This window comes from Heteronotia binoei, chromosome 5, assembly GCF_032191835.1.
Source record: "Heteronotia binoei isolate CCM8104 ecotype False Entrance Well chromosome 5, APGP_CSIRO_Hbin_v1, whole genome shotgun sequence".
Taxonomy (NCBI): domain Eukaryota; kingdom Metazoa; phylum Chordata; class Lepidosauria; order Squamata; family Gekkonidae; genus Heteronotia; species Heteronotia binoei.
Genome location: NC_083227.1, coordinates 135,619,565 through 135,680,512, shown reverse-complemented (window position 1 = coordinate 135,680,512; position 60,948 = coordinate 135,619,565). Strand labels below are relative to the sequence as shown.

Genomic DNA, 60,948 nt, shown 5'->3' with positions numbered 1-60,948 from the left:
TGCCACTATTCTTTGTTTTGTGCTGCCATGGCAGCCTGGAACTTGTTTTCAAGATGGTTGTATTTTGAATTGATAAAAACGCTTTTTAGGACACTTCTATGTAGCCATCGTGAAGTTCTTAGTCTTTATATAGACAAGCAGTCCTGGACATTTATCATCTAGATCACGGGTCCCCAACCCCCAGGTCACGGGCCAGTACCAGTCCATGGCCTGTTAGCAACCGGGTCGCAGATTGAGGCAGAGATCGTCACCAACTCTTCATTTAAAGACCCCCATGGGGGGGCAGGAATGGGGTGTAGGCAGCCTGGGACAGCATAAACCCCAGCACCCCCACTGGTCCATGGAAAAATGGTCTTCCACAAAACCAGTCCCTGGTGCCAAAAAGGTTGTGGGTCACTGATCTAAATGCAATACATATCAACTCACTCATGAGCTATATATTTTATTTAAAGTCATACTATTATGCTGTGTGTTTTTAAAACTATCACATAGGGCTAAGGCTGTTTCCTTTTAAAACTGATAAAGTGCTATTTCAGCTTTTTCTCTTCTATATGCCAAGCAGAAACTGCCTCAGATAGAACAGCTTGTCTTGTTCAGAATAAAAACGCCTTAGGGCAGCCAAGTGGACAGGAGAACCAAGAGTGTTTTTGAAACCACAAATGGCTGACTCATGAATTTCAAGGCAGTTTCCTTAATGCATTTCCAACAAGACTGCCTAACAAAGGATTCTATTAATCAAAACTGTGCATTAAAGCTGCTAAAAAAGCTCAAATCCTTCCTCTGACATTCACGAGCCCTATTATAAAATCTCCAATGAATATCTAGCACAAAACAGCTATCTGAAATTTGACAACTACTTTGTTTAAATCAATAAACCTTCAGTCTCCAAAGCTATACCTGCAGCCAGCTTTTTTTTCAAGTCATCATCCACTCCAAGAACTGCTAAATTTTCCTTTTCTGAGGATTGTTAAGCTGGGATCCAACCCCCATGCACATGAGCAGAAAGTATTTCCACTCCAAAACTGAAGAATGCTCTCTGATGGCAACCCCTCAAACTGGGGTTGTTTGCCGAGGTTCTCAGCTCTGGATCTTTCAAGGAACATGTGAGCTGCCACTGGAAAGGGGGGGGGGAGGTTGAAATGGCCCCATAAATGAGAGAAACACTGCCCACTAAACTTTGAACCACTGAACATTTAACAGGACAGTGCAAACTTAAGACACAGAATAGAAGAAAGCAGCCACCAGCTGAGAAAACTTCACTGGAGTAAACCCAAAAGTACCAAGGAAGGAGGAAGAGGAGGAGATTTGATTTATACGCTGCCCTTCACACAGAGCCTCAGAGCAGCTTATAACTTCCTTTCCCTTCCTCTCCTCACAACAGACAGCCTATGAGGTTAAGTGGAGCTGAGAGAGCTCTTCCAAGAACTGCTCAAGAGAGAGCAGCTCTTCCAAGAACTGTGACTAGCCCAAAGTCACTTAGCAGGTACATGTGAAGGAGTGGGGAATCAAAACCATTTCTCAAGATTATCTTCTAGATATAGTCCATACACTTAACCACCACACTAAACTGGCTCTTCTTTGGGAGATTCCAACTGTAAGTATCTTACAGATACAACAAGGGGCTGCTGTACTCACCATACTTCCAAGTATACTAGAAAACATTCTTGAAGTATCATCATTCCTGTTTCACTGGTAATAAGAGTAAGAAACTCTTCTAAAAATGGAGCATCTTCTCTTCACATCACAGTCCTAACAACTGCATAAAAGTACTACAAGTAAGTGATATGGAATCATGCTATTTAAATAGTTACAACTGATACAGGTCCAGCAAGTAAATGTAATACATTTGCCTACTGCACCATTGAGTTGCTGCTCAGTTTTATGAAATCTTGATCCTCTTCCAACTGCTTCATCTCAGAAAATAATGCAGAGGTATCTGGGGGATGACAACAGAAATTAGTCAGGAAGTGATTGAGAACCATGTTCAACCAAGTTCCTGTGCCTCATTTCCATCAACTGTAGGGAAGAGGGAAATTTTGTCTACTCAACTTATACACCAGGAGCAACATTTCAGAGTACATTCTGGGTGACAGTCGAAGGGGAAAACAAGAAAATCACACTCCACCTGTGGAAAGCCCTTTCATTAAGCAGAAATTCTCTCCTGCATTCAAATCTATGAATCTTACTATTTCCCCCTTCTTCCACTAGGCAATCAATACAAGGATGCTACTGTATGCAAAATAACATTAAAGGTAAGCTTTTCCACACTTGAACATTGTTTTGAGTCTGTAAATATTTTATAATTGTGACCTTCTTACCCCATTGGAAGGAGTTCAAAGAATTACCAATGACTGTAGTGACACAATGTGTAAAAACTGGTAACAGAAGATGAATGGATACCAACAGGCAAATGGAATTCTTTTTAAAATATAAACTTTCACGTATGTGCATGTTCTGAGAAAAAGAAAATTTTGTATTCCAGATTTTAAAAACAACCCCACTGCATTTGATATAACCTGTAGTCGGCATATGTTCAAAAAGACATAAAAGCTTGTCATTTTTATTAAACAACATGGCACTGGCCTGCAATACATTTAAAACTCAACAGTTTTCTATACTTAGTTCACAAGTTTATTATGAAAAAATGCTGCAGCACTCCTCTGCAGCAACATCTTACAGAAAAAAAGCCTGTTCTATTCAAAATAACTCACTATGATGGACAAGTACAAAGGACATTGTACAGAGAAACTGAGTGCAGACAAAACATAATCATACAATTAAATTAATAAGTTTTCCCTGAAAATAAACAAAGTTTCGGAACACAAATAAGAATCGGTCTTGGTACTTATTTAAAAATGTTCATTAAGCTTCGATGATTGATGATTGCTATCCTTATCTACAGTCATGCTGGAAAGCTATAGCTAAATGGAAACTTAATTATATTCACGAGGTGTTAAATGTCTACATCTTAATATCTGCAGTCTCTCAGAGAAAGCAAAAGTAACTACAAGTAGAGCTATGCCAGAAACTGGTTTCTTGACCAACAACGTTGCTTCAGCATGCAATGAACTGGATCATTCTAAAGTGGTCACAGTCGCTGACAGACAAGAGGTTTTTTGTACTTCATTATGGCACATCTTTTGGTCCATGTGAAAATAGGTTTGAATGTTAAATGTTTTCTGACACTTTGGAGTTACTGTTGCTCTTCCTATATCCTTTAGGTCAACACATGGTTCATGGCAACACTGTACAAGTAAAATCTCATTACAGGAAGTAGTCTGGGGTGCGACGAGTAACATGTGGTTCACCTCTGCGTGGTGCTGGATCAAACTGCAAACTGCAACAAAGAATACAATTAAAATTCCACCGTTCATTTTGACTTAATTGTTCTGAATAATCTGTGTAAGATAAACTGGTGAAGTTTTACAGATCCAACATAAGAACATAAGAGAAGCCATGTTGGATCATGCCAAAGGCCCATCTAGTCCAAAACTCTCATACAATGGCCAAAAAAACCCTGGTGCCATCAGGAGGTCCACTAATGGGGCCAGGACATCATTGTTGCCCCTGCAAGCACCAAGAATACAGAGCATCATTGCTCCAGACAGAGTTTCATCTATACCCTGTGGTTAACAGCCACTGAGGAACCTCTGCTTCATATGTTTATCCAATCCCTTCTTGAAGCCGAATATTTTTTTGCTTTCAAGCATGTTTCTTTTAAATTTTTCATACCATTCTGTATGCAAAAATCAGGCATTTATAGGATTCATTTCATGGCTGTTAGCATTAACTTGTACTTTATAAACTGAAAAACAGTTTGATATAATACAAATGGACAGAGCCACAGAAAAAGTCCAAATTAGCAAGAAGATGTATTCTTTTAACTTCAAAAAATGGACTTGTCAGAACTAATTATACAGATGATCCTTCCACTCCTCTAGAAGAACTTGCAAATAAAAATGTAACTATAGTGCACCATGTAATGTGGAGTGAAAGCAGATGGCAATAATGATGAACAGAGGCACAGATTCCTTCCTCCAAAGGATATTTAGCTAATTAATGCTATTGTAAGAACCCACATTTCACAAGAAGAGGCATACAAAAGCAATAGGGAATGTAGGCTAATAGCCTTTGAGTCCTCAATTTTCTATTCCTGAAACTAAAAGTAATTCAAGGGGTTATATATGCACTCTTAAAGATTACAAAGTTTTTTTTAAAAAAAACCCGATGTTCTGCACACATTACCTCTGAAATATCTTTGTCTCTTACCAATAGCATAAACCAGTTCATTTTGATTAACAGTTAACCAAGGTTTGACCGCACACCTCACAAAAAATATCTTTTAACACTTACAATGAGTATTTTAGAGTATCATCTAGTTCCATAATTGCAGCCTGGTTTCCACACCGGTAACAGTAATTTGGAGCACTGAAAATTGTTACTACATTTCGATCATGGCACCAATTGTATCCCTGAAAAAACAAATGGAAATGTTAGAGGAGCACAGATATCTCTACAGGGAAGTCAGCACACCTTTGTGGGAAAAGTATTTTAGTTAGGAATGGCAGTGAGTAATAAAACAAGCAAAGGACATATGGAACTACCTCATACTGATCACCCCCATTGGTCTATGGAACCAAGTACTTTCTATGCCAACTGGTGAAGGTCTCCAATGTTTTCAACAGTAGCTTGGACTAGGACTTTATCTCTCCTGCTGCAGTCCACTGCATTCCTCAATTATCCTGAGGAGCCAGGACAGTTCTAGGAGGGGTGCAGAGTGGGGAGAGGAGGTAATAAGAACTGGAGAAAAGGTCTGCATCCAGGCTAGACATCCTTTTAAACAGAGATATAGGGTATTGAAATTAAGATCCTCTGTTTGCAAATAATGTGTTCTACCATGAAGCTATGGCTTCTCAACAGAGTGGTCATGAGCTGTTATTTGGAAAATGGAGAGAAAAGCACCCCAATTTACTGGGCTGTGAGGATAACATAAAAAGAGACAACATGAAATGGGCCAACAGAAACAGTCTGAAGTTTAGGGCAACTCATCAATATACACTTACCTCCATTACCAGCTGATGAGCTCTCGAAACCAAAGTAAGGCCATTAGCATGGTTGAAAGTTTCTGAAATATCCTGCCCAAAAGTATAACCAGCTCCTCGAGGAGAAATGCCCCAACCACCACGATCATCTGGGTCTGACCACAGTAAGTCACACATTGGACCCTAAAAAATATTTTCAGTGTCACAGATTAGCCATGAGAAACTGAATATCACTAATGCAATATGATTTTTTTAAAAAAAATTTCAAAAAAATTTAAAGAGGGGAAATCATATTAATCAAGTATTTGAAGCCCATTATTTATACCCCCTGGCAGCTTACAAATCTAAATGTAGGAAATGCAACTGAACCCCAAATAACATTCTTCTCAAAAAAGCCTACAACTAATGCATCAACAAATGCCTACATTATGAGCCAATTACAGTTTCCAGGCTGTCTTCAAGGACAGTTCTTATGTAGTGACCTGACCAAGAGGTTACAAGAACATGAATTACCCTGTCTAAGCTGGCCAAGAAAGGAGACAGAATTGGCAAACAATACAGCCACCACAACAACCTACTGCCAAACAGCATCTCTATGCTATTAACCTGCTCCCCAAATGCCAACATCCACTGCAACCACCACAAGTGGATCCAGTTTCTCCAAGCCACCAGCCTTCCTGACTAGTACTACTATTTATTTGTGGGGAAGCATGGCATCAAGTTGCTTCCCTCCTGTAATGTCTGAATTTGGCTCCTTAAAAAAGCAGCATGTTTCCTTTCACCATCCACTAAACTCCAGCTGTAGTGGACCAGATAGCCAGCATTATCTTTATCCACTGCATTACTGCATATTCCTGGCAAGAACAGATTCCCCAGACACCACCATATCTCTTCTTCAAAAGTAACATCCAATCATGGCATTCTCTTCCATTCCCTATCAAAGTGAGCAGATGTAAACATGCATGTGCCGCACCTCTCCCCTCTTCCAGAGGCCTGTACTGGAATTAGAGAGTTAGATATGCATATCCTTATTAACAGACTGGCACGCAAATAAGCCTGGAGAAATTGTAACAACCACCTGACCAGAGGCAGCAGTCAAAAGCAAGATGGAAATGTTAAAAAGCTTATTACTAATCAGACTTGCTAATAATTTAAAAAATGAGATATTGGCCTTTAATGCGGTTAAACATGCACCAAATTGTATATTACCTCATGTGGAACTTCCTGCAGGCGATCAAGTGCTCTGATATGATCCAGTGTATCTATAGATGGGGAAAGTCCTCCATGTAGACAGAAAATCTAAACAAAAATAGGATAACTTATATCAGTTTCAAGTACCACCAGTCTGCTGTAGAAGTTCTACACCAAAGTGGAGAGCCAGTTTGGTGTAGTGGTTCAGTGTGCGGACTCTTATCTGGGAGAACCGGGTTTGATTCCCCACTCCTCCACTTGCACCTGCTAGCATGGCCTTGGGTCAGCCATAGCTCTGGCAGAGGTTGTCCTTGAAAGGGCAGCTGCTGTGAGAGCCCTCTCCAGCCCCACCCACCTCACAGGGTGTCTGTTGTGGGAGAGGAAGGTAAAGGAGATTGTGAGCCGCTCTGAGACTCTTTGGAGTGGAGGGCGGGATATAAATCCAATATCTTCTATTAAGAGTTCCTGGCAGTATGCACAGGACAGAAGCCTAACATCTACTATTGATCATCCATTCTAGCTTGCACCTCTATTAAAAACATATCAATTTCCTGTATACCTGTCCATCCACCAAGGCAGTTAGAGGAAGATAGTCAAAAAGATCTGTGAAGTATTTCCAAACATTTGCATTTCCATATTTCCTTAAACACTCATCATAAAAGCCATATACTTGTGTGATCTGTCTGCTTTCATGGTTCCCTCGAAGGATAGTAATACGTTCACGATAACGGACCTACAAAACAGGATAATTTGTTCATTTATGTTTCACCTTTTTCCCCAATGGATACCAAATGCAGCTTACATCATTCTCCTCTCCTCTACTTTATCCTTACAACAATCCTCTGAGGTAGTTTAGGCTATGAGTTTATGACTGGCCTAAGGTCACACAAAGTTTCCATGGCAGAGAGAGATTAGAACCTGGATTTCCCAAATCCACCATAGTGGCTAAATAAATCGTACATGTTTCCCCAACTATTCCTTAAAGGAAAAATAAGGCAGATTCCAGAAGGGAAGCCCAAGGAAAAAAGGCCATCTATACCTAAACAAATGTCAATGAAGGTTAACAATAGTCAAATGTGACATTTTAGTATGGGCATTAAACTTGAAAACACCTAGGATGTCACTTCTATGCTTCTGGTGCAGAACAGCTAGACCTCTTTACTTGCCTGTGGAAGCTCACAAAAGAATATACAAACATAATTCTGAGGCTCATCAGTGTGATAGAACTCTAACATCTTTCAGCAGGATACCACCTTCAGGATTAATATATAGCCCAAAGATAATTAGAAGTTATAAACACACATCCTAAAAGCAACTTTACTGCATTATCTTCAGTAAAATTTCATACTGCAGTACAGTACTTCCAATTCTAGTGAATCAGTTAGAAATTCACACAAAAGATGGAGATATTATGAAGATCTTTAGTTATCAAAATTTTAGTTTAATTCAGACTTAACAGATGCCATATTCTTTTTAATAGCAATCTGAAAATACTATTACCTTGAGAGCTACCAAAAGCGTCACTGTTTCAACAGAGTAATATCCCCTGTCAACATAGTCCCCCATAAACAAATAATTTGTGTCTGGTGATTTGCCTCCAATTCTGAAAAGTTCCATGAGATCATGAAATTGTCCATGGACATCTCCACAAACTGTGACTGGGCATCGTACTTCTTGCACATTGGATTCCTTTGTCAAGATTTCTTTAGCCTGAAACAAAAGAGCACAGTTATTTTACATGGACCAGCAATTTCTTCAGACCATTTTGTATTCATTTCAAAGTATTCTACCTGTACAATCTTTTCCATTCCTGCCTGACAAATTTAAGCACATATTCCTGGAAGATAGGACTGAGATGCTTACATTTTCTCCAACATGCTGCAAGAGTATCCTTCCTAAGCCCAGAAAGAAACCTATTCCTTGAGGAAACATCACTTATAGCTGGCATATTTCTGTTCTTATTTCAGTTCTTTGTTAGAGATTTATCCAAATGGAGGCCTTGTTCAAGAGGACGTTGATTTACCAAAGTTGCAAGAACTTTAGCAAATCATCATCCATGACAAACAACAGCTTGGATCCAGTCCAGATCTTAAACAGACACAAGTTCCACCTAGATTACAGAATTACCATCTTCCTATCCCATAGCAGCCCCAAATGCCCTTTCTCCCCCAAATCCTTCTTGAACTTAATTCACATGCGCAAAGGAGTTATGTTCAAGTAAGCAATCTCTACTGCAGCTAATGAGGAAACTGTTCCAGATGAGGGAGCTCCAAGCATGCACTGGTGCCAGAGCAGGCAGCTGGGGATAAGGGTAAAATGATGCATGCAGCGCATGAGTAATCACACTGGAACCCAAAACGCTAACATAGTTCTTACTGACAAAAACTGTTCAATGTATCAGCATACTTCCCACTAGGTGTCTGTCATCCCCTCAATGAGCCACACATTTGCAGATTTATTTCTAAATATAACGCAAAATGTATTTCATGTTTCTGCAAGAAACTGACATCGGCCTATCCTTAAAAATTTTAGCAGAATAGCAGCTAGTAATTAACTGAATGCTAAAGCTGTTTCTTGCCCACTAAATAATCTCTGCACTGTAGTAATTATTTTACACTTAAGTATTTTGAATTCTACCTGTAGTGGTTGAAATTTAGAGAATGTAACTTTCTAATATTCTCTGGCACACCAAAATTCTATTATATTAATAATTTCAGACAAACCCTCCCTCCTCCCTCCTGAAAATGAGATGCAAGTCTCTATATCAGCTGTGTAGTTAAGGTTTCCATTTAAAAACTGAAAATGAAGTATCTCAATTAGTGTACATATTCAAAATACTTCAGTTCATTTAAAAGAAACACACAGGTAGATTCAGTGAAGTCACCATGTACAAAATTAACACTGCTCAACATCATCTTCCAAAGGTATTATGGGTCTTCTGATCACTTCTACAAATCCTAAAAATTCTGCAGACAAGTAGTCTGCACATGCAAAAAAAAAAAATCTACTTTTTCACTATTAAACCATCACATTAGTCTCTTTTTCTCCTGCACACAAACAATCCCGTCAACTCTGCAGAAACACAATTTTTTTCCTGGATACCTGGCTTAATTCCTTTCTCACATACCTAAATAAAAACATGGATACTGAGTCTTGCATTTTCCCAGCATTTTCATCATATGTAGTAAATATCATAAATGCTTCAAGTGGCAAAAAATATCTAGATTATGAACATATATACTAAGAAATGTCAAGTATTTTCAAGTACCATTTAAAAATAAATGAAGCCCCTGAAATGCAAACAGCCTGTATATTTCTCTCTGAGCTTGTACTCAATTTTTGTCAGTAAGAACTGTGTTAGCGTTTTGGGTTCCAGTGTGATTACTCATGAAGCCCCTGAAATACAAGCAGCCTGTATGTTTCTCTCTGAGCTTGTACTTTATAACAGAAACAATAAAGAGAATTGAGAGGCGGACTCCTTTAGACAGATGACCAGGTTCCTAAGCCTGTCTTCAGACTCTCCCTGGGGCAACTGTGGAAATTAAACTATTGTTCATCATGGTATTAATATTAGGTTTAGAAAGCCAAGCATCTGTTTTGAAGACGGAAGGACTTTTCTGACCAGCTTCAATGAGAACCAAGCATTTCTTAGGTTTTCCTCTCCTGTACACTCTTTATATAGAAGCTGAGGTACTTCCGACCAGCTTCAACAAGAACAGAAACAGCAGTGATTGCAATTCAAATGTCATGCATCACCAGGCTGAATTTTGTGGGGCACTAATAAGGGGCTGGGACAAAACTGAGTCACAGGTCTATTAATGCCGAAAGGCATCAGGTTAGTCATCCATTAAGCCACTGTAGCATTTAATCAATCCTCTATAATATAACAGAGCCCAAAATTATGCCACTATCTCAAGCATGGTTAATTAGACATCTATGATGATCAAGCTGACTTTCTAGAATTTAAATATTTGAATATTTTAGTCCAATGTATCAGTACGGTATATGCAAGATCAAGCATCTTCCCAATTCAATTTTTCATTTGTGAAAAAGAAAGAAGAAAAAGCCACTGTGGGTTTGGGGATAGATTTGAAAGTACAATTGAAGATAAGCCCCACGTGAAGGGAGAAGTGGTGATGCATTTTTTAAACAATCAGGAAATTTTTTCATAAAGTTTTCCAGTGCTCAAAATAGAATACCAGTGGATTTAGCATGCTGACTTAGTGCAAGTGTTAAAAACACCCCATGATAATTTAATGTCCCCCAACTGCAACAATTACTTGTATGAAAATATCTGCATTAGAAAAGATGGACAAAAAGTTGTTTAAATGTTCTGTTTAAACAAATTCAAACCTTTGTATGAAAATTATTTTACTGGAACATTATTTCTAAAAAATTAAAAGGCATTGTAACATGTACTTCCCATACAGTGTTTCAATGGGAACTACTGAAACACAGAAGCTGCAATCCTAAACATACGTACTACTATAGAACTCAAAGGGATTTACTTCTGAGAACAGAATCCCTCAAAAACTGTGCATGATATTATGTAGCTGTCTATTAAACTATTTCAACAAATTTGATGACTGTCCATAGAGATCACCGTGGCACCTCATCACTTGCATTACTTGCTATTTATATCTATCAAATTTGTGATGACAACAGGTCAGATCAGGCACAAAACTTCCGCTTATGCAAGAGCTCTGCATAAGTGGACCACAGCAGCAGCAACTACCACTAAGTCAAACTCGCTGCATCACCACTTGTACAAAATTATGCAACCAATTCTGGGATTTCAGGAAATGAACCCAGCAGCCTCTTCATTCTCCAAATAGCTCCCCAAAGTACAACACAGAAGAGGGAGAAGATGTTGAACAAAATCTTGCACAACCCCTTCCACAATCACAACTACACTAAGTAGATTTCTTTTCCTGTTTGTGTACTGCTGAATTCAACCCAACCCACTTCTTCCATTAAGTGAGATTAAGCATATAAATAAAAATTGTAAAACTAGCTTTGCTGTGACTTGCACATCCTGTTTGGTGAATTTATAATTTGATTTTTATTTGGGTTATTATTTGGGTTATTTGTGGACTCATTTTTCACCCCTATTTACAGATCCATAAAACATGCATGTATTCTCATAATCACCTGATAAACTATTAATTACAACTATGAAACTGTTACACTTGAAGTTAAAACTGAAAGCTTGCCTCATATTGCACTGGCTGTTAATAATTATTAGTTTTATGAAACAATTTTTATAAACGGAGCATTGGCTCTTACCTGAAGGATCCTTCTCTTCAGTGGGGGCGAAGTCATCCAGAAGTGGTTAGATCATGCCTCTGCTTGCTCGATATGCAAATTTCTTTTGTTATGTGTGGCTCCTATCGGAGATACCCAGCTGACCTCTCCAGTTATGTCCAAGCTTTGCTCTGTGCAGTGTCCACATCAACTGTCTCGGTTCTCTGTTGTCCAACTTGCTATTGCCTCTTTTTCTTTCTCTCTACCCTCTTTGTTTTGTCTTGTTGACTTTTAACTTGTCTGTAGTTTCATTTGAGGGAGGGATGTGGATGACTTCTCCCCCACTGAAGAGAAGGAGCCGTTCTTCTTCAGTGGGGGGAAGTCATCCAGAAGTGGTTAGCAGTACCCCAAGCTGGTTTTTTGGGTGGGTTTTTCTTTTTCTGCCTTTCCTTTTTTTTTTTTGTACTCATGGTTCCAAAACTTGCTGTAAGACCTTTCCGCCAAAAGCAGCTTCTGCAGAAGTCACCTGGTCTATTCTATAGTGTCTCACAAAGGTTGAGAAGGAGGTCCAGGTAGCAGCTCTGCAGATCTCCTCTGTTGTGGCCCTTCTGGCAAATGCTGAAGTAGTCGCTGCAGACCTGGTGGAATGTGGTGTGATCGATCCCGGTGGGGGTAATCCCTGAACCTCATATGCCTTGGCAATGCATTGTTTGATTCAGTAGGCCATGGCAGCCTTAGAGGCTTTTCCCTTAATTCTGTGTAAAATGTGAGACAAATAGAGAGTCTGTCTGCTGGAATGACTGAATCCTGTCCAGGTATATACACAAGGCCCCGCGCACATCCAGTTTGTGCCATGACTTCTCTTTTGGATGTGTTGGATTAGGACAGAAAGACGGAAGGATGACTGGTTGGTTAAGGTGAAAATATGAGTTTACCTTCAGGAGAAACGAGGGGTCTGTCCTCAGTGTCATGAGTCTTTTTGTAATATGCAGTTCCTTCCTAGTAGAAAGGGCCGCAATTTCGGAGACTCTTCATGCTGACTTTATAGCCACTAGGAAGGTCACATTCTATGATTTTCATGATAGGTAGCACAGCTCTACTTTACTTAAGAGGTTCAAATGGAGGGTACTGTTAGAGCCCTGAGGACTTTTGGGAGACTCCATGTGGGAAACCTGTGACAGATTGGTGGCGCCATCTGTTTAGTTCCCAAGAGGAACCTCTTCACATGCTTGTTTTTGGACAAGCCCTTGAGCTTCCCCTGACCCAAACAGGCCTGCAGTCCCGCCACCTGGCACTTGAGTGTGTTAGGCTGAAGGCCACACTTCCAGCCATCAAAGAGGAAGAGCACCACCTGTCAGAACTTGTAACTTTTACTTTATTTGCCTTAGCCAAACCGACTCCATGCTGTACCTTAGTAATAACATAGAGTGCCTGACCACTGCAATTAACCCTGGCCCCTGTGCTATGCCAAATATTTAGGGCAATAGGGCAGGCGACAGATAGTCTCTGCTTAACATCCACAGGTGCCCTTTGAAGACAGGCCGTTTGGCCTTCACAACAGGGGAGCATCCTCCCTTCTGATAACGGAGTCTGGGAAGAAGAACTGCTTGTCTGAAACCGTGTGAATGATTGCTTTATTGTGCTTTACTGATGGCATAAAATGTAACCAACTGCCAGGAGTTGGCATTACTGTTATTTAGTCGCTCTAGTACTGTAGTTCTTGCGTGTTGGAACATCAGAACCATGCTTGACACAGTAGGCAGTGGTCGCCCTGAACGCCCTGAACGACGCTCTGCTCTAGTTGCCCACGAACTTCTCAGGTTGAATATCGACATAGCAGCTCTCAGTGAGGTCCGTTTCCCTGAGGAAGGTAGTCTTCAAGAACACGGTGCTGGCTATACCCTCTACTGGTCGGGTAAGTCAAAGGCTGAGAGCCGCCTTTCTGGCGTTGGCTTCATGGTCAGGAACTCCATTGCCTCCAAACTCAAAAACCTTCCAACAGGTCACTCAGATCGCATCATGTCCATGCGCCTCCCACTTCAAAACAAGCAGCATGCAACACTCTTCAGTGTGTATGCCCCAACCCTTCAAGCAGATCCTGCAGAAAAGAACAAGTTCTATGCTGATCTACGCAACCTCGTACGGAAAACCCCTACAGAGGACAAGGTGATCATCCTTGGCGACTTCAATGCCAGAGTAGGTAAAGACTCGGAAGCCTGGAAAGGAGTACTTGGCAAACACGGCATTGGCAACTGCAATGACAACGGGCGCCTCCTGCTAGAATTCTGCATGGAGCAACAGCTCACCATCACCAACACTATCTTCCAGCAGAAGAACAGTCTGAAGACAACCTGGATGCACCCACGGTCCAAGCATTGGCACCTTATCGACTACATTCTGGTGCGCCAGAGAGACCTTCGAGATGTCTTACACACCCGAGTAATGCCCAGCGCAGAATGTCATACGGATCATCGTCTTGTACGGTGCAATCTCCGTCTTCACTTTAAACCCACACCCAGGAGAGGAGGTATCCCTCGGAGGAAGTTTCAGGTTGGCAGCCTCCAGTCAGCCGAAGTTAAAGCTGCCTTCCAGGCAAAACTCCAGTCAAGAATTGAGGACCTCAGTTGCCCCACAGACCCTTCTCCAGAAGCACTCTGGGAACACCTAAAAACTACCGTCCTGCAGATCTCTGAAGAAGTCCTCGGGTTCTCCACAAGGAAGAACAAGGACTGGTTTGATGAGAACAATCAAGAGATCCAAGAATTACTGGCAAAAAAGAGATCTGCCTACCAAGCACATCTTGCTCAGCCCTCCTGTCCTGGGAAAAAAGCAACCTTTCGCGCTGCATGTAGCAACCTCCAGCGCAAGCTTCGAGACATTCAGAACGAGTGGTGGACCAAGCTTGCAGAGAGAACCCAGCTGTGTGCAGACACTGGTGATTTAAGAGGGTTCTACGAAGCCCTGAAGGCAGTATATGGTCCATCATATCAGGCTCAGAGTCCCTTGCATAGTGCAGACGGCCAAGTGCTCCTCACAGACAAGGCATCCATACTGAACCGGTGGTCAGAGTATTTTCAGGTTCTCTTCAGTGCCAACCGCGTAGTTCAAGATTCAGCAATCCACCTCACCCCACTTCAACCGGTGAAAACAGAGTTGGATGAGATCCCCACCCTAGAAGAGACTGTTAAAGCCATCAAGCAACTGAAAAGTGGCAAGGCAGCAGGAGTTGATGGAATTCCACCAGAGATCTGGAAGCATGGGGGCACAGTACTACATAGCTCACTTCACAAAGTACTTGTCATCTGCTGGGAACAAGGCAAATTACCACAGGACTTTCGCGATGCAATCATCATCACCCTATACAAGAACAAAGGGGAAAAGTCAGACTGCTCCAACTACCGGGGGATAACCCTGCTCTCCATCGCAGGCAAAATCCTTGCCAGAATACTCCTGAACAGACTGGTGCCCACCATTGCAGAAGAACTCCTCCCAGAGAGCCAGTGCGGCTTCAGAGCTAACAGGAGCACCACCGACATGGTATTTGTTCTCAGGCAGCTCCAAGAGAAATGCAGGGAACAGAACAAGGGTCTGTATGTGACTTTTGTCGACCTTACCAAAGCTTTCGATACCGTTAGCAGGAAAGGCCTGTGGCAAATCTTGGAACGTTTAGGATGTCCCCCAAGGTTCCTCAGCATGATCATCCAGCTACACGAAGACCAGTGAGGCCAAGTCAGACACTGCAACGACCTCTCGGAGCCCTTCCCAATAGGCACAGGTGTAAAGCAAGGCTGCGTTCTCGCGCCAACTCTCTTTACGATCTTCTTTAGCATGATGCTTCAAAGAGCCGCAGTAGATCTAGATGAGGACGATGGTGTCTACATCCGCTATCGCACCGATGGCAGCCTGTTCAACCTGAGGCGACTAAAGGCACACTCCAAGACAATGGAAAAACTCATCCGAGAGCTACTGTTTGCTGATGATGCTGCACTCGTCTCCCACTCGGTATCAGCTCTGCAGCATATGACGTCCTGCTTTGCAGAGGCTGCCAAGCTATTCGGCCTAGAAGTTAGTCTGAAGAAGACAGAAGTTCTCCACCAGCCTGCACCCCAGGAAGATTATCACCCTCCCTGCATCACTGTGGGTGAATCAGTTCTGAAGACAGTCCAGCAGTTCAGCTACCTGGGGTGCATCATCTCCTCAGATGCCAAGATCGACAAGGAGATTGACAACAGGCTGGCAAAGGCAAACCGTGCATTTGGCCGACTGCACAAAAGAGTGTGGAGCAACAAGCATCTGAAAAAAGGCACAAAGATCAATGTTTACAAAGCGGTTGTGATGACAACCCTCATCTATGGCTCCGAATCGTGGGTTTTATACCGTCATCACCTGCGACTCCTTGAGCGCTTTCATCAGCGCTGCCTTCGCACCATCCTCAACATCCACTGGAGTGACTTTGTGACCAACACTGAAGTCCTCAAGCGGGCAGAGGTTACCAGCATCGAGGCACTGCTGTTGAAGACGCAGCTGCGCTGGGCAGGGCATATTTCTAGGATGGAAAACCACCGCCTTCCCAAGATTGCCCTGTATGGCGAACTCTCCACCGGCCATCGAAATAGAGGGGCACCAAAGAAGAGGTACAAGGACTCCTTGAAGAAATCCCTTAGCACCTGTCACATCAACCATCACCAGTGGTCTGACCTAGCCTCAGATCGCAAAGCATGGAGGCACACCATCCACCAGGCTTTCTCTTCCTTTGAGAACACACGCATAGCTGGTCTTGAGGACAAAAGGAGATTGAGGAAGAATCGCACTGCTACAGGACCAACCCTAAATCAGACTTTTCCCTGCAGCCGCTGTGGCCGGACCTGCCTGTCCCACATTGGTCTTGTCAGCCACCAGCGAGCCTGCAGCAAACGTGGACTATTGCACCCTTCTTAAATCTTCGTTCGCGAAGCCAAGCCGAGAGAGAGAGAGAGAGACTGTAGTTCTTCAATAAAGATCCTAACTTGTAACAAGTATTGGACTCGTCTGAAGTTCGTCCAAGTTCTGACATTATAACAGTAATCATTATTTTGGACTTATCTGTACTGGCAACCTGGCCCGATGGCGGCAAAGGCTCCAGACGACGGAGAGCCCAACATCCCACCCGACGAGGAACCCCTCGATCCGAAGGTAACCGGGGCAAGGAGGAAACTTAAAGTCCCCACACCCTTCTCTGTCGACGCCTTCGCTCCGCGGACCTGGAGCCCGAGAAAATCTACGGCAGCTATGGAGGCCGCGGAGCAAAGATACCGAATCCTCGCCACGGGCGGCGGGGATGGAGAGGAGGGAGAAGCCAGGGACGAGGGGCTCGGCACCTATGGCGGAGGGGACCCGATCCGAACCCTGTGCAACGAGTTGTTCGATTGGGTGAAGGAAATCCACGACGAGGTCCACGCCTCCAGAACCCTGATGGCAGAGGAGATGCAACAGAACCTGGGAGCGATCCGCGATCAAATACGCGCGCTCCAGGGCGCCGCGCCCGCGGGCCAGATCCCGGGGGCCGGCGGTCCGGCAGGCCCTCCAGCGGGCCCTCCAGCGGGCCCTCCCGTGGGCCCTCCGGCCGGCCCGCCAGCAGCCCCCCCGGCCGGTCCGCCGGTGGGTCCTCCGGCCGGCCCGCCAGCAGGTCCCCCGGCCGGTCCGCCGGTGGGTCCTCCGGCCGGCCCGCCGGTAGGCCCTCCAGCTCCCCCACCCGGAGGGCCGGTCGCCCCGGTAGTACCGGCGCCTGCGGCCCCTGTCACCCCGGCCGGGGGAGACGGGGGGGGGGACCAGAGAACTAAAGATTACGTTCGACGGAGACGGGGACGAGGTGGAGTACTTCACGATCCAGTGCAACATATTTTTCACGCACTGGTGAGCGGGGTACCCTACAGAAGCGAGTCGGGTCGACCACATCGCCTCCAAGCTGCGAGGGCCGGCTCGGAAGTGGTACGTGGGGCTTTACACCGGGAGGAAGCCCGAGCTAGCCACGGTGGCCGACTTCTTGCAGGCGATGCTCCGACAGTACGGAGATCCCCTGCGGGAGGAGAAAGCTATCGAGGCCCTTCAAAGGATCGAACAAGGGAACCGCACTACCCGCGAGTACGCTACTGAATTTATGGGCCACTGCGCAGCAGCCAGAGGTTGGAATGAGGTGATGAAATACACCGCGTTCAAGAACGGCCTGAACGCGAACATCCTAGATCGGTGTTACCACCAAGGAAGACCGGACACCCTGGTGCGATGGATCCAACTGGCGGGGGAAGTGGAAACCGACCTCCAGCATGTCGGGATGCGGCGCCAACAACAAGGCAAGAAAGGGGGGAAGCCGAGTCCCTCTCCCGGCAAAACGGAAGGGAAGCGGGCCCCCGCAACCTCGACCCCCACTGCCACGGCGCGGAAGTGCTTCAGATGTGGGGACCCGAATCACCTAGCTGCCAACTGCCCGGTGAGGCCAACGCCGACCCCGACTCAAGCCAAGCCGGCGCCCACCGCACAGAAGAAGAAAGGCGGTCGCTCGAAGGAGCCCAGTCGGGGCGCCATCGCCACTTCCTTGGCGATTGACGAGGATGTTACCACCATAGAGGAGTCCAGTGAGGAGTCCTGGGACCAGGAGTCGGCGGGAAATGACAGCGACCTGCTTTAATCGGTGCCGCAAAGCAGGTCCACGAAACGCCGGCACTACCAACGGTGAGAGTTACCGGGGGTTTATTGTTCATGGCAGTCACCCTCCTGAACCCCAACCTCAAGAGATTTATGCACGCCCGCGCCCTGATTGACTCTGGGTGCACCCAAGACATTATCACCCCGCGCCTAGTGGAAGCGCTGGGACTGGCCACATCCCCTCTTCCCCACCCCATCCAATTTGAACAGATGGACGGGTCAACTATGAGGGGGGAACCCTGTACCTTAGAAACCCAAGCTACCCCCGTAGGGACGGAGGAGCACTGGGGAATAGAAACCTTCGTCATAGCCCCGTCTTCCTCCTTTGACGTGGTGGTGGGAGCAGGGTGGCTGGCCAGGCACCAATCGGACATTCGATGGGCTGAGCAAATTGTACGATTCCCGGACTGGCGGTGCGAACACCACCACTGGAGAACTGAATGGGGTCCGAAGGCACCTCCCCAGAACGAGAGACTCTGCCTCACCCTTGAGGAAATAGGGTCGATCCCCAAAGAGTACAGGGACTTAAGGAAAGCCTTTAGTGAGAGGGAAGCAGATGAGCTCCCTCCACACCGCCCTACAGACTGTGCCATCGAACTGATCCCTGGACAGGCGCTACCCAAGGCAAAGCTGTATTCCATGGGGTGGGCGGAAAAGGCCGAACTGAGAAAATTCATTGATAAAAATTTGAAGCGGGGTTTCATCCGACCGGCCACAGCCCCCCACGCCGCCCCGGTCCTATTCCGCAAGAAAAAGGATGGGGGGCTTAGACTTTGCACAGATTTTCGCGGGATAAACGGGATTTCCATGTCTAATGCTTATCTGATCCCACTGATAAAAGATCTACTGAACACTGTGGCCGAGGGTAAAATATTCACCAAACTCGATCTCCGAGACGCGTACTTTCGCGTGCGGATTAAAGAGGGAGACGAGTGGAAAACGGCATTCAACACCCCCATGGGACAATTCGAGTATTTAGTAATGCCTTTCGGGCTTCAGGGGGTGCCGGGGGTTTTCATGAATTTCATTAACGAAGTACTGAGGGAATTTTTGTACAAGGGGGTGGTGGTGTACCTTGATGACATCATTATCTATTCTAAAGATCTTGAATCGCATGTGCCCCTGGTGAGAAAAGTGTTGACCACCTTGTGCAAAAACAAACTGTATGCTAAACTGTCTAAGTGTGAGTTCCATAAGACAGAACTAGACTACCTGGGATTTCGAGTGTCTGGGGAGGGACTAGCAATGGATCCCGCCAAAATTCAAGCGGTTCTAGACTGGGAACCCCCTCGAACCCGACGGCAGCTACAATCATTTCTCGGGTTCGCAATTTTTTACCGCGGATTCATTAAGGGGTTCGCCCGGGTAATGCTCCCCCTCACGGAACTCCTCAAAACCAAGGGAAAAGGAGATGAGGTGAAAAAACCCGGTGCGCGCCTAACATGGACGCCGGAGTGCCACGGAGCTTTCAAAGAGCTCAAACAACTCTTCACCTCTGAACCAATACTGGCTCACCCCAACGAATTAAAACCCTTCGTGGTGCAATGCGACGCCTCCGACGTCGCCGTGGGAGCCATATTGATGCAGAGGAACGAGGAGGGGGAACTCCGTCCCTGTGCCTATATCTCACACAAATTCTCAAATGAACAGAGGAACTGGTCGGTCTGGGACAAGGAAGCTTTTGCAGTAATGTTTGCTCTCAAAACATGGAGATCTTGGTTGGAGGGAGCCCGAGTCCCTTTCGAAATTTGGACCAATCATAAAAACCTGGAGGCCCTCACCGGCCGCCGCAAACTGACTGCAAAACAAATCCGGTGGGCGGGATTCTTTGCTAAATTCAACTTCGTGCTGAAATATATCCCCGGCACAAAAAACTTTTTGGCTGACGCACTATCGCGCATGCCTCAGCACGAGAGTCAGAGGGAGGAAGTGATCGATTCCCTCATCCCTCCCTCCGCCGTCGCGGGGGGGGGTCACCACCCATTCAGGAAAGCAAACCGGGGCGCCTGACCTACCACAAAAGGACCGCTTCGCCACAGAAGCCGAATTAGAGGGAACAGAACAACCAGAGGGCTCGAAAAGGGGGAAGGAGGGCTTTGGTTTCACAAAGGGAAAATCTACGTGCCCAAATCCTTAAGAAAAGAGGTCTTGGAGCGAAGTCACTCTAGCCGCTTAGCCGGCCACTTCGGGTATGTTAAGACCCTCAATTTAATCACCCGACAATTCTGGTGGCCAAAGCTAAAAAGGGATGTCTCTGAATTCGTGCTCGCCTGCCCCACTTGCATCATGTCTAAACGGAGGGGGGGGGAAACCACCGGGCCATTTAGTTCCACTCCCCACAGCGAGCCGCCCATGGGCCGTAGTGTCAATGGACTTCATAGTGGAGCTCCCTCCTTCGCAAGGGAAGACAGTGTTATTGGTAGTGGTGGACACGTTCTCTAAACAAGCCCACTTCATCCCCTGCAAGAAACTCCCCACAGCCAAGAAATTGCCCCAGCTTGTTTTTAATCACGTGGTCCGCCTACACTCATTCCCAGAGAAGGTCATTAGCGACCGCGGGCCACAGTTCGTTGCCAACTTCTGGCGGGAGTTTTGCAAATTAGCAGGAATTGAGCAGGGACTTAGCTCCGCGTACCATCCGCAGACGGACGGACAGACGGAGAGAGTGAACGGGCTTCTCGAGCAGTACCTGCGATGCTATATCAACTACCAGCAAACGAATTGGGTGGAACTACTCCCCTTTGCAGAATATGGGTACAATAACAGCCTTCATAGTTCCACCAAAACCTCCCCTTTCCAAACAGTCAATGGCTATGAAGGGAAACCGTTCCCTAATCTCCCTCTGCCATCCGGATCCCCGGAGCCCACTTCATGCCAACAATGGTGGGAAGGAATACGGGAGGGGTGGAGGGTGATTCAAGAAAACCTGGAGGAGGCAAAAAAGGAGTACAAGAGGCACTTTGACAAAAAGCATGCCCCCCAATGGGAATTGAAAGAGGGAGAGACAGTGTTCCTGTCCACAAAGAACCTGCCCCTCCCGCAGGGGTGTCGCAAACTCGCTCTGAAGTATCTGGGTCCATTCAAAATAAAAAAGGTTATCAACAAGGTGACTGTGGAGTTAGAGCTGCCCAAATCCTTGAGTAAGATCCACCCTGTTTTTCATTGCAGCCTTCTTCGCAAAGATCCTGGAGCTACGTCATTCCATCCTCGCCCCCCGGAGCCGCCTCCGACACTAGTGAAGGGTCAGAGTCACCATGAAGTGCAGGAAATTCTGGACTCCAAAGTCCAACGGGGTGTGCTGTACTACCTTATCAGGTGGAAATACTTCCCCCCGAGCTGTGATGAATGGGTGAAAGCTAGCGATGTGTCTGCCCCGCAACTACTGAAAAGGTTTCACCTACTGTACCCACACAAGCCCAAGCCGAAGAGCTTAGAGTAGAAGAGCCGAAGAGCTTAGAGTATGTCAGAACTTGTAACTTTTACTTTATTTGCCTTAGCCAAACCGACTCCATGCTGTACCTTAGTAGTAACATAGAGTGCCTGACCACTGCAATTAACCCTGGCCCCTGTGCTATGCCAAATATTTAGGGCAATAGGGCAGGCGACAGATAGTCTCTGCTTAACATCCACAGGTGCCCTTTGAAGACAGGCCGTTTGGCCTTCACAACAGGGGAGCATCCTCCCTTCTGATAACGGAGTCTGGGAAGAAGAACTGCTTGTTTGAAACCGTGTGAATGATTGCTTTATTGTGCTTTACTGATGGCATAAAATGTAACCAACTGCCAGGAGTTGGCATTACTGTTATTTAGTCGCTCTAGTACTGTAGTTCTTCAATAAAGATCCTAACTTGTAACAAGTATTGGACTCGTCTGAAGTTCGTCCAAGTTCTGACACCACCTCCTTGTAAGTTGTTTTCATACGCCCACTTGGTAAAAGTTGTCAACGTGTGGTTGTAAATCCGTCTAGTTGTTGGTTGCCTGGCCTGAACCATGATTTCGACCACCCCCCTGGGTCTCTAACCCTGACCTCTCAACCTCCATACAGTCAGTTGTAACCATTCTGGGTCTGGGTGTAGCACAGGACCTTGGTGTAATAAATCCAGTCTGAGTGGCAGTCTCCATGGTTCTGAGGTCGCCATCTGTACCAGGTTGGAGAACCAGTAGGGGGGCACAAGCAGTACTTCTGCCTGCTCCCCCCAATCCTGTTCAGAATCCAGCCTAGCAGGGCTGGCGGTGGGAAGGCATACAGGAGTCCTTTGGGCCATGGGCGCATCAGCACATCCATCCCTTCTGCAGCTGGCTCTTTGAATCTGGAAAGGAATCGGTTCACTTGACAGTTTCTCGAGGTTGCTAGATGATCTATTACAGAAAGTCCAAATCTGTTCACTATCTGGGTGAAGACTTCTCTGTTCAAGGCCCACTATCCTGGGTCCAGGTCCTCCCCGCTCAGCCAGTCCGCCTGGCAGCTGGCCTGACCCTGGAGGTGCTCCGCTCTTTTGCTTGTGACATTCTCTTCTGCCCATAGGAGCAGAGCTCATGCTTCCTGAAAGAGGGACCTTGATCTGGTGCCCCCTTGCCGGTTTATGTGAGCCTTCGTTGTCATGTCGGTGTGCACAAGAATGTGGCAGTCCTTCAGCAAGTGGCTGAAGGCTACCAGTGCCAGTCTGACTGCCCATAACTCCAGCCAGTTGATGCTGTGCTTCATTTCTGTCTCTGACCATTTTCCTTGTGCTACCTGATGCCCGCAGTGCGCTCCATAGCCTGGCTTGCTGGCATCTGTTGTGACCACCATCTGTTGTGGAAGGAAGCTGGCTCCTTTGCTCAGGTTCACTGACATTGTCCACCATTTCAGCTCTCTCTTGAGGTTGTCTGTCACCACAATCCATCTGTGGCTCCGTCTGGCAATGTCCTTCTGGTAGGGAAGAAGCATCCACCGTAAGGCTCTGGCATGAAAACATGCCCATGGTACTATGTCTATGAAGGAGATCATCAGCCCCTGAACTGCCGCCAGATGCGTTAGGTCGGCTTGCCTCTGAGACCTGATGCCCATCACCAGGTTGTGGATCTTTTGCTGTTTGTCCTCTGGTAGAAACATGGTGGCTTGGGATGTACACACCCTGGCCCCGAGATGCACTAGGTCTCCCATTGGTATCATGTTGCTCTTGTCCTCGTTGATGAGGAAGCCATGCCTGAGCAGGAGGGCAGCTGTCCTCCCTGTGTAACGCATGGCTGTTGTGTGGTCCCTTGCCCGTAGTAAAATGTCGTCCAGATACAAGTATGAACGCCCTCCAGGCGAAGACATGCCACCATTACCTTGGTGAAGACCCTGGGTGCTGAAGAAAGGCCAAAGGGCAAGGCTTTGTATTGGAAATGCTGCCCTTGGAAATAAAAGCGGAGGAAACATCTGGATTCCGGGTGTATGGGAATATATAGATAAGCCTCCTCGATGTCCATGGATGTAAGGAAGTCCCCTTGCTGCAGCACTTATAGACTATGTTGCAGGGACTCTATTCTGAACTTCCGTTTTTGCACTCATTTGTTGAGGTCTCTCACGTTCAACACCACTCTCCAGTCCCCTGATTTCTTTGGAACAACAAATAGGATGGAGTAGACCCCCTTTGTAGCATTGTTTCTCTGGAACTTCCTCTATTGCTCCTATGTCCCATAGGTGCTGGATGGCGTGTTGTAGCAGTAGTCGTCTGCCTTTTAATTTCGGTGCTGGGGGGTGTGAAGCTGTAAGGTGGGGTAGTGCTGAACTCTATTTTGTAGCCTTGATGAATGATGGACAATACCCACCCGTCTGTGGTGGTGTTGCTCCAAGCCTCTGCAAATGCCTGGAGCCAGCCTCCAATCTGATAGTCATGCGGTCTGCTTCTTGGTTGCAGTACCCTTATCATTACTGAAGGATATGGGCTGTCTTGAGTTGTTTCTGGCTCCATACCTGAATGGTCTGAAGCCTCTGTAGTCTCTGCTGTCTTGACATTGACTTGAATAGCGAAAGCTCCGAAAGGACTGTGCAGGCCGGATTTTGTAGTCCTTGTCCTTACGGAAAGATGATGAAGGCATGGTCTTTTTCTTTTCCTTTCTCTCTACCAGAACCTTATCCAGGTATGATTCGCCAAAAAGCAATCTGCCTGAGAACTTCTCTGTAGATAGATTGCTTTGGAGGGTCCACTTTCCAATGTTTTAGCCAGATGTTGTAACAAATTATGATGCCTGCTGCCTGTGCCCTGGCACAGAACTGAATGTTGTCCTGCGATGCATCCGAAGCAAACTCAACTGCTCTCTTTATTTTTAAAAGGGCCCTCCTTACCTCCAGTGGTGAGACATCTGGGTTCTGGAGAAGACTGTCTGCCCAAATGACAATGGCTCTAGTGAAATTTGATAGTACTGCTGCAGAGCACAGGGCTAGTGACATTGCCTCATGAGCTTTTTTGAGATCTGTCTCATTCTTTCTGTCTGTAGTATCCTTCAGAGCATTTTCCCCATCCTTCGGTAGAAGAGCTCCAGAATGTAGAGCTACCACTGGCGCATCCACCAGGGGAACCTTTAGGTCCTCCATTGTCTCTGCTGGTAACATATAGAGTTTCTTGGCCATTGATAACAAAGAGTTCCCGCCTCCAGGGATGGCCCACTCTGCCTTCACGATATTGTCGAAGAAGTCTGGGAAGGGAGAACTGGTCTGTACCTTGACTGGTTTCTTGAAGCCCCTTGTGTCCAATTGAACTGAAACTGAGGATACAGGCTTCTCTGTTTCCTGCATCTGGTAGTTCAGTGTGGAAATCACCTTACTCAGCAATCGCTGGAAATGTTCCATTTGAAACAGTCTAGATGAGGTCTGAGATTCAGATTCTTCCCCTGACCATTCACCATCCTCCCTCTCTGTTCCTCCCTCTCCCAGAGAAGTAATCAAGGATGCAGCATCTCCTCTGTCTGATCCAGATGAGGGGGGGGGGGGTGTCTCTGCTGAAAGCTATTGCAATCATTGCTACTACTTAAAGGTGCAAGCCACTCTGCCCCAGCCTCCTCCTCACCTGAGGTCTCTGATGCTTCTGGTTGTGCAGGTCTGGCAGGGCCTCTGGATCTCTTAGAGGGGCGTGGGGGGGACCTTGATCCTGAAGAGGAATTGGGGAAGCATAGTCTCTGCGACCCCTGTGGCCCTTGGATGCTGACCTTCCCCCCTCTGTACTGAAGTATGGTGATCCTCTGCTGTGCTGGTCACCCCCCCCCTTGTGTTCCAAAGCTGGGTGCCCATAGGAAAGGAAGGGGCCAAGGGGACCCCATCATAGGCCAAAACCGGGGGGGGGGGCTGGCTGAAACTGCGGGGCCAAGAAGGGGCCGGGTGCCATGTTGTACCTTGTTGCACCCTGCTGCTGTAAGGGCTGAAGTGGCTGCGGAGACCCCAGGGAGTGTTGGCTAGCCTGCCCCCAACTCCCAGGCACCCCTGAACCTGCCCAAAGACCTAAGCCTGGCCCCAAGGCCAGTTCTGGTGCTCCTCCATCAGGCCCTCCCCCGGGAGCTGGAATGGGCTCACCACGTGGACTCGCTGGCCCTTTTTGCTTCCCACAGCGTCAATGCTTCCTTTCCGCCAGCCAACTTCTTAGTCACTTTCTTCGGGCGCAGAGGGGAGCAGGAGCCTGCAGGCTCAGACTGCTCAACCTCCCTGATGACTGTTCCGTCGCTAGCTGCGGTCCTACTCATTCCCCCCTTCACCTCCGAAGCCTTGGGGATTAATGGGTCTCGCACTGCTACTTCCTCTGACTCCCGTGCCAGCCCCTCTGCCTGAAGCCTTGGACAGGGGAGGGAGCCTCTTCCTGCCGGTCTTCTTGGACAGCGTGGAAACAGTCTCTGCAGCCGGCATTCCCTGATCGCTCATGCTTCTGCTGCAAAACTCTCTTCCCAAGGCTCTGCCTTTGAACAGCACCACGCGCTTGCCTTTAAAAAAAAAAAAAAAAAGCTTGGAGCAGGAGCTCAAGCGACCTATCAAGCACAGGGCTATACAGAACTGGGAGAAGTCAGCCGGGTCTCTCCAATAGGAGCCACACATAACAAAAGAAATTTGCATAGCCCTATGGAGCGAGCAGAGGCATAACCTAACCACTTCTGGATGACTTCCCCCCACTGAAGGAGAACTGAATTTCTCCCGAAAACAATGCACTGGAAATATTTATTTGGAAAAGTTTCTACCCCATATATTTGAAAAGGGGTCAGCATCACTTTACACTGCCCTCTGTACATAACTGTAATCACACTCCTCCCATCACTGACTCCTGTGATGCACAGAAAACACTTAGAAAGGCAATTTCTAACTTAGCAAGCCACAGTCACTGCTGGCCACTTGACAATGCCCTAATTAAGTATAACTATCAATAGTTTCTAGGTAGTTAATAATAAATGAGGCAAAGAGGCAAACTGAAGGAGAAACCAACCCTAATCTTTTTGGCTAACAATAACAACTATGAATTTTGTGGGTTAAACCCAAAAAGAGCCTTTTAAAAGGCCACAAGATACTGCATGGTAGAATGCTCGGTAACCGCAATCAGACTGAATATCTCAGACAAAAAGCAATAACTGAAAGGACAAATAAAGGCATTTGCATCTACTCTCTTCAAAGGCAGAGAAACTACAAGCAGGCAAGACAGAGGACTGCTGCTTTTGGGCTGGAACCCTCCTTAGCAGATCAAAGATAAAATAGCTTGGTAGTGGTAGATAAGGAGAAAAGAACAGCCTTTTCTGTGTGTGCACATGCCACAGTATTTAATAGAATGTCTTTGCAGCTCTTACAAGACATTTCATTGCAGACGTCATCTATAACTGCAGTTCACATTGCTTTAGTTGAATTTATATTTGCCCCAAGACATCTGGGAAAAAATACCAATATATGTCACTGGTGTCAAACATGCGGGGGCCATAGACCACATACATCCACCCCCAAGCAACTTCCTTCTCCTGCTTCCTTTTCCATGGCCACTACTGCAGCCACACTAAAGCTTGCTTTTTTCCAACTCTCTCAATGGCACTATACATCCTGCCTCCCCTCCATTGCTGCTTCCTGTGGGAGAGATAAAAAGGACAAGCCTCTCTCTCTCAGAAACACAAAAACCTTTCTCTCTCCCCCACTTCCTTCTCTAGGGCTGCTCCGCCTCTTTGGGGGAGGAAGAGGGAGGGAGAAAAGAGAAAGAGAGAGAACACCTTCAAAACCAACATTTTATTCCAAATATAACCCCTTGTGTGCAAGCACACTTCTGAGGGAGGGAGGAAGGGTGGATTCTTCTGACAAGTATAATGTACATTTTGGCTTATTCTGAAATGTTGGTTTTTAAAAAACCCTAGATTTCTCCATTCTTATCTTTTCTTTCAAAAATACCTTGATTAGCAATTAGAACACTTTGATTGGTCCTTATATCTTGGAGAGTGGAGTGATTTCAAATGCCAAATGATAATAACACACATTGGTAATGAGAGACAGGAAAACTAGCTCACAATTCAGTCCAGGAGGGTACATTGTCCTGAGCTGTATTATCAATTGCACTCTCTCTAATCTCCCTTTGAAATTCCTTTGTAAGAGCACTGCTATTCTTGGGTTACCAACTGAATGTTGTGGTTTCTAATACCATTTATTCTTTGCATCCTCCTGGACTGAATCCTCCAGGATGGAACTGAGACAGGTTTCCTGTCTCATTACCAATGCTGGTATCTCCACGCCTACTCTCTCTCTCGGCTTGGCTTCGCGAACGAAGATTTAAGAAGGGTGCAATAGTCCACGTCTGCTGCAGGCTCGCTGGTGGCTGACAAGACCAATGCGGGACAGGCAGGTCCGGCCACAGCGGCTGCAGGGAAAAGTCTGATTTAGGGTTGGTGCTATAGCAGTGCGATTATTCCTCAATCTCCTTTTGTCCTCAAGACCAGCTATGCGTGCGTTCTCAAAGGAAGAGACAGCCTGGTGGATAGTGTGCCTCCATGCTTTGCGATCTGAGGCTAGGTCAGACCACTGGTGATGGTTGATGCGACAGGTGCCAAGGGATTTCTTCAAGGAGTCCTTGTACCTCTTCTTTGGTGCCCCTCTATTTCGATGGCCGGTGGAGAGTTCGCCATACAGGGCAATCTTGGGAAGGCGGTGGTTTTCCATCCTAGAAATATGCCCTGCCCAGCGCAGCTGCGTCTTCAGCAGCAGTGTCTCGATGCTGGTAACCTCCGCCCGCTTGAGGACTTCAGTGTTGGTCACAAAGTCACTCCAGTGGATGTTGAGGATGGTGCGAAGGCAGCGCTGATGAAAGCACTCGAGGAGTCGCAGGTGATGACGGTATAAAACCCACGATTCGGAGCCATAGATGAGGGTTGTCATCACAACCGCTTTGTAAACATTGATCTTTGTGCCTTTTTTCAGATGCTTGTTGCTCCACACTCTTTTGTGCAGTCGGCCAAATGCACGGTTTGCCTTTGCCAGCCTGTTGTCAATCTCCTTGTCGATCTTAGCATCTGAGGAGATGATGCACCCGAGGTAGCTGAACTGCTGGACTGTCTTCAGAACTGATTCACCCACAGTGATGCAGGGAGGGTGATAATCTTCCTGGGGTGCAGGCTGGTGGAGAACTTCTGTCTTCTTCAGACTAACTTCTAGACCGAATAGCTTGGCAGCCTCTGCAAAGCAGGACGTCATATGCTGCAGAGCTGATACCGAGTGGGAGACGAGTGCAGCATCATCAGCAAACAGTAGCTCTCGGATGAGTTTTTCCATTGTCTTGGAGTGGGCCTTTAGTCGCCTCAGGTTGAACAGGCTGCCATCGGTGCGATAGCGGATGTAGACACCATCGTCATCATCTAGATCTACTGCGGCTCTTTGGAGCATCATGCTAAAGAAGATCGTAAAGAGAGTTGGCGCGAGAACGCAGCCTTGCTTTACACCTGTGCCTATTGGGAAGGTCTCCGAGAGGTCGTTGCAGTGTCTGACTTGGCCTCGTTGGTCTTCGTGTAGCTGGATGATCATGCTGAGGAACCTTGGGGGACATCCTAAACGTTCCAAGATTTGCCACAGGCCTTTCCTGCTAACGGTATTTTCAGGTTCTCTTCAGTGCCAACCGCGTAGTTCAAGATTCAGCAATTCACCTCACCCCACTTCAACCAGTGAAAACAGAGTTGGATGAGATCCCCACTCTAGAAGAGACTGTTAAAGCCATCAAGCAACTGAAAAGTGGCAAGGCAGCAGGAGTTGATGGAATTCCACCAGAGATCTGGAAGCATCAGTACTACATAGCTCACTTCACAAAGTACTTGTCACCTGCTGGGAACAAGGCAAATTACCACAGGACTTTCGTGATGCAATCATCATCACCCTATACAAGAACAAAGGGGAAAAGTCAGACTGCTCCAACTACCGGGGGATAACCCTGCTCTCCATCGCAGGCAAAATCCTTGCCAGAATACTCCTGAACAGACTGGTGCCCGCCATTGCAGAAGAACTCCTCCCAGAGAGCCAGTGCGGCTTCAGAGCTAACAGGAGCACCACCGACATGGTATTTGTTCTCAGGCAGCTCCAAGAGAAATGCAGGGAACAAAACAAGGCTCTGTATGTGACTTTTGTCGACCTTACCACGCCTACTACCTCCCTGCATATCACACCTAATCCAATCAAGCCTGCTATTGTCATTCACCTGCTATTGCCATTCAACATCTGAAATCATCTTTTATAAAGTTTATATCTCCCATACCTTGTGTTACACTTTATGGCACCCATGGCCTGGCCCAATGAAGTGACATTTATGTCAGATCCATCCCTTATAATAAATGAGTTCAACACTTCTGATATGCCATACTCTATTAATCAAGTTTAAAAAGCACAAAATGCATAGCTTATCATTTTGCATATGGAATTGTCATATTTGTGAAATTCAGGAAAGTATAAGTGCCATTTCTACAAGCAACACTGTAAATATAGCCAATGCTAGAGACAGCAATACAAACTGCAATGTTCTATACTACCTTAGTATCTGTTTATTATAATATCTATTATAGTATATTAACTGTGAACAAAAATAGTCACATTTAAACAATGTGTACAATTGTGTACACTGTGTACAATATACAAGAATTATATAATGCCAGCTGCAACTTGGTGGGACTTCCCACCACAACCTTTATTAAAGAAGTAAAGGTTCAACAAAATTCAGATAAAACTACTAAGTACAATTTTTCAAACTAAAACTTTTGGAAGCACTAAAAAATTGCTATGAAATATTTTCTCTCCGGGAATAAATCTTTTCAGAAAAGATTTTACTCATTCAAAATATGTAGCAGGAAAACACCTGAGGACTCCTTTTCAGTCTTTCCTATGAAAAGCTGGCAAATTTTAAAGACCACTGTGGGAAAATCCTATGAAGCAGCTGTTTTGAAATGGCTGAAAGGTGCTCAGACCACATCAGCATATAGCAGTTTGCAGCTTTCTCTCACTTTCATTTCCGATGGGTGGTAGTGTTGTTTCTGCAATTTTTCTTGTAAAAACTAAAGCATTAATTCCTTTAAGTTTCATAAATGTTGATACATACAATTTTATATGCTAAGTAATAAATTATGCATTTTGTTTTTAAAGCATCAAAATAAGTCTAGGTTTGATATGAAAGTTATTACTGTATATATTTCAATTTTCCCTCCAAAAAGGGAGGGGGTCATATTTTTCCATAGCTTTAAAGGTTCAAGAGATTTTACATCTCTAAACTCAAAAGTGCCCTAACCTGGATATTTCAGGCTAGCCTAATCTTGTCAGATCTTGGAAGCTAATCAGGGTCAGCCCAGGTTAGTATCTGGATGGAAGACCCCCAAGGAATTCCAGGGTCGCTATGCAGACACAGGCAATGGCAAACCACCTCTGAATTGTCTTCTGCCTTGAAAACCCTACCCCACAATATGTGAGTGTGCTGCAATTTGATGACACACACACACACACACACACACACCTTGTGTATTTTTTTCTGAGCACTGTAAAATATTCATCTGAAATACTCATAGAAAGTCCTTTTTCATGTTTTCAGGCTTTCACAGCTGATTTTGCAATTCTTCCAGTGCACTCGGGCTCAGGCAGACATGTTCCCAACCCGCCCTCCAAACCTCAAAGCAGACCTGTGAAATTGATTGACCTAAGAAATTAAGACTGATCCAAGATCATTCAGTGACATTCTTGGCTACATTGTGATCCCAAAACACTGCACAATATTATTTATTTCCTACATTTATTTCCTACATACACAGTCGGCGACTTCCAGAATGCTCTGCAATACTTTACGACCAAAGGTCACATCTGCAGAGTCATACAAGTTGATTTTGTAATGTTTAATAAATGTGGACACAGATGACCGTGTTGCAGCCTTGCATATCTCTTGTACTGATGCCCTGTTCGCTAGTGCTGTGCTAGTGGCTGCACTTCTAACAGAATGCGCTGTTATACCAGTTGGGACCGGCAGACTCTGAACCTTGTATGCTTCAGCTATACATGTTTGAATCGCTTTGCTGATTGTTGACCTAGACATGTTTTTTCCCATGTGTGGTGGCGATATGCTTATGAACAGTGAGCCCATCTTCTGATCAATTCTGTCCTGTGCATGTAAGCCTTTAAAGCTCTACGCACATCCAGATGGTGCCATATTTTTTCAGTTGGGTGCTTTGGATTCGGGCAGAAAGAGGGCAATGAAATCTGTGAAGTATGGAACTTGGAGACTACTTTCGGTCCTGTATACAGGACAACTTTATCCTTGTGGAACATACAGAGGTTTGACTTAACTGAAAGTGCTCCTAATTCTGAAACTCTGCGGGCTGATGTAACTGCCGTTAGAAATATAGTCTTCATCCTCAGTACCGACAACGGTATGTCTTTGATCAGTTCAAATGGAGCTTTAGTTAATGCCGTTAGGACAGTATTAAGCTTCCATGTGGGAAACCGATGTGAAAGAACGGTCCCCCTTAGAAAGCGTTGTATGTGGTGGTGTCTGGAGATTGACATTCCTTGTCGATTAGGTAAGACTGAAGACAATGCTGTTACCTACCTGCGTAAAGTAGCAGCCTTTAAGCCCGAGGATAACCCATCTTGCAGGAAAGCTAAGATGTCCCTAATTTTGGGTTTTAGTGGATCCAGGTGTTTTCTGAGGCACCATCTAACAAACACCTTCCACATTGTATTGTCTATTCTATTTGTGGATGACTTCCTTGATGCAATCATGGTAGTAACTACCTGGATGTGGGTGGAAAACTGGACCTTGTAGCATGTTTGACCAAACTGTCAGCTTCAGTGGGGTTGAGGTCGATAGTTCCTGTAAGTCCACAAACCATGGTCTCCTTGGCCAATACGGTGCCACCACTATTATGTCTGCTTCCTGTGCTCGGACTTTTATTATTAGTCTGGGGAGTAGTGAAAAAGGAGGGAATGCGAATAGCAGTTCCGCCGGCCATTGCATTGTCAAGGCATCCGTTGCCTTCGCTTCGTGGTGATAGTAGCGGGAGTAAAAGAGTCTCAGCTTGTTGTTGAGTGGTGAGGCGAATAGATCGAACCAGTTTGGTGTAGTGGTTAAGTGTGCTGACTCTTATCTGGGAGAACCAAGTTTGATTCCTCACTCCTCAGCTTGCACCTGCTGGAATGGCCTTGGGTCATAGTTCTGGCAGAGGTTGTCCTTGAAAGGGCAGCTGCTGTGAGAGCCCTCTCAGCCCCAGCCCCACCTACCTCACAGGTTGTCTGTTGTGGAGGAGGAGGATAAAGGAGATTGTGAGCCACTGAGAGACTCTGAGATTCGGAGTGGAGGGCAGGATATAAATCCAATATCATCATTATTGATGGCCGGTTTCCCGAAGCGTGCCACAATCTCCTGGAAGGATTCCCAGCTTAATGCCCATTCCCCCTGATCGATTTTCTGGCGGCTTAGCCAATCCACTTGTATGTTGAGCATTCCCTTGATGTGTTCTGCCTTGATTGAAGCTAGGTGTTCCTGAGCCCAGGATAATAGTTTGCATGCTTTTTTGTGAAGGGTTCTGGACCTGGATTCCCCTTGTTTGTTTACATACGCCTTGGTTGATACATTGTCCGTGCATATAAGGACATGGGATTTGTGCAGTCGTGAAGTAAAGTGTAGTAATGCTAATCTGATCGCCCTTAGCTCTAGGACACTTATGGGTAATTTTGTCTCCTCCGATGAACATTGGCCCTGAACTGGGGAGTCTTCGAGGGTCGCTCCCCAGCCCGTTAAACTGGCAACTGTAAAGAGCTGAATTGTTTACCTGGACCAAAAGAACTTTCCCTGCATCAGGTTTTGGAATTTTGTCCACCAATGGAGGCTCATCTTTACCTGTAGTGGTACCTTCAGTGAAATGTTCATCTTTTTGGATATGCGACTCTGGCATGAGCACAGAAATTCCTGCAGTGACCTGATGTGGAATCTTCCCCATTGCATGGCGTCCATGGCAGAGACCATCAAGCCCTGGAGGGCTGCTAGCGACATTAGAGCTGACTGCCTGGCTTTTATGATTGACTTCGCCGTTTCTCTGAGCCTGATTGCTTTCAGATGTGGCAGTGACAACTTGTTCATGTTGGTATCAATGAGCACCCCCAGGTGTTCCATTTGTTGAGATGGATGGAGCGAGCTGTTTTGTATGTTCACTATGAAACCAAAGTCCTGCAGGCACCTAATAGTTGTGTCTGTGTCCGGATGAGCTCTTGAAATGGACGGCGCTCGTATCAGAATGTTGTCGAGGTATGGGTGGATGTGAATACCTCTCTCCCTGAGAAATGTGATCGGGCTTACCAACAGTTTGGTGAATGCCCGGGGAGCTGATGCCAGACCAAAAGGTAGTGCCCTGAATTGAAAATGGTTGCCCGCGTAATAAAACCTTAGAAACTTCCGGTGACCCACAAAAATGGGAACATGGAGGTATGTCTATCGATAAGTCTATCGATGTCATCAGCTCCTGATGTTGTAGTGATTCTGCTATAGTCTTCATTGTTTCCATCCTGAAGTGTTTTGTCAGTACAAACTTGTTTAGATATTTCAGTCCAGTACCGACCTCCAATCTCCTGATTTTTTTGGCACCATGAAGAAGATCAAGTATACTCCAGCAGTCTTCTCTTCTGATGGTACGAGTTCTATAGCTCCGATTGCCAGGAGGAGCTGGATCGCTTGGAGTGTCCTCTTCTTGACTGGGTTTATGTTCTGGTGAACATATGAATCTGTGTGGGGAAAGGATTGAAACTCAATTTTGTATCCATCTGACGCTATCTCTTTGCACAGGTTGTCTGCCAATGCTGTTTGCCAATGCTGTTGGAAGTGCATGAGTCTTGCTCCGACGGGAATTTGTGAATAGTCATGCCTTGGATTTTGAGTCTTTGTTCTATCTGTCCTGTTGTTTGGATGACTTGTTGAAGCGGTTGCTGAAACCGGATCATCTGAAGTGTTGGTTGGGAGGGTTCCAGGAACCCTTTTTTTGAATCCTGGCGAAATCAAGGCAAGGTATGTTAGGAGTGAAAGGAAAAAGAGTTGGATGGTCTCCTATCCCCACGACGTAAGAACTCAGCATAGCTTTTTTCTTATCTTTTGTTTCTACTAGAATCTTTTCTAGAGCATCTCCGAATAAAAGCCCTCCTTTAAATGGATAGGCCATTACTATATTCTTGGATCTGTGGTCTGCTGACCATGCACGGAGCCATCACGACCTCCTGGCTGCTGAGGATGAGGCAATGGCTCTAGAGGCAAAGACCATTGAGTCAAGTGTGGAGTCAGATAGAAAGGATACTGCTTTGAGTATTCTTTGTGCGCTGTCCAATGTACGTGAGTCTTCCTGAGGGATTTTTTATATTAGCTTTCTCATCCACACTATAGAAGCCCTGGCTACCACAGAGCCTATGGCCGAAGCTTTTAAGGCCATTCAGCATGCTTCATGGACTCTTTTTAATGCAAATTCTGATTTTTTAAAATCTAAGTTGTCTCTGAGGGCGCCGTGCCCATCCTCTGAGACCAGCGATCTATAGAGCCGTTATTGGAGCATCTACCAACAGAATCTGCAGGAATTCATTGGTGGAAGAGTAAAGGTTGTATAGTTTCCTTAGGAATCCTGGGTATTGTTTGTTAGCGCAGGGCCTTTACCATTCAGCCCTCATCTGTCTTTCAAAATAGGCTGGGAAGGGAAAGGCTTTTTCAGAAGATGTAGACCTAGGAAAAAACTCACTGTCCCCTTCTTTATGTTTATTTTTGGTGTTTTCCCCCTCTTCCTCTGCTATGTCTGGGTCATCGTGTGGGTCTAATGCTGCTAGTGTCTTAGATAGCAGGTATTGGTAGTCATCTGAACTAAAAACCCTGCGTGCAGGCTCTGGGACTTCAATATCCCCTTCATCATCTTCTGTGGAGAATCCTCCTTCCTCCCTATCACTTCACTTGTCAGAAGCAGCATCATTTCTAAGCAGGGATTTGGATCTATGTGAATTCCCCTGTTTTTGGGCTGTCTTCATCGGCCATGCCTGCTTCTGCTGCCTACCCAGCACCCTGCATGGGGACGCTGCAGGGGAGGGGGAGGAAGAAGGGGGAGAACGATGACACTTTTGTCCCCTAGATTTGCAAAATTCAAGGAGCTCCCCTTTAAGTTGTTCCTTAAAAGTCACAAAGAAATCATGAGGGAGAAGAACTGGCACTAGTTCCCCTTCATTAATAGGCGTTCCGCTCCCTCCTGGTCCTACTCACGAGTCTCGTGTACAGGGTGAAGTAAATTCCTTCGGGAATGAGGCTGTGCCTGCACCCACCTGATTCTGCGACCCCTGGCCCACCTGAACGCTATGCTCACCACTTCCTGAAGAAGACATGGTGGAAGACATGGCTTTCTTTTCGCTGCCGCTGTGTGCTGCCTGTTTCTTAATAGCCGTGTTTTTGGTATGCTTTTTGGCGGGAGCCCTGTTTGCCACTTGCTGGGATGATCAGGCGGCCGCAGCAAGCCATGAGTGGGTCTTGCCAGCAATAGAGTCTATACTGCTACTCAGAAGTCCTCTTTCGCCCTCGGACAGAAAGTCCTCCCCGGAATTGGGCATATATAGGGCTGTCGGTTTGGCTGCTGCAGCTCCAGGAACTAAGTCTTGTGGAGCGAGCACCTACTGGGGTGCTCTCCCTACTGAGGGAGGAAACGAACTGAGGAAAATGGGTGACTCCCAGCAGGAACAGGAAGTTGAAAGTTTGTTTCTGCCTCCCTACAAGTAAGATGGGAAATCACCCACAAGATGTCCGACTGCCTCAGAGGGAGAATTTACTTCATGCAAGGGCCACATAGACTAAATGCCAGATGTTTGAGAGCTGCAATGTGAGAGGTGGGTTTGGGGGAGTGGCCTAAAAGTGACATCACGGCAAGGGGTGAAGTTTTGGTACATGCTCTGGCATCATCAGAAGGGGTGGAGCTTAGGAAGTGACAGCACTGACCTTTGGCCTGGAAGTAACATCACAAGACATGACACAGAAAAATAATACTTTGAAATACATGAAGTTGGAAGCACCCTGAACAAGAGCATCTCCCTGCTCTGGTCATTTAAAAAGCAAAAAACTAAAACTAAACAAAAGCCCCTACTTGTACATTGTTAAAAACCCACACCAAAAGTGGAAATCGGGACACTGTCTTCTCCCAAAAAACAGAGATCCAACTAGAAATGCATTTCATCAGATGTCACCTCCAGTTTTCCTGCCCTGTACATTTAAAGTCATTACAGATTTCCTGTACTCTAGGAGGCGACATTTATCTGAGGCCTTTTATATGGTGACACCTTTATGCCAATAAAGGTCTGAATAGTGACAGCTCCCACGACTGCCCCCAGCAGACCTCACACACCCCAGGGTATGGCCACCTCCCCCCAACCCCCAAAAGGCCTCCCCATCCACTCACCACCCACCAAAGAGGCCAGGCCAGGCCAACCTGGAGAAAGCTCCCCCCAGGAAAAAGCCTCCCCTGCCCCCAAAAGACCACTGAGCCACTCACCCTAATTCATCCTTCCGGCTCCTGGTGGCAGCAACAAAAGGTGGCACGTGCAACCTCTCCTCCCCTCCCCCCTGTTCTGGCCTTACTGAGGGCTGCTGACAGCTGGGGGTGGGGCTTAGCTACCAGTGGACTGGGTTGCTGGCTGCCCGCCCACCCACCTCTTTACTTATGTTTCTTGATCCCTGCTTTCAAAGTGGGGACATGGGGGGTGCAGGGGTCCAAACAGCTTGAAGAGCCACACAGGACCCCTTGAAGAATTGCATGCGGCTCACAGTTTGGCTACCCCTGCTAGATTTGAACCAAGGAACTGAACTACAAGCTTCCAATACCAGTAAACAATAAATTACACATTACTCATTATAATAGTAAATATTTAAACCTTATACCTGAAACCATGGAACTAAGGCATAAGTTAGCAGAGACTTTTTGGACAAAACTGTCTTGCCCAGTCTAGACGGAACGATGACAAAGGTAACAAATTCAGTGAAAAACTTAGGAGTTTTATTAGATTCTGCTTTATCACTACAGGATCAGGTTAATGTATATGTGAGAAGTGGGGGCGTTTTTTGACTGCAATTAGACTCTGCTGAGCATGTCCACAGCTCTCTCATTTTAAGACTGACAATTCCAATATGCTATATATGGGGCAGCTCCCTAGATGATCGTTAAGCTGTTAGTTTACTAACTCAAGATTGTGGGTTTGATCATATTTCCCCATTCTTCATTATCTACACTGACTGCTATTCAAGGCACCAATTTTTATCCATAAAAGCTATACACGTCCCTCTTCCAGTATGAGACCTTATACCAACTTTAATTGCCCTTGAACTTTTTTATTCCATCTCTGGATCCATTATCTCTGCCAAGACTCAAGAAAGTCACTTCTTGGCTGCAGCACATGTTCTCCAGAACAGCCTCTCAAGGACCTGAAGAGGATTCCCTCTTTAGTACAGTTCTGGAAGCATTCTAAAGCCTATTTAGAGAGGCTTTTGAAGGCAACTGAACTGAATGAATTTTAAGTCTGTGCAGCTGAGCTCATTTCGCATTGATTTTTTTCTCTCTTCCTTTTGGCTTTTTGACATGCATAAGCTGTCCTGAGCTACCATTTCACAGAGAGAAAGGTACAGTATAAATATGTTAATAAAAACACTGTGATAACCAACAGGTCACGATATAAACTAACTGTAATTACACTGTCTACTACATTTCCTGTCCAGACAAAGCAGAGGTCATTTATGGGGTTGATAACTCCATAACTGGATAATTTGTAAGAACTTCTATATGCCAGAACTTTCAGAATGATACAGTAGACTCAGCTGCAACCATGAATGGATGTCTTTTCTATCTTGTTTGGTAGCAATCAAGCTTCAATGCCCTCACAACTTCCCAAACACTGAAAAAACCAAACACATTTACTGTAAAACTCAAGGGCACATAGATAAACTTATCCCATAAGGATTCTGAGCATCTCATTACTGCTCTTCTACCAGCTGGATAAGTAAGCCACCACTCAATCACTGTAGCTCTGAAAGTTCAGATACAATGTTATTGCAGGGGTACACCTAACAAGAGAAAAAGGCAAAAACTCTCAAAATGCTTGCAAGGCTAGGGCTGAAAGAACAAGGATGGAGTAAAGGGGGACGGGGGGGACTTTGCACCAGATATTTAACTGCCACCTTGGATTCTTTTAATACTGATTGAATATCAAGCATCCTTGATATTATTTTTATACAAATAAAACACTAGATGCTCTTACTATACAACAAGTGGTAGCATAAACCAAAACATACATATGTTATGAGCCCCTATCATCACTAAAACTAAGCAAAGGGATAACCTTTCATCAATGTACAGATGAGAGAACACAGCAGCCCTATAATTATATAACAAGAACACTTTCTGAAAAGAAAGCTATCTATTTATAGCCTCCGTTTCTCAGTGAGACTCAAGACAGATTACAAAAACTAAATGTAAATACACATTTTTAAAAGCAGTAGCAGAGAAAAATTTATTTTATCCAAGCTTTGTCGAGTCCTTATGGACAACAAAAACATATACAGCGTGATAGGTTAAGCATATATAGTTTCTACAAAGTTCCTGGGAATGCCACCTGACCTGAGACATCTACTTCTGCTTCAGTGAGAATACAATCACCTGAGAATGTATATGCATCCAGTCATAAAGCCACTACCTGCCCCTTGGCAATCCCCCATCAACAACATGTTGCCTCAGGAAAGAACCTTTAGACGTGTATCCCATATTTCCTTGTAAAGCTTATAACAGGTTACATGAACCTCCTAGTAACTGTGCTATCAAAGCATTCATAATTATTAATGAAGACAGGTTGAACAGGTATTATACATTTCATATTTGAAAACATACTTCATTCACAGTGGGTGAGATATCATGAATTATTAACTTTACAGAGCAGATCTCCCTCCCTCTTCTCCATGCCCCCCTAAAAGTTCCTTCCATTCATCAGAAGCCTTTTGGAAACAGAGCTGGATTAGTGATGTAAAACTTCCAGAAAAATTAAAGCTATGGGAAACTAATTCTTAACCCAGTTTTTCAAGAACACAGACATATTTCTTTTAAATATGCAACACTTTACTAAACCTAATAAAGGTTTTAAAACCTAATAAATAAAAAATGTATTCTACTGCTTTAACTATTTAGAATTTAAAATATAAAAATCACTGTTGCATTTATGATATGTAAATATAAAATGCCTTATTTTAATAAGTAAAATGCTATCTTACTACAAAAAATTTTTAAACTTTTTTTCTACCTCAGAGAACAAAAAAGTAAGATACACAAGGACAACAAGGTGCAGATCTCTAGAATTTGGATTATTTGCAATTCTGCTGTAAAAAGCTAGAGCATCTGACAAACAGTACAATTTTGTATGTGCAGTTATATATTACGCAATTTACATTAAAGCAGTATTGCATAATTTCTCCCAACCCCCCTCCCCCCCCCCCAAAAAAAAAAAGCTTGGGGAAAACACAAGGTCTCCCCACACCAGCTGCTTCAACCTTTCTGGAAATTTTACCTCTCTTAATTTGGATAAAAGCACTGCGGCTACAGAAAGAAGGGGATTCAGTAGATATTCCCCCCATTCTTGCTGCCTTCATGTAAAAGTTCATACAAGAGGAGGGATGCCCTGCCTTGCATCCCATTCTGAGGGTCATCAAGCCCCCAGAAACAGCTCTTCAGGGAGAAAGATTAGTTCTATAATCCCTCTATTTGCTAGACTTCCAGCCAGAAATACTTTATATAAGAGAATAAACAGGCACTGGAAAAACACATTCACACTCAGTGTGTACAAACATATGTATTGTTGACAAAGACTGTGAAACTACATGTAAATACACAATTATCTCCCAAAATAGAAGCTGGTAACAAATGCTATCACAGAAAGAGCCTGAGGGTTTGAAAGGGCTGTGACCTTCTCTTGTGTTCAATTTATACCCTCTTACCTTCCATGCTGCCACAAAGGAATCCAAAACTTCCACTGGAGAGAGAATGGACTGTACTCCTAGGTTATATCATGGTTTCAATCCTTCCCTTCATCATCCTGTTCTCTCCACAAAAACTGCTTCACGGAGCCACAGAGAAAATATTTTAACTTGGATCAATGCATTCCTTTGCTGCTCTGCACAGTCTTTGCCAACAATGCATATTTGTGCACACTGGTCAAGCTCCTTGTGTGTGAATGTGTTTTTCCAGTGTTCTGCTTATTCTCTTGTCTTCATACATCAGGACCTTATATCGCTGCAGATTTTAAGACTAAGCACAGCATGTCATGTGTTATCCAAAGCTGGGCACTTCAGAAGCCTTAGTTTACAAACAGCAGGCTTCCACATATTATAGCTACAAAGAACTGCTTGAAAGCACATGAACACCAACTAGGGAAATCTCAGTACAGAGGTGATCTAGGAAAGACTTCCAGCTGACAACAAGATGGGCTATAGCATCACACACAGCTTACTTATTTGCCAACAGCTATTGTTCCCGGGTTCTGCATTTCAAATATTCCCAGTTGCCATACATTTTGTTTCTATTTTTCAAAACACTGCCTTCCAGAATAGAAATTCTTTAAAAAACTGATTCCTAGAAACGTCAGGTATAATTCATTCTAATCACAGAATGTGCAAGCTCAAGACCAACAGCAAGCTGGATGCCTGAAAAACAAATCACATCCCCATGTGCCAGCAAGATGGTGAGGGGGCATTTATAATTCACACATTAGTTTTGTGCACTAATAAAAAACTGATGTATAACTTTTTTAAAGAGGACATCTCACTTTCAAGGTCATCTTTCTTTGAGATAAATAATGGTATTTCCTAATATTAAGTCTGGATCTGCAGTGGGCCACAAGTTCAGTAAGACAGTGAGACTACTTTGGCATCATTTATATAACATACTCAAGTCTCTCTATTCTCACTGCACTCTGCAATCTGCTTACTGTAAAACAATGCTAGAGTAGCCACTACATAGATTTTGATAAGATTTGACAAATACAATGTTTAATGTTGACTACCAAGACCTAGAAAACATACAGTACTTTCATCAGAAGCATCACTACCCAAACCCATAAAGCACTTAGCATCCAGTCTCTTGAATCCTTTGGCTATTATCTCAAATGCTAGAATGGATGATGTCCAGGGCAAGTGAAGTGTCAGGATGAAATCACAAGCAAAGTATTTTAATCACTAATTTAAATGCTGACTTGATAAACAGCTCTGAAAAGTTTCATTAATTCTTATGACACATATGAAATATTATAGACTCTATTTCAGCAGTTTTCCATTATCAGTGAACCTAAGTGTATATTTTAAGCCTAATTCTTGACTGCCCTTTTAGCTATAGAATCATAGGTACTTGTTATCTATATATGTAATAAAACCACAGCAATCTATACTTCAGACAATACAAAACAGCACCTAGCTTTGGATGCGGGGGACGGGGACGGAGTGATAAAGAAGAAGGGGAAATGGAAATCAGATCTTGCTGTCAAGCCCAGCAACCAGTGAGAACAATTCAGCACAATTTATTATAAATTCAGAACAATTTACTGTAAGTTCAGTACCGATGCCAAAGATATTCTACATAACTGACAGCAAGAAAGTTCAACAGACATTAGATTCAATGACGAATCTCCTTACCTCTAACCACCCTTGTTATTTATTTAGACTCACCCCTTCAGTACCTTGCCTTAGATGTCTGACATTCTTTCCTCCTACACACATCTGTTATTCCTTCCTTGACAGAACAAGCATGTATTTATAAGCCACCCTTTTCTCCTCTCTATAGAATTTTTAAAAATTCAAGCACACTTATCTACTAATATCAAGAAAAGGTATTTTTGTAACTATCACCACCATAAAGTTTTAAATGTTTCCTTGTAGGTTGCTGCTATTACCACCACCTATCAGCCTTTTTTCTTGAGAAATCTCGCTTTCCTTCCTATCTGGTAAAATGTTCTTTCTTCCAGTTTTTAAGCACAACATTATTTCCTTCCGGAGAGGGGAAGCTTAAATCACACTTTTATACTTATTAAAATATATTTCTAGGTAATGCCTGACAGCATATCAACCAGGAAAAAGTCTATTTTCTGAAGTTTTCACAATCTACATTCAGAAGCTACATATCTTCCTGAGGCTCTGTCACATGGCTTATATTAAATATAATGCTGAAATCTAGACATATGTTGGCCATGAAATCATTTAACAGATACAACAGCAGATTCAAGACTACCACTCACTCTACAAACATGTAACACTGTCTAGCTATGAAAGCCTGAAGGAGGGGGAAAGTTGCTAATATGCAAAAAGGACATACAATACTAAAAGAACACCCATACCATGGGGTTCCACACTTCACTTTGGTACAGTTTCTCAGTTCTTATTTACCTTCAACCTCACACACCTCTCCCCCCCCCTTCCTATGATGTGTCTTCCTCATCTTCTGTTATGCATAATTATATGCAGTCTAGTTGCTCTGGGACAGAAAAGGTGCAGGGTGTATTGCTCATAATCTTAGTGACACCTTTAAACAGATCATTTATTTATTATTACTTTCAATTTCTATCCCACCCTCTCCTAACATGAAAATATCACACTTTCATAATATGGTATTATTCCAAATTAGCATTTCATATTTGCACAAATTTACCAACGTACAAACCAAACAGACATCAGACTCAGGTGGTCACTTTGTGCAGAATCAAATATAGTAAATGGCATGTGATAGTGACAGGAAACACTGACTCAATCAGCAGGATAAAGAAACCAGAGGTTAATACATCTTTGTCATCACATTAATACCGTGACAAACTGTAAGAGGCTATGCAGTTTGTACATGATTACAATTTTGTGTAGTTTTCCCAGTTTATAACACTGGTCACTAAATCTTATACTGGCCCACAAAATATGCTACCAGCATGGCCAAATAGCACAGGTTTTTAAAACTTGAGAAAAACACTAATTGCAGTTCAATTGTTGCCAGAGGTTAATGTTTACAATGCCAGAAATCCCATATATTACAAATCGCCTGACTAGCTTGTACCTGTACAACAATATTTCAACTATTTTTAGAGGCAAGAAACAAATGCATGAGAAACTTTACGGACTTTAATTTTATATCTCAGTCTAAACAAATTTGCTTTCAATCCATCTCACTGATTTCAATGAAAGCAGCAACCAAATAAAGAATATCAACACTCAAAATATTAGTATACATTCAGGACCAGTGCTGTATGTAACTGAAAATTTCAATAAATTTCATGACTGTTGACAAGACTACTACAATAAAAATTTAAATGGCCTGAAGTATGTTAAACTATTCAAGTCTTCATATATTTAATGTACTGAAGAAAAGCTATCAGTTCTCTTAAATTTTCCATTGCAAGTGTTAGGGAAAAATTGACAATTCTTCACACCAAATAAGTAAAGTTAAAAACAAAACCACCCAAAAGTACTGCTGAAAGCCATCCTGTAAATCAGCATTCTGAATCTGAAAGGATTTTGACAGCAATTTTTACAGCCCAGTGAATAATTACATCACCACATACAACTGCAACACAAGATGAAAAACCCAGCTCCTTATATTAAGATGGGCTTCAACCCTTCTTTCACACACCGCTAACATTAACTACTCTAAGGATGGGAACCATTATGATAACGCTTCAAAGCCAGCACAGTCTCAACCTACACGTTCGCGTTTAACAATCCAGGTTGTATGTTAAAGTAACACAATCTCGCTCCCCCCAAACGCAAAGCAACAGACCACGATACGGGCACTGTGTTCTCAGTATACTCAACCTATGACCAGTTTAGTCCAGAGTCCTCAAACCCACCCACACGACACCAGGAAAAAAAACCCACCGGTACAGCAACAGACAAACAGGAGGGTCTCAGCGCATTTTCAGCAAAAGGCGCCATTTTAGGAGACAGCGGGAAAAGGAGGAACCGAAGGAGAAAGAGGCCAATGCGACAGGAAGCACAGAGCTGCCAGGGAAAGCGATCCTTATAGCCAAGTCCGGCTACTCCCGGGGGCGAGTTACCGCAGGGCCACACCACAAAGCTGCCCCACAGGTAAGGACCCTGCCCTTTGATTCCCCCCCCCCGCCTTCGCTCCCTAAATGCTCCTACACCCGCCAAGCGGACACGCCCCACGCGCCCTTTTCCGTCCCCCGGAATCAGCTCCCCAAGACCGGCTCAGCGCAGCAGCCGCAGCCGCTATGTCTCCCATTCACCGCCGCTTCCATCTTAGGCCTCTTCCTACAGCGTCTCTAAGCTCGGCGCCCCCCGATCCATGCCTGGTTCTACCGCCTCCCTCTTCCACCGCCTTGTCCTAAGCAAGCTTGACAACCCCTCCGACGGCTACTTCACCGGCGCTGGCTGTTCGTCATCCTTGCCCAAGAGGTGCACCGGCACACCCCCGCGGGTTTCTTCACCGCACTGCCCAGCTGCCCTTCTCCCCCCGGCCCCGGTACTTGCCTTCTCGCAGAGGCTCTTCACCTGCCCTTCGGAGAGCTGCTTGCATTCGTTCAGCTGCTCCACCCACTGGTCAAGCTCCTTGGTGAAGACCTTCTCCTCCATCCTCGCTGCTCACCCGGCCGCCGTCGCCTCTTCCCCTTCTTTCCTCCCTCGCCGGCACCCGTCGCCCCGGCCCAACCCCCGTTCGCCCCCCTTCCCTTGGAAGAGACTGGACTCGCCGGAAGGAGGGAGGGAAGGAGGAAGTAAGGGAGGGGCGGGGGCAGAAGGAGGCGGGAACTCGCAGGATCTGTCCCTCAGCCGCGAGGCTCAGGCGGCAGCGCCTCCTGAATTCACTTGTTCTCTCCGCTCCGTGTAATGGCTGCCGCGCTTCGACGTCATCGACTCGGTTTCCACCCTCCTCAGAACAGCGAAGAGAACTTCGCGCCTGCTCAGACACACCGAAAGGAAACCTGAGTGCGCACGCGTCAACCCCTCCTTCCAGGTTACAGCAAGAGGGTGGAGCCTCCAAAAGAAACATCACGGAAGGTCGCAAGGGGGCATGCGTGGCAGAAATTCCGAGCTTGACAATAAATTGAGGAGGTGAGCAGTCAGTGACTCACGAAAGTACATACCACGGAATTTGTTAAATCTGTAAGATGCTACTGGACTCTTGCTCTTCTTTAGTGCAAGAGGCTTGTGTTCTTGAGCTGAATGAACAGAATACATTTTTGGACTAAGGCTATGGGCGGATTACACAGTATAAGAGACTCAAATATGTCTCAAAATGAGACATACAGCAAACAATGTAGTAGGATTAAGATCGCAAATTACAAAGAAGGCAAAGAAAAAAGTATCGTCCATGTTATACACAACGCAAAAATGAAACTACAAATATGGAAAAAAATGCAGAAAAGAGCAAATATAAAGAAAAAAGTGTAACAGACTACAACAACTTTCCAACTTACAAATTGAAGTCAAGCAATTTAGGGAGGACCAGAGTACATGCAAAGCAGGACTTTGCAGGGTTGGGGGGCAATACTCCCTCTGAGTCTAAGCTGTGGAGCCTTGTGAACAAAAATTCTACTTTCTGAGCTACTGGCATTAAAGTTGTCAACTACTGCATAAATTAGTTTGCTCTGGGGCCATTTTCCTGAGCTATGACAAAAATGTATGAACCAGAGGCTAAAAAACTGAGCTAGCTCACACTAACTCAGCTAAGTGGGAACACTGTTGAGGGGGAGAGTAGATGCTTAGTTTGCTGGTTGAAAAACAAAACATTCCAGCCTTCAGATCCCCACCGGTAGAATTCAAATAATTAGTAAGGAAAATGTGGTCAGTGTACTGTGCTATACATACAGCAGAACACGATCCAGAGTAGGGTTGCCAAGTCCAATTCAAGAAATATATGGGGACTTTGGGGGTGGAGCCAGGAGACATTGGGGGCGGAATCAGGAACAAGAGTGTGACAAGCATAATTGAACTCCAAGAGAGTTCTGGCCATCACATTTAAAGGGACAGTACACCTTTTTAAATGTCTTCCTTCCATAGGAAATAATGGATAGCGGCACCTTCTTTTGGGGCTCATAGAATTGGACCCCCTGGTCCAATCGTTTTGAAACTTAGGGAGTACTTTGGGGAGAGGCACTAGATACTATACTGAAAATTTGGTGCCTCTACCTCAAAAAACAGCTCCCCCAGAGCCCCCGAAACCTCCAGATCAATTCCCCATTATACCCTAGGGAATAATGAAGTGCTCAGCAGACGTTTCCCTCCCCCCCACCCCGTTTCTGGTGACTCTGAAGGGGGATTGGCCTCTCTGCTCACGAGTTGCTGCCAACTTCTTCACAGCAACACAGACACACCATCCCAAGAGGAAGCCTTTCAATCGGAGACTGATGCCTCCGGATGTGCAAAGGGACATGGTCCTCTGGGAGCGGGGCTTCCCCCCACTGGCCAGCTGACTGGGGGCGGGAAGGAGTCTGGGAAAGCGGAAGAACCCCCGCTGGGACCTGGGGATTAGCAAACCTAATCCAGAGTTTTATGTTGGAATCCTAAATATTTTAGCCTTTCTAAGTTCTTTGTGTTCAATAGGCTCAAAAGGTTGTAATTCTGTTTAGCATTGTACTGCAAATTACTCTGCAGTGTCCTGTATCTTTTTTGTAATTTACAGCTACCAACCCTAAAAATAACTCAGTAAACTGAGTTATTGAAAGCAGCAATAACGACATAAATTAGCAATTAAATCAATCATATTCCTGAGTAAAAACAAAATAAGAAGAAATAACACTTTTCACCCAAAACTTTTTTCCTCCATTGCAACAGATTGCAATACTGTTATCAACTTGGGAAGGAAACCTTGATAGGCTCAGTGAATTCCACAGACATTTAAGATTTTTTTTTAAAAAAAAAATAAAATAAGCAATGATCCATTAGAAATAGCAATCATTAGGCCTATTTCTGTACTATTGATTTAAAAACAAACAATATCCAAGACATCAGTTAATAACTTCAAGTGTAAAGCGAATGGGCTCTGGGGAAAGCAGTCAGAATGTTACTGGATATAATTGCACTTTTGAAAAACTTGCTGTTCCAAAATACTTTTTTTCTTTCTTTTTTTTATTCCATTCTGTTCCATTTATTAATGTCCATAGACTGATTTGTCATAAATAAACAAAGAGAAGATACAAAATACTTTAGTTATAAATACAGTATTTGCATCATAGGATATTTTATTTCTAAAAGGCCTTGAGTCACAGGCTTTCCCTTGTTTATGGTCAGCCTTCTAACCCAGAGCAGCTTCTGACAAACTCACATGCAAACACTGTCCCTATGTACCAGTTACTACTACAGGACATAATATCAGTGATTCTCCACTTGATTATCCAACACAATACATGCCTATATGTGTCAACAGTGCCTTTCTACTTTCTTTTTTTTTTTTCAAAATACTTTCTCGATTAGATCAGAATTTTCTATGGGAACTCAACATTCTAGTATGAGAAGGATTCTCCCTATTTTCCCTTTTTCATTTTTTCCCCTAGAACCTTTGACTTGTCCTGTTAGTCAGAACACAAGGATTCTGGGTAAAGACTGGAAGGAAAGATATTTCTGTATGCAAATGTGTGTGTAGATATGCCTAAAAAGTTAGTCCTTCAGAGCAACCTGCATCTCCTTTGCTTTGCTTTTGGCAAAGGCACTTTATCCTCTGTTGCTGTGATCTTCAATGACACTTTTTCCAAATGTAAGTTCCCAATGCAGACAGTAGCTGGTGAAAACCAAGACCAAAACAGACAGAGCACTGGAAGTTCTGGAACATCTGTCACTGATCCTTAAAGAGTTGCCAGCTCTGGGTTAGGAACTACCTGAAGATTGAGGGGGTGGAGCCTGGGGAGAATGGGGTTTGGGGATGTGAGAGACCTCATTAGGGTACTATCTCATAGAGTCCACCATTAGGGTACTATCTCATAGAGCAGCCATTTTCTCTATCATCTGGAGATCAATTGTAATACCTGGAGATCTCCAGGCCCCACCTGGAAGCTGACATCCCTAACCAGCATATTTTTACTTTCTGAGTAGCAGCTGTGGGAAGCACCATCTGGGTGAGGAGGCTAACTCTTTCACCAGCATTGTTTTCCCAGCTTAAAACAGCCTGCTGGGACCACTGTTTGCCCCTTGGAGAAACACACAGGTTGCCTTTATGTGTCTGCATGTCTTTCTCAAAGGGCCAAATATCAGCTGGGGGGCATCTGGGGCCAAGAAACAGCATGTCAAACCTTCATTGCACAGTGCTCCTATGGATTGGGATCTCCCACAACTCCTGTTTATAAAGAAAATATTGTTGATGATCTGAACACAAGTATTTCAGGATCATGATTGTTTATGCCTCAGAGACCGAACTAGACCTGAGATTACTTGTTTATTTAAAACATGTATATCCTGTAATCCTGACAACCCTAAGGCAGTTAACAACAGTGAAATAGAACAATTTATTTCATAACTCTTCAGTACTATATAATTATTTCCAACAATCTTCAAGCTTCTAATGTAAGATAGCTCAGAGTCTTGAATCTCTGCTTCACAGCTGGAAGGTGGTAGTAAAGTTAATTGCAGCTAATTCTAACTAATTCATATTTTCAATAGGATTCAAAATGAATTGCTGAAGAGGAGGATCAGAACAAAACATATGACCATCAGTGATGAACCTAGTAGTTTCTTGTAGCGATGGGCACAAATTGAAAAATGAACTATGGTTCAAGAATGAACAGGGCTGGTTCGTGGTTCATTTTGAACCAGTTCATTTAGTCGCATCATTCCCAAACCAAACTAAAAAAACAAACCACCTTTTTCCCATGGGTGGTTCCATGGTTTGGGTGGTTCATTTTTGCGATTCGTTCTCCAGACCTCCTGGTGGTGATTCAATCAATTCCTGGGCAACAGTGGGAGTGGACTTGTGGAGAGCCCTAGATACACCCAGAGCAGTTGTCCATAGCTTGATTGGCAGCTCTGGGAGCCAACCATGGAGCTTCCATTCCACTAAGGCAGCAGATTATATACCAGTATAATACCACAGCCTGACTCATCTGCTTTCGCTTTGCAGCCTGAAGAGAGAAGAGTTAGTTGTCATGAGAACAGAAGAAGAATTGTTTGCTGTGTAGTTGATTTAGGGGAGACTTTGAAGGGTCCCCCCCCAAAACAAAAAATCCTGAATAGAGCCTGTTCTCCCAACTTTGTTATTCCAAGGATGTCTCCCATCCAATTACTTGCCATAGTTGGCCCTGCTCAGCTTCCAAAATCTGACAAGATCAGGGAGCAATGGGACAGAAGTTAACCTTGCCTAGGGTGCCAGATAGTCTAGGGCTGGCTTTGTCTACCACCTCCCAAAACAAATGAGACAAAAGAATGATGAAGAGGTTCAGGAAAATGGTGGTTCATGTTGGTTCATGGTTCATGAAATCAAATGAATCAACACGAACCAGGTTTTCCAAGTGCATACCCATCTCTAGTTTCTTGTCTGTTAGAAAAGGTTTGGTTTGATATTCTGATCTAGTTATGCACATCTTTAACCAGGGGTGTCAAACATATGGCCTGGGGGCCATATCAGGCCCCAGGAGGGCTCCTATCAGGCCCTTAAGCAATTGGCTGTCATCTGCTTTCTTCTCCCTCTCTCTTGCATTGTTCTACATAACAGCTTGCTTTGCAAAGCTTGCTCAATCACACAGGAGCTACAAAGTCTCTATTTTCTCCATTGGCTGAGGCTACTCCCTTGGGGAGGAAGGGGGAGAGGTTTTTTAACAAAAAATATATACCCTACTTTTTCATAGAGTTTCCAGGACACTCTCATCCAAGGGACTAATTAAGTTGATACCACTTGAGTTTTAGTTAGTGTCACAGTCCCATGCTCCCATATCATTTATGACACCAAAATCTACAATACCCACTTTATATGGTGCCACCCAGCCCCATCTTTTCATCGCAAAAAAGTTTTTAATCACACTTCCCTGACAACCTCTACATCAACTAAGTAAGCTATGATGCAAAAATAAACACAATTAGATGATATAATTCAAATGCTGAGCTGCAGTGTTAATCTTACCACATGCATACTCAATATAGAAGTTCCAGTCTGTGCACAGTCAGAACATGCGACTTCTTTGTCTGTGGGATGTTATCATGCATTTCCCATTTGATACTTCTGAAAGCAGTTCTTCAAGCAGAGCAGGGAGTGTTACTGAATGCTCAAATGCATGAAGCATAGGTATACTAAAATAGGCTCAGTGTTCATGGAGAAAAATGGGCTACAATAGCATCGTTTAGGAACAGGAACTGTATGGTAAATAAACAACAAATTAATCTGGTCTTGTACAGGGTTGAAGTAAATCTAAAAAATCCAAAATACATGCACACCACCAGATCTGTGACTGTTCTCAGTGTACATTGCATGGCATTAATGAGCGTGAATCACTGTAATCCAATGCTGCAAATTTCTGTTTATGGCATTGATCCAGGTTTGTCTCTTTTATCCTCACTAGGAGAGAATGTAACTACATTGTGAAGGAACCTCCTTGCCCACAATGACATCATGATCTCATCCCATCAATACTTGCCTCATTCCTTTGAGTCATGTCATGCAGCTGGACTCTCTCCAGGTGCTGATTCTGGAGTTTAATTTTTTTTAGTGAATGCAAATAAGACAAGGGAAAATTGACAGTACTATAAATGGATGGGAAATCTCTTTTCTCTACCAACAGTTCCACACCCAGTTAGTTTATTTCCTCATCCATGGCAGCTACAATTTTTACGAGTTATATAATACTAGGAGTAAGGCCCATTGTAAAGAAAAATACAGTGGGCTCTAGAAAGAGGCTCTGGGCAAGTACCCCCCACCCATGCTGTCTTACCACTCACCCAGGTGAAGGCCTTCACTCAACCCGCCCCCCCCACCTCAAGGGGAGCTGATCTCTGCCATCTGGAGTGCAGTTGTAATTCTGAGTGATCTCTAGCTCTCACCTCGAGATTGGCAACAGTGGTTCCCCAGGAGGAAATGGCTGGTTTGGTGGATGGAGTGTATGGCATTGTACCTGTCTAAGGTCCCACCCCTCCTCAAATCCCACCCTCTCCAGGCCCACCTCTTAAGTCTCCAGGAATTTCCTAACTGGGAATTGACAACCCTATTTCCTTCCCTTTATCTGCCCCTCTGACTTCACCTTTCCATCACCTTCCCGCTCCCTGCAGCCTCTATGTAGGAAAAGGACAGTTTCTCCACAGTGGGGGGAACAGAGCAGCTTACATCATTCTCCTCTACCCCCTTTGATCTGCACGACAAACCTGTGAAGTAGGTTAGGATGAAAGTCTATGACTGGTCCAAAATCACCCAGTCAGCTTCTACAGCAAGAACGTGGGTCTGGTAGACCCCCGCTTTGAAGCCCTAACTCCTATGCCCTCCTCAAACTCCAGCACAGAATCTCTAGGAAGTTCCCACCAACCTGGAACTGGCAGCCATAGACAGGAATGGTCCCAATGAGTTCTCCATCAGAGGCCTTTAGTGATACCTTTCAGATCAACAGTCTCTGATGAAGTTGTTGGTCTTAAGCACAGGACTTCAATCTCTTCCAGTCTTTTGCTTTTCCTCCCTGTCTCTCACTCTGTATATGGTCTGCTGCTACAGGTTTCCATTCCCCACCCCCACACCTGTCTTTGGCTGCTTCCCTTCTAGAGAAGAGGAGGATAGGGAGAAGCCCTCAGCCAATCAAGGGAAGACTTTCTCTGGTTCTTTCCCTCCTTCCTCAGTCAGTTGAGGAAAAGCTTTCTCTGGCTTGTTCCCTCCTCCTCACCCCCAGCCAATCAAGGGAAGGATTTCTTTCTCTCTTCTGTGAAGCAGTGTGAAAGGCAGCTCAACCAATGGGAGAGTATGGAGAGCCAGAAACTACCAGAACTGAGGTTAGTTGCCTTTTATTGACAGAATTAGCTTGGCTAGCTAGCATCAGCCACTCAGGATGGAGAGTGTACTCAACCATTGACATGCATGTACTCTTGGTTGACGGTTTGATGGGCCAGAGGTTGATGCACTGCACCCCCCATTCAATGGGAACGCTCTGTTTTGCCAAGATGAAAGAACGTTTATATCTATAGGATTGTACTATGTATTGAAGAAAAATAGTCTTGAGCATCTGCTAATTACTATTCCCATATGACACTTACAACCTATCATTAGGTGGATTTCGCACATACCCACTTAGAGCTCTTGACCCATTGCCCACTGCACCCGTAGCAGTTTTAAGTTTGTTTGTGTAAGATCTTTAAATGGGTTGAAGGTAATGTAGAAAGATGAATTATTGTTGCATTTCAGCTTTGGGGCATTTTTGTGTTGTGTGCAAATATGATGTTTTTCATCTTCCAGCCACCATATCTTCCCCAAAGTCCACATTTGGGAATATGCACACACACTTTGAGCTTTCCATCTGGTTGTCATGCCTGCCCCTGCTGACTCGGAGCAGGTGCCTGCTTCAGACCCAGCCCCTGCTGTGCAGATGCCTTTACCAACATCGGACGTAAGTCCCGAAGGAGCAAGCCAGCAGCAGGGGCCACCTGGAACCGATCAGGCTACACCAAGCACTAGCTCATCCCCTCCTGAATCACCACCACCTGGAGACCGGCTACGCGAGAGGAGACGGCTGGAGTTCAGGAACAGGCGTAGAGAGGCACGCAGGCGTGCTAGGAGGGATCTGAGCCCAGAATACTAACAAGCTAATTAGCCAGCACAGTATATCTGGAATCCTGGCCTCAGTACAAACTGTGCTGGCAACAAATGATCACCCTCGGACGTGACCGCGCCCTGCACCCTCTTGCCTGCTGAGCAAACCTGTCTGTTCCCGACCCGGCTTGACTTTTGGACTGGACACTGGACCCTGCTTTGACTCTGCGACTTGGCTAAGTACTTTGGATATATTCGGCTTGCTTTCCCCGGTTATTGACCCTTTGCATTCCCGACACCGTGCTTTGCTACTCCCTTCGGCTGGACTGATTTATGGTGAAGACCAATTAGGACTGTTAAGATAACGCTTGAGCTCCCTTTGCAAGCACTACAGACGGCAGCCCGCGTCCTGGCCGATTGCCAGGGCAACAGAAGCTGCCCGTCGCTGCCTGCAGGTCTGGGTCGTGACAGCTTGCCAGCACCCAAAACTCACCAGGCACACCCATGACTGACCCAGCGGCAGGAGGCGCGGACCCCCTGCCGGGGCTCCTAGACCAGGTGCAGCAGCTGACACAGGCTGTAATTACTCTCCAGCAACAGACTGCGTCCAATGCCATGGCCTTGGCTGCTGCCGCCGCTCCCCGCTCTCGCTGCCCGGTGAGCGTCCCTGAGAAATTTGCTGGAAGCCTGGAGGAGTTCCCTGCCTTCCTCGCCCAGTGTGAACTGTACATGGAGATAAGGCAGGGCGACTTCCCTACAGACAAGACCAAAGTCTGCTTTATCTTGAGCCTGCTTAAAGGGCCAGCGGCCAAATGGGCCACTCCTCTGCTACTCGAGCCCTCACCGCTGCTAGCAGACTATAACCGGTTCAAGGCACACTTCACGGCTGCCTATGCCAACCCTGTGCGTGCTGAGACGGCTAATCGCAAGATACGGGCTTTGCACCAGGGCCAAAACTCTGTGTCTCATTATACCACAGAGTTCCAGTTGTTGGCTCAAGACCTGGCCTGGAAAGAAGCTGCCTTGGTGGACCAATATACTGAGGGTCTCTCTGATGCTGTCCTGGATGAACTAGCACGCAGTGACCGCCCAGCTGCCCTCCAAGACCTGATCCTGTTGTGCCTGTATTGTGGTGGAGACGGGCATTTTGCAAGCTCCTGTCCGGCCAAACCGAAGCGCCCCACAAGCTCCGCTGCCTCGGTAAAAGGCCAGCCCCAGGTCTAGTTGGATCGCCTGACCTGGGGCACTTCTTGAGGTCCTCCAGCTCCGTCCACCCACCACCCACCCCGTTCCTGGTCCCGATTCGTCTGCAACTCCCTGACGACCGGTGGATCTTCGTCCATGCCATGTTGGACTCAGGGGCTGCCTGCTGCTACATGGACAACCACTTTGCCAAGGAGCATGGCGTCCCTGTCCGGGAAAAGAAGACTCCTACACTGGTCGAGGCAGTGGATGGCCGTCTGCTGCGCTCTGGACCCGTCTGCCACGAGACTCTACCACTCGTTTTATGGGTCCAGCAGCACCAAGGGAAACAGACCTTTGACTTGGCCCGCATGCCCCGTTTCCCTGTCATCCTAGGCCTGTCCTGGCTGCAGGCCCACAACCCCCGTGTGGACTGGGTGCAACGCGAACTGAGCTTTTCGGGTGCCCTCGCACCCTGCTCCACGCTACCACCCGCCTCGGCTCCTGTGCCGTCTGCCAATCAACCTGGCTCCCCACTCACCACCAGCCTCCTGGGGGCCGCCACCGCACTACCAGCTCCCTATCAGGAGTTCGCGGACGTCTTCAACGAGAAGGAAGCAGACCAGCTTCCCCCACATCGGCCCTACGATTGCGCCATCGACCTGATACCCGGCGCCCCGCTACCAGCAGGCCGCCTTTACCCTATGGCGGACCCGGAACTGGCTGCCCTCCGGGAGTACTTGGAAAAGAACTTGGCCCGAGGGTTCATTCGACCCTCCACCTCGCCCTTGTCCTCACCTGTCCTATTCGTCAAAAAGAAGACCGGGGACTTGCGGCTCTGCAACGACTACAGAGCCCTCAACAAGATTACCATTCGGAACCGCTACCTGCTTCCACTGATCCCAGAGCTCCTCGACCGCGTCAAAGGGGCCACGATCTACACCAAGCTCGACCTTCGAGGGGCCTACAACTTGGTTCATATCAAAGCCGGGGATGAGTGGAAGACCGCCTTTGGCACCAGGTATGGCCAGTACGAACACCTGGTTATGCCCTTTGGGCTCACCAATGCCCCTGCCGTGTTCCAACGATTCATGAATGACGTGTTCCGCGACCTACTAGACCGGTTCCTGATCATTTACCTGGATGACATTTTAGTCTACTCCACTTCCGAGCAGGAGCACGTCCAACACGTCCGCCAGGTGCTACAGCGACTCCGAGCCCATCGCCTGTATGCCAAGCTGGAGAAATGCGCCTTCCACCTCCAGTCCGTCGAGTTCCTGGGGCACATCATTTCCCCCCAAGGAACCCAGATGGATCCGCGGAAAGTTGACGCCATCCTTCAGTGGCAGGCCCCGCAAAATCGGAAGGACGTCCAGCGCCTCCTGGGCTTCGCCAATTATTACAGGCAATTCATCGCAGGCTACGCCGACCTGACCAAGCCCTTGACCAGACTCCTCCGACCTAAGGAGCCCTTTCGGTGGACCCCAGAAGCCGACCAGGCTTTCCGCCACCTCAAGCATAGTTTTTCCTCAAGTCCCCTCCTGCGGTACCCTGACCTCTGCTTGCCCTTCATGGTAGAAGCAGACGCCTCCAATGTGGCCCTCGGAGCCGTGCTCTCCCAGCAGGACGATTCCAGCCAGCCGTGGCAACCCTGCGCCTACTACTCCCGGCAGCTCTCTGCCGCCGAACGCAACTACACCATATGGGAGAGGGAGCTCTTGGCTATCAAGGTGGCTTTTGAGGTGTGGCGTCACCACCTTGAGGGAGCCAGACATCCGGTCCAAGTCTTCACAGACCACCGCAACTTGGAACACTTGCAGAGCACCCGCCGGCTGAACCAGCGGCAGATCCGGTGGTCCCTGTTCTTTTCACGGTTCAACTTTACCATTGCCTACGTCCCGCACTCTCAGAACCAAAAAGCCGACGCTCTGTCCCGTCGGCCGGACTATAGCACCTCTAGTGCTACCGAAGCCCCCAAGGCAAGCATCCTGCCACCTTCGGTCTTTGCTGCCACTCTGACCGCACCCGCCTTGGTGGCGGAGATACAGGCCAGTCAAGACACCGACCCTTGGGCTCAGAAACACCTGCAGGAACCGCAGCAAGACCCTGCCGGAGAACTATCCACCCGGGATGGGCTGCTCTACCATCGGGAGCAGTTGTACGTCCCTCCCGGGCCCCTCCGTTCCCGCATCCTCCGTCTTGCCCACGATGCACCCTCGGCTGGCCACTTCGGGCAACACAAGACAGCTCACCTACTAACCCGAGACTTCTGGTGGCCTCGCGTCCGAGCAGACGTTAGTCGGTACGTGGCTTCTTGTGAGGTCTGCCGCCGAGCCAAAAGCGTACCGGCCAAGCCCTCCGGTCTCCTACAGCCTCTGCCTACTCCCGCCGGCCCCTGGGACGTGGTGTCCATGGACTTCATCGTAGACCTACCACGATCCCAGGGCCATACCTGCATTTTCGTTGTGGTGGACCTGTTCACCAAAATGGCCCACTTCGTCCCCTGCGCCAAAGTACCGTCAGGGCCGGAAACTGCCCAGCTATACCTAAACCACGTCTTCCGCCTGCACGGGTTGCCCACGCAGGTCATCTCGGATCGGGGCCCGCAATTTACCTCCCACTTTTGGCAAGCCTTCCAGCACGGTTTGGGGACGGAGCTTCACTTGTCTTCCGCCTACCATCCCCAGACCGACGGGCAGACAGAGCGGACCAACGCCACCCTGGAGCAGTACTTGCGCTGTTATACCAGCTATCAACAGGACAACTGGGCCTCTCTGCTACCCCTGGCAGAGTTCGCGTATAACAACGCAGTACACAGCTCCACGCAAACCACACCGTTTGCGGCCAACTACGGACTGCACCCCCGGTTCTTCCCTCCGCTCGGCCCACCCGCCAATGTCCCCGCGGCCGACAACCGGATCGAGGAATTCCACGCACTCCACGATCTCCTGCGCACCCAGCTCCAACGCGCCAAAGATGCCTACAAACTGGCCGCAGATCGGCATCGCCAGGGCGGAGCCCCCCTCAAGGTCGGGGATTCCGTCTGGCTCTCGACCCGGTACCTCCGGACTCCTGGCCGATCCGCCAAGCTGACCGCTCGCTTCATCGGCCCATTCCCCATCGAGGCGCAAATCAACCCAGTGGCGTTCCGCCTACGCCTCCCCGCCCACCTTCGGATCCACCCAGTGTTCCACCGTTCCCTCCTCCAACCAGTGGCAACGCCGGACCCGAACAGGGACGAACCACCACCGCCTCCGCCACCGGTTGTGGTGGACGATGAGGAAGAGTTCGAGGTCCGTCAGATCCTAGACTCCTGGCTGCACCGAGGACAGCTCCAGTACCTGGTGGACTGGGAAGGCTACCCTCCCGAGGATCGTTCCTGGGAACCGGCTACCCACCTGCATACCCCTGACCTGCTCCGGCAATTCCACGAGGCCTACCCAGATAAGCCAGGCGGCTTGGATGAGGGGGGGCCTGAGGGGGGGATAGTGTCATGCCTGCCGCTGCTGACTCGGAGCAGGTGCCTGCTTCAGACCCAGCCCCTGCTGTGCAGATGCCTTTACCAACATCGGACGTAAGTCCCGAAGGAGCAAGCCAGCAGCAGGGGCCACCTGGAACCGATCAGGCTACACCAAGCACTAGCTCATCCCCTCCTGAATCACCACCACCTGGAGACCGGCTACGCGAGAGGAGACGGCTGGAGTTCAGGAACAGGCGTAGAGAGGCACGCAGGCGTGCTAGGAGGGATCTGAGCCCAGAATACTAACAAGCTAATTAGCCAGCACAGTATATCTGGAATCCTGGCCTCAGTACAAACTGTGCTGGCAACAAATGATCACCCTCGGACGTGACCGCGCCCTGCACCCTCTTGCCTGCTGAGCAAACCTGTCTGTTCCCGACCCGGCTTGACTTTTGGACTGGACACTGGACCCTGCTTTGACTCTGCGACTTGGCTAAGTACTTTGGATATATTCGGCTTGCTTTCCCCGGTTATTGACCCTTTGCATTCCTGACACCGTGCTTTGCTACTCCCTTCGGCTGGACTGATTTATGGTGAAGACCAATTAGGACTGTTAAGATAACGCTTGAGCTCCCTTTGCAAGCACTACAGACGGCAGCCCGCGTCCTGGCCGATTGCCAGGGCAACAGAAGCTGCCCGTCGCTGCCTGCAGGTCTGGGTCGTGACACTGGTCACAAATTGTGCATTGTGCAGACACATGAACAGACAGGTCTCCTTTGCCTTCTCTCTGTCTCTTATTCCATGACTGTATTTGCAGCATGGCCATTGTTTTCACTGCCCTCTGCACTGTAAGGTCAATCTTGTAGGTGGGTGTTCAAACTCTAATTGGCACAGCTGAGGAACAGTCTTGTCAGTTTTTTTTTTTAAAGAGTACCAGCTCTGGTGGGCAGAACAGCTTGAATTTTAAGAAGGAATGAGGCATGGGTGAAACTGACAAGCCTTTCTTATGTCATGAAGAATAAAATATTGCTTGGCCTACCAGTGTTCATACTCATTTTGAAAATGGGGGGCATGAGATCAAGGAAACTGGCAAGACTTTCCACTTAACTACAGTTTCATGATGGGGTGCAGGGAAGGAAAGGGTGGTGAGATGGTCTAGTGTGGGGGTGAACTCATTTGTTATGAAGGCCAGATCTGACACAGATGAGACCTTGTCAGGCCAGGCCATGTGTGTCATAAAATGTAATGCCAGGTAGGAGAGAGATAAATTTTATAAAGGACACAGACAAACACAAGTCAAGATTTTTTAAAAAAAACTTAAAATATGCTTAAAAGGTTAGCACTCTTGCAATATGTTGTTTATTTAATGATTTCTGATAACTGACATCTCTTGCTCTGAATTACTGCATCAAAATCTGGAGACAATGTCTGTACTATCAAAGAATTCAGGTTTTCACGGCTGGTAACATCATTATGGTTTGTAGAATCTTTCGGGATCAAGTGCCGTGTTCTACTGGAGAAAGTTTTCCTTCCAGACGTTTCGTTCTCAGCTGCGGAGAACATCCTCAGTGGCGTTGCAGCCGGAGCAGGCGCTCAGACCTTCTTGGCTGCTGTGCATTGAGTGATGCACAGCACTCAAAATGCACAGCAGCCAAGAAGGTCTGAGCGCCTGCTCCGGCTGCAACGCCACTGAGGATGTTCTCCGCAGCTGAGAACGAAACGTCTGGAAGGAAAACTTTCTCCAGTAGAACACGGCACTTGATCCCGAAAGATTCTACAAACCATAATGTCTGTACTGTAGCAATCTTGAGTATGCTATTCAGGTGTTGTTCAGGTGTGTATCTGTAAGTTGCAAACCTACTTTTGATTTATTGACATTCATCACAGAAATCTCATGGTCAATGCTTTGAGCGTAAGACTCATGGGAAAACATGAAATGGCTGGGCATTGCTTCTGTACATAAGTTGCTTCATGTGCTGGTCAGCCAATGGAGAAAATACAGGCGTTGCTCTGTGCAATTGAGCATGCTTGGCAAAGCAAGCTGTGATGCAGAAGAAAGCAAAAGTGAGAGAAGGAAGCAGATGGTGATGGGGTGCTTGTGGGCCTGCTAGGAGCCCTCTGAGGACCTGGTTCAGCCCTCAGGCTGCCTGTTTGACACCCCTGGTCTAGTGGGTAACTCAGGAATCTGAGATTTGTTCATGTTTGACTGACACTAACGATACCATGATAAGACTATATCCGAGTCTAGTCACAAGGCAGGGTAAGCTACCATTGAGGTAGACAAGTAGGAAAAATCTTCTCCCATACCAGTTGGAGGATATGTGTGACATTTAAATAGCAAAAGATAGCATGTAAGCAATGGTGATCTGCTTGTACTGAAACAGGAGAAAATTCCTCAGTGATCATTAATTCTCTTGAAAATGCACATAGTATTTTGGCCTCGGAAGTAACACATGCTGCCCCCTTCCATAACAGATGGCAAGGTTCCTCACCAGCCTGAGTCCTGGTGTCTCTTTTTTTAACAATCAAAACTATCCTTGCCCCCTTTAACAATGGTATGGGAGCACAATTCACGCTTGGTTGGAAACTTATATAGCTTGTGGTGGTATTCTTATACCCGGGGCTTTTTTTGTAGCAGGCACTCCTCTGCATATTAGGCCACACACCCTTGGTGTAGCCAATCCTCCTGGAGCTTTCAGTAGGCCCTGTACTAAGAGCCCTGTAAGCTCTTGGAGGATTGGCTACATCAGGGGTTGTGGTCTAATATGAAAATTCACAATAGTTGCCTTTCCTCTGCTTCATTTTAAACAACAATCTGGTGAGGAAGGTGAGGCTGAGAACCTGACTCAGCGGGGGGCGCTTCACCATGGCATTTTGAAACCCTTCCCATTCATCATGCACACACCTATCATAGAATTGGAATGCATAGCTGGCAATTGGATGTATATTTGGTATCCTTCTGCCACCCAGGGAAGCATTATCTAATCATGCACGTTTC

The 60,948-nt window shown here is 46.1% G+C and overlaps 1 protein-coding gene across 1 annotated transcript; it reads right to left on the bottom strand.

The window, feature by feature from the left end:
• Nucleotides 1–2,528: 2,528 nt before the first annotated feature.
• Nucleotides 2,529–45,619, bottom strand: PPP2CA (protein phosphatase 2 catalytic subunit alpha). Its single transcript, XM_060240460.1, has 7 exons — nucleotides 45,139–45,619; nucleotides 7,734–7,943; nucleotides 6,793–6,966; nucleotides 6,252–6,341; nucleotides 5,064–5,225; nucleotides 4,354–4,472; nucleotides 2,529–3,337 (listed from the first exon to the last, which is right to left on the bottom strand). Exons 1-7 carry the CDS (start codon nucleotides 45,238–45,240, stop codon nucleotides 3,265–3,267), a joined length of 930 nt encoding a protein of 309 aa, XP_060096443.1. The 5' UTR covers nucleotides 45,241–45,619; the 3' UTR covers nucleotides 2,529–3,264.
• Nucleotides 45,620–60,948: the final 15,329 nt, after the last annotated feature.

Bases quoted from the DNA above. Each gene is read 5' to 3' on its own strand.
- PPP2CA (XM_060240460.1), bottom strand. From the start codon at position 45,240: ATGGAGGAGAAGGTCTTCACCAAGGAGCTTGACCAGTGGGTGGAGCAG. The intron at 6,342-6,792 runs GTATACAGGAAA...ATTTTTGTTTAG, and splicing joins CTGCCTTGGTGGATGGACAG to ATTTTCTGTCTACATGGAGG. The intron at 4,473-5,063 runs GTAAGTGTATAT...TTGTTTTTTCAG, and splicing joins CTCATCAGCTGGTAATGGAG to GGATACAATTGGTGCCATGA.